The sequence below is a fragment of the Phodopus roborovskii genome, unplaced genomic scaffold (assembly GCF_943737965.1).
Source record: "Phodopus roborovskii unplaced genomic scaffold, PHOROB, whole genome shotgun sequence".
NCBI lineage: Eukaryota > Metazoa > Chordata > Mammalia > Rodentia > Cricetidae > Phodopus > Phodopus roborovskii.
Genome location: NW_026126517.1, coordinates 48,621,776 through 48,693,864, shown reverse-complemented (window position 1 = coordinate 48,693,864; position 72,089 = coordinate 48,621,776). Strand labels below are relative to the sequence as shown.

Sequence of the window (72,089 nt, the reverse complement as noted above, 5' to 3'; positions counted from 1 at the left end):
GAGAAAACAAAAACCAAGCGAACTAAAGATGTACTTCAGTGTCAAGGTTTTGCCAAGCATAGGCAAGGCCCTGGCTTGACCTAGTACCTGGAAACAAAGGCTGAGACAAACAGCGAAACTATGCAGGTTTTCAAGCAGGAATTTCACTTGATAGAGCCAGCATCGTGAGGGGTTGTGTTTGGAGCCATGCTCCCCAAATCCCCACCCCGCCACCCCCATGATACCAGACCCTAAAGTTAACAGGCATTGAGCTGATTTTGAAGCTCCTCGCAATTGGTATTCCACTCTACAGACCAGAGGAAAACCAAACAAAACATCACAGCTATTTTAAAGAATGGGACTTCCTCACCCAGCTTATGTTCTCCACAGGGGCCTGGCTTTCTTCAGAAGCCCTTTCAGACTAGTGTGTGAAGAGACTACTGTAAATCTTTGCCCAGTGCCAAAGGTCAAAGGGCAGTTACCTGTGCTGTGGGGCACACTGGCTTTCTTCATTCTTTCTCCTCCTTTCCCCCTAAGTGTGAGGGCAAGCTTGTGAGTCACACCAAACTAATTTAGATCCTTAAAAAAGCTTCCAGCCTATGGATAGGCTGCTTTGGTGAGGAAAAGGAACAAACACCAGCTTCTCAGTCCTCCACAAAGAGCCCAGATGCAGCTGAGGTCCCCCCTCCCGCCACAGCTGCTAAAACAATAAAACTTCAAAACCACAAAAGGGAAGGATACTTAGGCAAATGCACCAATTTTGTTTTAGGGAGGGAGGAACCCTTTGCTTTATTGTTTTTTGGGTTTTGTTATGTTTTGTTTTGTTTTAAGTAGCTAGGACAGTGGGCTTCTGCTCACACATCACAGCTCATTTAATTAACTAGACAGATGTTGTCCAGGGGGCAGTGCGCATACTTCAGAATTTCAAAGGGAGGGGGCTGTTCAAGGCAGGACTTCAAAGTTCTGGGGTTGGGGGTGGGGGACACCCAGCAAACACTATTTTCAAAGATTTTGTTGGGATTGACATTTTTGGGAAAGTTTACTTTTAAAAGATGGTGATAACTCTTAAGAAATATGGGAGCACACTATTTTTCTGCCTTCAAAATAATTTTACAATGAAATAAAGCCATGTAAGCCACCCCACTGCCATGAGCTCAGTCTCATAGCCCATGATGCACAGTGGAAACGAGGGACACTTCCTCCTGGGGTGCTGCTGGGTACACCCTTGCAATGCCCTGTATGTAAGAAAAGAGCATCACAAGGAAAGTTGCAGGAACGCAAACTGGCAGCCATCTTCTGCGACTAGCTAGGAATCTGATTTCAAACAGTCTCTGCATTTCTGCCAGAACAGGGCTGACCAACCCCCTTTATTTCTTTTCCCTTCCCCATAAATGGATTGTTTGTTTTTAGTCTTTAAAAATGTTCACAGATATGTACAATATGTCTTAGTCATATCCAACCTTCACTCTTACCTCCAACTCCCTCCAGGACCTTCCTTCCTCCAACTTCATGTTCTTCATATGCACATATGAATGTGCAAATGTATTAAAGTTCCTGTATCTTTGGTGGCAAGAGACATTCAGTTTTTAGGATTGCAACATACTACTGCATCTATTCAGAAGGAATTTGTACTTCTGGAGGTCTTAGTAATCCTTCTACACACACACACACACACACACACACACACACACACACACACACAGGACTCCACTGGAATGTGTCACTAAGAAAAGGTCATCTGAAATGTCACCTATCCATCACACAGGAAGGAAAACTTCAGTGAGGTTTGTCTGAAATGCCCACCCACCCCACTCCATGACTTAACTTTTCTTAACAGCCCACTGATGGGTCTCTGTTACTCAAGCCCTTAGGTTTTTGTTGTTGTTGCTTGTTTGTTTTTCTCTCAGGACAGCCCAGCCAGAAATACTGGGTCCCAGGTGTGGTGGGTGGTACATCCTTTAGTCCCATCACTGAGGAGGCAGAGGCAGGTGAATCTCTTGAGTTTGAGAACAGCCTGATCTACAGAGCAGGTGCCAGTACAGCCAGGGATAAATACCCTCTGAGCTAACACCCATTGTCTCCCAGCCATCTGATCTCAAACCAGGTGTTCTGATTTAACAATCACTACAACTAGGACAAATAACAAACAATTCTGTTGTTGTCTAGAGTTTCCATGCTGCCCCTGGGTGGGCAAGACCTGCTCCTATCCAAATCCGAGGTAATCACTAAAGCTGTCTGTTGTTCCTTCTGGACAGACCTGACTCTGAAAATGCCCATGAAATCAAACATCTGAGATATTACCTTCTGTGAATTGCCCATGACTCGTTATGGTGTCATTGAGATTCACCATGGTTCTTTCCTTGCCAAAACTGACACTGGCTACTTGTTTTTAAGATTTATTTATTTATTTATTATGTATACAGTGTTCTGCCTAAAGGCCAGAAGAGAGCACCAGATCGAATTACAGCGAATTACAGATGATTGTGAGCCACCATGTTGTTGCTGGGAATTGAACTCAGGACCTCTGGAAGAGCAGCCAGTGCTCTTAACTCCTGAGCCATTTTTCTAGCCCCAGGTTATTTGTTTGTATTTCTGAGAGCTTTTAATCGGGTATGCTGGGTGTTTCAAGCAACTCTGAACTGAACCAGCCATACAGTGTGTATACATTCTTGTGTGAATCTGAGTTTTATTTTGTGTGGTGCCTGAATACATGCCTGCAGAGGAGGACATCTTATTCCATCACTCTCCATTGTATTCCCTTGAGACTAGGCTAGGTTTCTCAGCCAAGCTGGTGAGCCAACAATCTTGGATACTCCTGTCTGCCCCTACCTCATCCTCAGTGCTGGGTTACAGGTGCACACAGCCATGCCTTTTAAAAATGGGTTTTAGCCAGGTGTTGGTGGTGCATGCCTTTAATCCCAGCACTTGGGAGGCAGAGGCAGGCAGAGCTCTATGAGTTCAAAGGACAGCCTGGTCTACAGAGCTAGTTCCAGGACAGGATCTAAAGCAATTCAGAGAAACCCTCTCGAAAAACAAACAAAAAGAAGAAAGGGTTCTAGAACTCAGGTCCTCATGCTTGCACAGTGAATTCTCTTGCCCACTAAATCACTTCCCCAGCCCTAAACTTTTTTTTTTTTTTTGCATTTTTCAAAAGAATAAACATTGAAGAAGGAATTGCTGATTTGTACGGTATGGATACACTTTCCTAAGAAAGCACTAAGCAGCGTTGGTGGTGCACGCCTTTAGCCCCAGGACTCGGGAGGCAGAGGCAGGCAGATCTCTATGAGTTCGAGGCCAGCCTGATCTACAGAGTGACTCCAAAGCAATACAGAGAAACCCTGTCTCGAAAAACAAAACAAAACAAAACAAAAAAAAAAAAAAAAAACAAAGAAAGCACTGAATGTGCCAAGTATAATGGCACACACCTTTAATCCTAGCATATGGGAGGCAGAGGCAGGTGAATCTCTGCAAGTTCAAGGCCAGCCTGATCTATATAATGAGTTCCAGGACATCCAAGGCTATGTAGAATGACAGTGATGGTATATTTTAGTTGTATATTGTTTAACATTTTAAAAATAATTTTACTGATTTAGCGTCTGTGTGCATGTATGTGCGTGCACGGGTCAGAGACAGCTTTGTGGAGTCAGTTCTCTCCTTCCACCTTTATACAGGTTCCAGGGAGCAGACTCTACCCACCTTGTTTATATTTTTAAAACTGCTTCGTCCAGACTGGTCACTATAACCTCATGTCCCAAGGCCTTCCCATCAGTTAAACCCTACTATTCACCTGCCATCTTCCCAATGAACTACTTTCTCAATTTACATGTTGCTCACCTTAAGTTTCTATAACAAGGGTTACTGGCCTTTCGTCTTCGGTACTCTCTTCTTAGTCCCTCTATAGCTACATCATTGCCAGATCTCTCTCCAGAACAAGCAGCCATTGCAGTTTCCCGATCGGGGCCCACAGCAGTGGAGTGGTGATGCTTGAGGGCACACAGTGCTTATAGTGTGGGTCCAAACCGATCCCAGAGCCTTTACCCTCCACAGATCCCACCCACACAACCACAGCCACATGTCAAAGAGGCTGCCTTTTGAATCTTTCTGGTGTTGTGCATGCTAAGAACTTCTGATTAGGGTGAACTCCACCACACCACCAGGCAAAAGAGTCTTCCTTACATGGTAAACATCGGTCCTTTGTTCCCTGAGCTTCCAGAATACTTGGCCTATGTGGCAATGCTTATCTATTAGCAGCACACCTTCTGAGAAACACGGCTAGGTCCTCCACACTCAACACACATGAGATGGCACGACATTTCATGTCCATACTCAGTATGCCAACATACAGTGCCTGGCACACAGTATGCATGTTCAATAAATATGCGAGATTAAAAAAACAGAAAAATTTTAAGCAACTGCAAATAAATTAAATGATTGGAATGATAAAAAAAACTTGACTAGAATTTCATAAAACAAAATGTGACAAATTTGCATATAAAACAAACATAAACATATACCTGTGCTCAGAGAAAAATATATTTTGCATCCACCTTAAAAAGGAGGAATTTTGCTTTTCTGAAATAAGAGATGGCTCAGGGGTTGAGAGCGCTGATCTTGCAGAGAACTGGGGTTCGGGTCCCAGCACCCTTCATCCAGTGACTTACATGCCTAGGGGACCTAATGCCTTCTTCTGGCCTCTTTGGGCACCAGTACTCGCACAGGCTCATACATGCACACACACAGACACACACACAGACACACAGATACACACACACAGACACACACACACACACAGACACACACACACCATTTGTTTTTTAATCCTTTAAAAGAAAAGACATTTTGATTTCCTAGCAATCGTCTCTGGGGCAGCATCTTCACAAAGAGTCAAGCAAAGAACCTCAGGGGCCAATATTTCATTTTGTGGGGATAGTTTTGATGCTAGAGTTCATTGTCAGTGAATTCTAGATTTAGGTCATTTTCTGTTTTGGAAGACCAAGAAGCATCTGTGACATAATTGTAGCAGTAGCCAATGAGAACTGAGAACCACTGGCCCTGTAGTCCAGACCTACTGATCTCCACTGAACACTGCCACTGAATTCCACAGAGCTACAGAGGGCTTTGAAAACAGGCCTATGGTGCCAGAGCCTATCACATGGCTGAGTAAGCTGAAAAATATTCTCTTTCTGAAGAACCACTAAAGGCTCCCAGGTTCACCTAGGGGGTTAAAAAACACACCATTTACCTTGTGAATTGATTAAGTCCGTGGCTACTTGTTTATTAATTTGACAGTGTCATAATTTCCCAATAAGAGTAGCACCAAGTCTAGGGTAATTAATCTTTCTCAGGGGACAGAATGTGCTTTTAGACTTGGCATTCGGAACCTCCCGGGAGCTAACTCACAAGGAGAGTGATAAACTAATATGCCTCACACAGTCACAGACTTAGCTATAAAGCCGGTGAACCAGTGTCAATGCTTTACGCTTACACCTGAAAGTCACAGGTCCTAAATTAAGCATTTCAGGAAACTTTGAGGCATACTTGCTGGCCTTCAGATGGAATTTGGAGGGGGGGGGGGCGGGGAACAAGTAGATAGTCTGTACTTAAAACTGACAAAGTATACTAACAAGGCCCAATGCCTGTGATCCAGGCTATGAAACATGAGGTGGCCCCGACTTCTGACATTGTGACGTGGTATTTTCCCTTACAAACGGTCATAGCTATGCTGGGACTTTCATTCATAGTTATCTGGCCTTTGAGTCACAGGTTGGGCACATCTAGATACAATTGGTTGGAAAATAATTGTAGAGAGGATACTATTGGGGCTGGGTGTGGGAGTGCACACCTATAATCTTAGCGGTTGGGATACTAAGGCAGGAAGACCGCAAGTTCAAGCCTAGCCTGGGCTACATAGCGAGGTCACGGCCAGCCTGAGCTACAAAGTAAGAAACTCAGAAATAAATAAATAAAATAAGGACTAGGGATCTGGGAGTGTAGCTCAGTGGCAGATCACTTACTTAGCACATGCAAAACCCCAGACTCAATTCTTTAGTAAAAGGCGAAAGATTTATATGATCTCCCAGACTCAATTCTTATGACAAAAAAAAAAAAAAAAAAAAAGCAAACCACCCAAAACAAAAACCTATTTCGTGGCATATCAAAATTACATCAAATTCTTCTTTTGATGTCCACAAATAAAAGTGGTATTGGAAGGCAATAACAAATGGATTTATAGGGTTTGGGTTCTTGGTTTTGTTTTCCGAGGCAGTGTCTTGCTCTGCACCCTGTTGAGCCTCAACCACATCAGTCTCCTGAGTGCTGGGAAGGCAGGTCTGTGTTTTCTAAGGCAGCCTCTGTGTGGCACCGCCAAGCTAATCTCCTGTGGATGCAACATATAGCCCAGGGCTTTGGATGACCTTAAGGAGCACAGACTGCTCTCCCAGAGGATCCGAGTTCAGTTCTCAGCACCCACGTTGGACAGCTCATAACCACCTACACCTCTTCTAGGGAATCTAACATCTCCAGCTTCTGCAGACACTTGCACTCACCTGGACATATAACCTCACCGCCAACACACCGTAATGAAAATAAATTCTTTTTTTTAAAAGATATTTATGCTATTAAGATATTTAAGATATTTATGAGTGCCCCATCTGCATGAACAACTTTATGCCAACAGAGAACATCAGATCTCACTATAGGAGGTTGTGAGACACCATGTGGTTGCTGGGAATTGAACTCAGAACCTCCTGAAGAGCAGCTAGTGTTCTTAACCACTATACCATCTCTCCAGGCCAAAAATAAATTCTTTAAAAAAAAAAATTACAAACCTAGAGGGTTTATACAATGGGGTTGTATGTGGGGGGGGGTCCCATTCTGTAGCCCAGGCTGCCCTCAAATTCTCTGCTACTCTGCCCTAATCTCCCAAGGGCTGGAATCACAGCACTGTCAGAATGACCTGTTAATAGGCTTTTGCCCCCTGTAGTTGGATCTTTCTTTGGGCCATTAGCTCACAAGTCATAGAGACATATCAAGTATGAAAAGTTCAGTTAGCCTTACCTTAGGCTTGTTTTTAACTAGCTTTTGTTTGTTTGTTTTTGTTTTGTTTTCAAGACAGGGTTTCTCTGTGTAGTCCTGGCTGTCCTCAAACTCAGAGATCCGCCTGCCTCTGCCTCCCGAGTACTGGGATGAAAGACGTACACCACGCCACCACCACCTGGTTTAATCGGCTCTTTTAACTTTACTATCCCAATTCTATTCATCTTCGTTCTGTCATGCACCGCTCACTGTGCTTCTTTCGTGTCTCTCTGGCTCACCTAGATTCCTCCTCCTCCCTCTGCCCAGAAGTCCTGCCCTATGCCCACTGCCTAGCTATTGGAAATTCAGCTTTTCATTACACCAATCATAGCAATACACCTTCAAGCAGTGTACAGATAGCCCACAACATTTTTTCATAAAACTGTAATTATTTCTATTTTATGTGTATGGGTGTTTTGCCTGCCTGACATGCATGTCTGGTGTCCAAGGAGTCCAGGAGAGAGTATCAGATGCCCTGGAATTAAAAGTTACAGTTCTGAGTTGCTATATGGATGCTAGGAACAGAAACCAGGTCCTCTGGAAGAGCAGCCAGTGCTCTTAACCACTGAGCCATCTCTCCAGCCCCAAGACCATTTCTCGATGTGATCTTTGCCAGGCATAACACTGCTGTTTGAATGTCAAGTCTGTGTGATCGTAATCCTTAAGAAGGAGAAAGTCAACCATGTAAAAAGCCAGGTAGGTCTATAACTTGGGAAGGGACTAGGGGGGTCCAAGACACTCAGAAACTCTTAGGCAGCTGCAAGAAACATAAGTCAAAATGTAACTCTGGGCAAGGGGGCAGGGAAGGGAGAATGGGAAAATCCCAGCCTGTTTGTCCTCCCCCATGCCACCCCTCAAGCCCCCAATTCCTTCTTTTTTTAGAACTGCATGAAACTAAACCACCTTAGGCTCTGGTAGGCCCAAATCTGGGCTGTTTATTTCATCAGTGAATCTTTTCTTTCTAGATACTTAACCAGCCTTCTTATTTTCCAATTATTTTGTAATACATGTGTTCCCTTCTTTTCTTGGGAAAATAAAAATCATCTCAGGACCCCATCCTCAGGCCCTCACTTAACCCTCACCACACTCACACAGGGTTCTGTTTCTAAGCACTGCACAACATAGGGGGTTTTGTGAAGACAAAAGAATTCAGGCCACAACACACACAAAAGCTAGAGTATTTACTCTCCAGCTCACTGGGAGAAAGTTTTGCTGACCCTTGTCTTAGAGTCTCTACTCTCAAAAGTAGGAAGAAATGCAAAAACTTTAGGCTGCTTCTAAATTCACTGAATAAAATCTGTGGCTTAATAAGATCTGTGGTTAATTTACTTACACACACACCACATTCGCACACACATGCACACACTATGTCCCAAGAAACATTAGTTTCCAAATTTAATAAACATGATAGAATCTTATTTGAGGAAAGCTCGTTTGAGGTGGCATATACCTGTAATCCTAGCAGATGCATGGGAAAACCTTTTCTTCAAACACAGGCTCCACACTGAAGAGCAATTCTTTTTCCCAGGGCTGGGATCCAACCCAAAGCTTCATCTGTGCTAAGCAAGTGCTCTGCCACTAAGCTACACTCTCGGGTTTGGGGAAAGAATTTTACAAACAGGAACAGCTGGCATCTCTTACGGTGCAGGGTGCTGACATTAACCTCCATCTGCATCATTTCACCCCATCCTCCTAACATTCTAAAACAGCCAGTACTAATGCACTGTCTCCATCTAAAAGATTAAGCAAAGAGCCAGGGTTTGCCATCAAGCTGCAGAATTGACGTCAACCTTAGGCAGGAGAAATGATGCTCGCTTAGCTGGGATTTTTGTCTGATCTGTCAGAATGCTAGAAATGATGGGCTGTGTGGGGAGTGGTGATGGCACCTTTGGATTTCCATGACAACCACCAGAAGACCTGACAGTGGGCAGGAGTGTTTTCAAACTGAAGGAATAAATCTCAAGAAAGGCCTCTAGCTGCAATTGGCTTGTAGAAACAGTCCCACTGCGGTCAGACACACTAATGTCAGATTTTGTTTTCTTGTTGAGACAGGGTTCCTCTGTGTAATTGCCCTGCCTGTCCTGGAACTTGCTTCGTAGATCAGGCTGGCCTCAAACTCACAGAGATCCTCCTGCCTCTGCCTCCCAAGTGCTGGGATTAAAGGTATATGCCATCACCACCTGGGGCCACTAACATCAGGACTAGAAGCCTCTTTTTTGGCTGCTGTGATGGCCTAGCAGATGAAGGCACTTGCTGCCAAGATCGACAAGCTAAGTTTGATCCCAGGGCCCACAAGTTCGGGAAAAGAATTGACTTTGTCCTCTGGTCACCACAGGCACACCATGACATGTGCATACCCCCGCACACATTCAAAACAAAAACAAATGTAAAATTTATTTTTCTAAAGAACAAAAAAAAAAAAAAAAAAAAAAAAAAAAAAAGAAAGAAAGAAAAAAAAGAGGAATTTTTTTTCAACCTACTATTGGGGACATAGATGGCTTAATAATATTTTGTTTATTGTATGATAAACATTGCAAACATTTACCTTGTAACTCAGGTGAACACTCAGTGAGGCAAGGAAAAATTATTAGTAAATCCTCAGCAAAACACTCACAACGACTCCTACAAATGCCTAAGTCACAAGACTGATGTGTTTTCCTCTCCCCACAAAAGCCAGATCCCAGGAAATAAACTGCATTTTAGAGTTAAACCTGAACAAACTAGAAACACTAAAGTATTTCTGCTGCTCAACTGAAATTCATATCACACTTTATTACTAAATGCTGGGGACTGGACATATAAAGCTATTATGTACTATATTAAACTGTTATACATTATATGCCATTACACTACATATAGATATAGATATATGCTATTTATACTATACATATACATATTATATATATGTATATATACTATTATGTATTTTACTATCAAAGGCATGAGAATTTCTTTAACTCCACATCTTAAGGGACCCAGCTTTGAGATATTAGAGTAAAATGATCTAATTTTACTAATAACACCAATTAAATTTAGCTAACCGGATGTGTGGAGGAACATTGGACAAGCCAGCCAATTAAATATCATATGGTTTCATCCTTTCTGTTTTAAGCAAAAATCGGACCCCTCACATCTTTTGGTCATTTTTAAAAAAATTTTTAAGCACTTAAATTAACTTAAAAAATTTAAATTAATTTGCTCTTCTGTTTTTTAGAACAAAGACTTGTGCATATTTCTAGGGAGATCTTATCCCAATAGCACACTTTAAACTAAAAACTTAATTACCAAAAATGGAAATGGCAAGGTTGGGGTGGGGTTTCTATAGGCACCAGAGGGGGTTAGTGTGAAAATGAAATTTTGAGAAAGCAGTTTGTTATACAAAACTGACACTCGATCAGCAAGCAAAAGCGTGTGAATTCATTTCCAAGCCCACTTAGCAAAGCTGACTCCACTCTGAGCATCCTTCCCAGGCAATGACTCTGAAAGCCTGCATTCACCAGGCGAGGCCCAAACAGGGTGCCCTTAACCTACTGCCCTCTGGATACATCACTCTCTGTTAAACAGGCAGCCACTGCCAGATGCTCTGGCTAAAAATGGCCCCAGATGGTCAGCTGTCCCCTCCATAGAACACCCTGGCCCTTCCCACATCTTAACACTTGCCTGCCAAAAGCCTGGCCAGGCCTCGGTGGGAACTTAATAAAAAAGATTAGAATCAGGATCTCAGGTTAGAAGGCACCTGGAAGACAGTCGGCTCAACAGCTGAACAGTAACACAACTGAGCACACACAACTGCATCCTCACCAGCCACTCAGATTGCTACTAGCAGATGCAGAAGGTCCTGAACCTGATGCCTAGCAAGGCAGCCCCTGCAGCCACAGAGGCCTCGTTACCATGAGCTCAGGCAAACCAGTCACTCACGATAATCCCACAATCAGGAAACCGCTGAGCTACTTAACTTGATACAGCATGTCCCCTATCCCAAAATGGTGTTCTACTTGATGTGTTTAATGTAGTTTTACAGGCCTAGAGAGATGGTCAGTAGCATGCTTGCCTCACCAGCTTGAGAGTCTCTGTTTGGATCCAGTAGCACAATACTTAAAAACACAATCTATGTAATCTCACCCTAACCCTGGGGCTTGCTGAGCTCTTGGTTTCTCTAGATTGGTGAGCTCCATGTTCAGCGAGTGAACTTGTTTCCAAAAAGCAAGGTGGAGAGCGAAAGGAAGGCAAGTGACATTGACCTCTAGCGTCCACACGTGTGTATATAAGTACATGAGTGAACACATACACTTCCCCACACTAAAGTGATTTTAAATGGAGCTACTTCAAAAGGCATAGATAACATGTTACACAAAAACAGTATATATGATTGACTTTTTAAAGGTGTGTGTGTGTGCGCGCGCACGCGCGTGTGCAAATGCCATGTGTATGTGTCAGTACTACCCACTGCCACTTTGCTTGGCACAGGATCTGTTATCACTGTCCCTGCCCCCACACCCCCAGCCTGGCACACACACAGGCTAGCTGTCCCTGAGCTCCTGACAGTCTCCTGTCTCTCATCTCCTCGTAGGCACACTAGGACTACAGCTGCATGATACTGTGTCCAGCTTGGCATGGGTTCTGGGCATTCAAACTCAGGTTACCATCAGGCTGTCTTCCCAGGCCCGTGTAACTGATTTTTAAAACATAAGAGGAAATAATAGTTTATAGTTTTAAAAGCTATTATTTGGAGAACATAAGAGTTGGGGGGGGGGGGATATCCGTGAGCCTACCTCCCTTCCTCTCTCTCTCTCCAAATGAATGAAGAAGCACTTTTGTAATAAGAGTCTTTTCCTTATTTATTCCTTATTTATTTATTCCATTCACAGATGTATGTATAGGCACCTCTAGAAAAAAATTTAAATGTTAACTAATTGGGGCTGGTGGGGAGGCTCAGCAGTTAAGAGCATACACTGCTCTTCCAGAGGACCTGAGCTCTCGCTACCCACCCTGGCAACTCACACCCACCTCCAGGAGAGCTCATACTACTTCCAGCCTCAGAGGGCACCTGCAATCCCATACAAATATCCCACACACAGACACATACATATGGTAAAAATAATAATAATAAAAATACGCCTTAACAAGACTTTAAAGAGTTGCTTTTCCCTACTGGTGGTTTTGTTTTGCTTTTCTGAGACAGGCTGCCCTTGAACTTGTTACATAGCAGCTGAAAATGATCTTAAAGTCCCCACCCTCCTCGCACCCCCTCCAGAGTACTGGGCTTAGTGCCACCATGCCCCACTTGCTGCCAAAGTCTAATGAAACATTTCTGAGTTTCTTGCAAGAGCAGAGCTCATTCTATTTCCTAACCAAGTATTCAAATGTTTAAGGTAAACTAGCTGGAATGTATGCCCAAGAAGCATGTTGAAGAATATGTTTGTCTCTCCTACATATTTAAACTTCTTTAATCAAGTTTCTGAGTTTGATTGTATTTGTACTTGTATATTTTTGAAGATTTACTCATTTTATACATATGAGTGTTTTTCCCTTCCTGCATGTATCTATGTGCTATGAGTATGCCTGGTGCCCTTGGAGACCAGAAGAGGTTGTCAGATCCCCTGGGACTAGAGTCACAAATGGTTGTGAGCTGCCATGTGAGTTCTTGTGTCCTCTGGAACAGTGGCAAGAGCTCTTAACTTAGAGGGCTGAGCCAGCCCTCTAAGCCCCTAAAAATTATTTTGATTTATGTGCCGGCAGGACCATCTATGTGTGAGTGCAGATGGCCCCCTGGGGTGGCAGCTACAGGTAGGTGTGAGCTGCCATACAGATGCAGGGAACCAGATTCTGGTCTTCTGCTATACCAGTATATGCTCTTAACCACTGGGCCATCTCCAGCCCTGATCTACAGCTTTTCAATCCTTCACGGCCTGTTTCCAACTGGATATAAACAACAAGTCCCCTCCCTCTCGTCAACAATGAGGGCACCCCGAGAATCCACAGGGAGACATAAACATAGAAGGCTCGGGGGCCCTAGAGGCTGGGCTAACCTCATCGTAACCAGTGGATTAAAGAAGCTCGACCTGGACCATATGTCACTGCTCATCATTTACAAGCTTCATGACAGAGATCGACAGTAAATTTATTTAACTGAATGCAGATTAAATTAAAAACCAAATAATAAGATTACAAGCAAAACACCATCTGGAAAACTACAGCAAGGGATCATGGGATAGATTTCTGGGCTCCTGCATCCAGGGACAGGCTCACAGCATGTCCTGTTGACCCAGGGATGGAAATGGTGATTTTCCACACTAAGACCACTGGCCTTTCTCCTTACATCATCTCCAAAGGCTATTCTAGAAGGAAAGCCACAGTGCATCATAAACTCCTACTGTGTGCATAAGATGCCACAACAGTCCAGCAGGTCTCTGTTGATCTCCCAGTGTCTCTGTCTCAGTGTCTCTCCCTCCTTCCTTCTCTTTCTCTCTCACACAGAGATATGAATTAAACCTTGTCTTCATGCATGTTAGGCTAGTACTGGGTCACATCCCCAACCCAATTTCATAACTTGCTAAACACGATTACATTGTGGAGTTCTTTTCTCCCATAAAGAAAATAAGGACAAGCCAGTGTCTCTGAGAACACAGATGAAGCCAACAACAGGGGTGCGTGTTTTATCCCCAATGCATCTGAGACCATGGAATAAATATGTACAGTCCTGTGGGACAAGGTAAGGGCATTATTATATACCACTTACGTAAATTGTTTCATAAAAGAATAGCAATCGGCCAAATTCTAAGTTAAGTGTACTTACTATCATCCAATCATTTTACCAAGTCTTCACTCGACAGTCTTACTCTTTATCGTATGTGTGTGTGAACAGATGTGTTTATCATGAGTGTAAGTATCCACACGTCAGCATGCACGCGGACAGAGGACAGAGGATAATTCCCTCCTTCCACCCTGACATCAGGGGACTGAGCTCAGGCCATCAGGCTTGCACAGCAAGTGCTTTTGCCCACTAAGCCATCTTGCTGGTCCCTACATTCCTCTCCCACGTCCATCCAATACCCATCGGGATCTCCCTGAATCAACAGACATCTTTAAAGAGAGAAACAGACTCCCAGAGCAGGAGGAAAGGAGAACAACTGTGTAAGGACACAGAGACATTGTCTCTTCGCAATCAGTTCTCCTCCATCCAACAACCCTATCCCCAGTCGGCCGAAGCAGAAGGATAAAGGATTTGCACAATGCAGACACACTCACCCAAGCCACTTAGTGTATACAGCAGGTCACCGGTGTCTAGGAAAATAGGTCCATTCTCCTGCTGCCCTTCCTCTTTATAAAACAGCTTGTAGCCCTGAATGGCGGCTGGGTCCTCGGTGTCTTGCAGCCACCTCACGGAGATGGTAGTACAGTTCAAGGGTTCCAAATGAAGTTCAGGGGACTTAGGGGCTAAAAGAGACAGTGCTGTGTCAACAACCCACAGTCCACAGGAAGCCAGAGGGCAACACACACCTCTCAGCTTCAAGCCAATGTTACAAAGTCCAACCACCACACTTTGACCCAACGTCCAAATGTTCACAGTGACAAGCCAGCAGGACGGCTCAGTGGGGAAAGGAGCTTGCTGTCAGATCTGATGAACTGAGTTTGATCCCCGGGTCCAACAAAGTGGAAGAAGAGACCAACTCCCTCAAGTTCTCTACTTTCCACACATGTGATTTCACGTGCATGCACGCATGCACACACACACACACACACCACATTTACAATTTTCACAATGATGTTTAGCTTAGAAATAGAACTTAAAATACACTACCTAAATGTCTAAGACATGTAAATAACAAGATAGTATCTATATTTGTATATGTAATTTAAAAAAAAGAAGTCAATTATGTAATCTAATTTTTACTGTAGAGTATTTCCAGTCAAATAAAAACAGACCAGTCATGTTAGACTCAATAACCACAGTCAACCATGAACTTCCGATCCCCCTGCCTCCACCTCCCCCTAGTGCTGGGATAATGGGACATCAGGTGTGAGCCACTAGACCAGGTTTAAAGAGTCCTAGGTGTTGAACCCAGGGTTTTGTGCATGTTAGGAAAAGACCCTACCAACCCAGCAATGGCACCAGTCCCAAGGGAAGGTCAAGGTTTTACCAATTAAGTTCATGATCTATGTAATATTCCCATATGTGAAACAAAAATGTAAAATACAGGATGGAAAAAATATGGAATGGAGAGATTATTCAACAGTTAAGAGTACAGCTTGTCTTTCCAGAGGACCAGGGTTCAATTCCCAGCACCCACATGGCAGCTCACAGGCATCTGTTACCCAGCCCCAGGATCCTTCTTTTAGCCTCTATGAGCACTGCACACAGTGTACACAGACATGCATGGCAAAACACCCATACATAGCAAATAGAAAATAAGACAGATTACATATAACTAAGAGTGGAAAATTCTAATTCAATAGTAAAACACTATTTCTCTTCCTGAAAATTCCTTGGGAGGTGTTTACCTTTCAAGCTCGTGGCTTTGGGCGTCCTGTGTGAGGTCCACACCGATGACTCGCCCAGCCCCACGCGGGTGGCAGCAGTAATCCGGACCAGATAGACACTGTCAGGCCTCAGACCTTCCAGGAGGTGCTCATGCGCAGTCCCCGGGAGCTCCACGACTTGGATGGAATTCTCAGTGCTCAGGCGGAAGGACAGCCGATACAGCACCACTTGGCCCCGCCGGTACTTGGCCGGGATGGGCAGCCAGGAGACGAGAATGTCGGTGGGACTTCGGCTGGTCAAGCTAATTTCGGGAGGTCTTAGGGGCACTAGTGAAATGAGAAAATAGGTTGTTCATAAAATTTACAATCAAGATGCTACTCAGCACGGTCGTACTGAGTGGAGTGGAGACGCTGGCGCAGAGGGTCTCAGTGAAGTTGACTTCCGGCCAGAAGGAAGGTAATACAATGAGGGTACCATCAAAGTATGGCCATCAGTTTGCTGTGATTGTCAGGTGATTACCCAAGATGAAGATGAGCTTATTTGCCAGCCGCAAAAAATGAAACAAATATATAACTTAAGTCTACCAAAATCCCTTAGACGCAAAGGAAAGTGTGTCACATGACAAGGACGCCCAGGATCCAGAATTGCAACCGAGAAGTTTTCGATGTCTAAGAGTCACATAAAAAATGAACATGAGCTGAGTGGAGGTGGTGCAGGCCTTTAATCCCAGCATTAAGCAGGCAGAGGCAGGCAGATCTCTGAGAGTACAAGGCCAGCCTGGTCTACAAATCTACACAGAAACCCTATGTGGAAAAACAAAACACACACACACACACAAAAAAAAATAATAAATAAATAAATAAATAAATAAAATAAAAGGGGGGGTACATGAACTTTATTAGTTTTTTGGGGGTATTTTTTTTAATTATTATGTGTTTGTGTGTGAGCCTTATGCTGTATGGCAGGGTATGACAAGGGTCAAGTGTGGAAAGTCCAGGCTTGCCAGATTCTCGAAGGCCCCTTTACAGAAGTAAACTACTGCTGGGGAAGACAAACAGCCTGTGCAGAGGGGCTCTTACCTACAAAAATCTCATCTTATTTTCTGAAAAGCGTGTACTACCTTCTTAAAAGAGTTTATGAATTTTTGCTGGTATGTAAATTTGTGTACTCTATGCACGCACTGCCCAGAGAGTCAGGAGAGGGCATCAGATCCCCTGGAACTGGAGTTACAGCCAAGTTTGGAAAAGAAAATCTTTTTAAGCATCCTTTATCACGTTATGACAAAAAGCAGGAGTGAGACCAGGGAGAGCAGCTGGCCTGCGGCTTAATGTAACTGTTTTCATTTCACCCAGCAGATTAACTCCCTGAAAGTGCCCCCATCTACAAATGTTCACACTTGAAAACCCAGAACTGTGTCTTCTTACCATCTTCTAGAGTGTTCTGTGTCACGTGGTCTGACATCTGGCTGGCTCCCATTGGCATGTATGCCACGATGTAGAAAGTGTAACTGCTGGCAGGCTCTAGGTCATCGATGATGTAATGAGTTGTATCATTTCCAAGGACCACTTGATACTCCTCATTATTTAAACCTAGAGCAAAGTATTCATGTTTAAAAATGACAACTATTCAGTTGGGCAGTTGTGATGCACACCTTTAGTCCCAGCACTCGGGAGACAGAGAAAGGCAGGCGGATCTCTGTGCGCTCAAGACCAGCCTGGTCTACAAAGCAAGTTCCAGGACAGCCAGAGCTACACAGAGAAACCCTGTTTCAAAAAACCAAAACAAACAAATAAACAAGACATATTCAAAAGTAGCAAGGTCATTTCCCCTCATGGTTAAATCTCTTGCCTTCTATGTACCTGCACATAAAACCCTGCAGTGCACAGAAAGGTCTTACTTGCCTAAAGTTCTTTGTCTACAAACTACTGGTTGGAACATTTCCTAAAAGACTCCATCTTCTCTAAGGTCATTTACCATCTAGTCAAAACAGGAGGGGCTGTAAGGAGTAGTGGTCGAGGAGAGCTCAGCACAACAGAGTACTGTACCACTGCAAGCAAATGTCCTCGCTTAAACTCAGGCCTTCTGTTGAACATAAACAGAGAGCTGGTGGGAAATGCACAGACTCAGCTTTTTACAAAAACAAACCGAATGAAAAGTTGGTCTGCAGAGGCTCTCTCTCATTCTGTCCCTAGAGAACACACTACATGGGCTAACACGGGTCTTTCTTCTTTTTTAAATACTGAAAGTGAAATGGAAGAGTGTCCCATGGTGAGCGTTCAGTTTTTTAAAGAGGGCAACAAACGCTCAGGGATTCTTAGTAAATCTGCAAGGCAAGGTACAGAAGGGGATCTGTCTGTGTGGGCTTAATCCCCGTGGCGCAGACCTGGAGAAGGGAGGCACAGCCGCCAGCCACCGTGTGCACGACAGTGCGCCGGCTGTGCTTGTCAACTCTATCAGACTGTTCCCAGCACCGGGCCCCTTCTCCCCGGCCTGGATTTATAAACAAAACAGAAGGCACATTCCAGCACTGAGTTTTCCCACATTTCTGAATTAACTTCATAGCATTTTAATTAGACAAGATTAGAGGCGTTTCACAACACGCCAGCTAATGGTTCGTTAATTAGGAAATGCATGGTACAATTTCTGACCTACTAAACAAAGTCCTTGAGTTCAAATTAAAAGGCCTTGTTCTGCCCCTGAATAGAATGCTGAGCGCCACGCAGGGGCTCTAATGAAGCAGGCACAATAGTGAACAAGAGTGAGCCCCGCCAAAGCTAGCATTCCTTTCACCTTCCTGAGTCAGCAGAGGGAATGAACACACTCCAGCATGCCCTTACCAGAACATTCTTCTTGCTACCAAGACCCTTGATTTACATTCAAAATATCCCTTTTCAAAACACTGCTTCAAAGTGTAAAAACCAAACGGCAAACCACCTTTCCACGCAGGCAGCATTAACCCAGTACTAATCTTTCAGGGTTCACCCTGGTCCATAATGCAAGCTACTTAAAAGCCAGACTGAGTACTCCTGCATAAAACTAGCACGTGCAAACCTGAGTCAATGGAGAAAGCACTAGGATTTCTAAACAGCTTTCCTGCTTCTGCAATAATTTTGTATGAAAAATAAGAAGTATTTTTTTTTCTTAATCCCACCAGAACCAGTAATTCTAAATCAGAATTGTAAGAGAGTTTTTCAAGACAGGGTTTCTCTGTGTAACAGTCCTGCCTGTCCTGGAACACACTCTGTAGACCAGGCTGGCCTTGAACTCACAGAGATCCACCTGCCTCTGCCTCCCGAGCGCTGAGATTAAAGTGTGCACCACCACTACCTGGCTAATATTTAACTTTTTAAAACTTATGTGTATATGTGTATTTGTGTTTATGAGTGCCTACATTTTTCTTTCTGTGCCTACGCCAAAAAGAGGGTTGGATTCCCCGACAGCCAGAGTCATAGGCAGTAGGAAGCACCTAATGTGTATTCTGAGAACTGAACCCAGGTCCTCGGCAAAAGCAGCAAGTGCCTGTCTCACCCAACTGTCTCTCCACCTCCTGATATTTAATTTCAGATAGTAAATGAGATATAACAACAATGTCTTGTTCAACTTTTTTTCATAACATTTGGGTGATACTACAGACTGAAGCTAGGGTTTCTGTAGTTCTGGGGATCAAACCCAGGGCCTCATACATGCCAGGGAAGACTTTACCAAGTGAGCCACATCTCTCACCGATGAAAACAAACCCATGACAGCAAACAGCATTGAGTGACGGCTGCCAAGCCATCACCTACCTTCTGCTTTCATGTAGTGCACAGAGTAGGCGATGACCTTGTCTGAGTTGTACAGTGGCCTCTCCCAAGCTAGGAGGATGGCGGAGCTGGACATGGTTTCAGCATGAACATTGTATGGAGCACTGGGTCTATCCTCCGACATAACCACGGTCAGTCTGGCTCGAGACAGAGCAGATCCTTGGCTGTTTTCGGCCATGCACTGATAAAAAGCATCATCTTCCGGGATAATCTGATTAATTACCAATTTGCTGAAGAAAGAAAAAAAGTATATCCATAACAAAAAAATCCTAAGAATAACATTAAAAAGCTATTATTGTTAAACAAACTCCTACCTTATATGAAAACACACTGAAAACAAGCAGTTTTAGTTAAAAATTAAATTAAATTAAGTAATTACTTAAAATTACTCTGATTTATAGTCTCAGTCTCCATCAGTATTTATGGTAGCTGAATTCTTTTTTGTTTTAATCTGTTTCTTTAAAAAATGGTGTTTGGTAAGAAAGCATATTACTCCACTCTTTTGTCTATATTTTACTCATATTGCACTACACACATAAAGTTCAGGCCAACAAAAAAAAAAAATGTAAGGTTTGGTAAATGAGACTGTTACAAGAAAATCTCTCTCTCTCTCTCTCTCTCTCTCTCTCTCTCTCTCTCACACACACACACACACACACACACGTTGTGGGATATTTGTACACTGTATGAAAATATATTGCTATGATTGATGTCATATAATCCTGAATAGCCAATAGCTAGGCAGGAGAGAATAGGCCAGATTTCTAGACAGAGAACTCTGCCTAGGTCCAGAGGAAGTACAGAAATGAGGTAATGAACTAATTCATGGAAGAAAGTAGATTTAAAACTATGGGTAAATTTAAGTTATAAGAACTAGTTAGGAATAAGCCTAAGCTAAGGCTAAGCTTTCATAATTAATAAGTTTCCATGTCATTATTTGGTGCCTGGTGGTCCCCATAAGTACTATAACAACAACAACTACTACTACTACTACTACACACACACACACACACACACACACACAAACATATATGCATATATGTTTATATATGTAATTTTTTAAGACAGGTTCTTACTATGTAGCTCTGGCTGTCTTGTAACTCACCCTGTAGACCAGGCTGACCTCAAATTCACAGATATCCACCTGACACTGTCTCCCAAGTGTTGGAACTAAAGGAATGTACCACTAAGTTTGAACTCTAGAGGGATTATTAGGAGGTAACTTACTTCAGCCTCAAGTTTTTCACTTGTTGGGAGAAGGAACTAAGGCACCGGAGTCCATGATTGCGTGGCCACTTAGCTAGTGGCCTACTGGTCTAGAGTGGCCATCTGGGGGACTGTTTGGTGTATGTCCCATTATAACACATCACTCTTGATCCAAGTATAAAACACAGAAGAATAGGTGATGCACTAATGCTATAAACCTTAATTCCGTACAGGTAGTTTTAAGTGACAAGATTATGTGGTGATCTGATGCTACTATAACCATTTCATGCAAAAACTAATGAAGGCACTATTTTATTTAAAAGTAGCATCGCTTACCTGTTGTACATTTTAATCCTGCCGTTTGAATGTATCCTTCTCCCGTTTTTCAACCAGGACATTTTAGGTGAGGGAGTTCCCTCTGCCTGACACACAAACCGTGCAGTGCCAGCCCGTGGTCTTGTTAAACTTTCAGGCCATTCAACAAACGAAGGAGGAGCTATTTTGAAAGGAGAAAGGAAAAAAAGGTCCCATGGCTTCAATAGGAACGCTAAGAAAGAGTGAAAGAAGACTACGAAAACGAGACAAGCCCCATTTGTAAAGATGTCTGACAGTCACTCCTACAACCAGCCAGGTTGTGATGGTAGCTTTCCCTGTCAACTTGACACAACCTGGGAACTGAGTCTTGGGGAGGGACTGTTTACATTGGGTTGCCCTGTGGACGTATCAGTGGAGGGCTGTCTTACTGATGTGGTAAGACACAGACTAGTGTAGGCCTGGATGACCTGGATGGAATGAGGAAATAAAGGTGAACACAAGCATGCATCCATCCATTTTAGTGCCTCCTGAGTACAGCAGCCATGTGAATAGCTGTCTGAAGCTCCTTTGACATCCCCACAATAACAGACTGTAATCTGGAAGTAACTGCGAGCTAAAATTTACCCCTTGCCCTCTGAGTAGTTTTTGTAAGGGTGCGGTATTTTATCACAGCAACAGAAGCAAAACTAGGAGAGTGCTTCTCTCTAATGTTCAGCCATTTGTGAACACACTGACAATACCCACAACCCATCTTAACTAAGCCCAATGAGAGGACACTCGTGAACACAGCCATCAAGAGAGTGAGTTTAGATCATTAACTGGGTGCTGACAAGAAGGGAAGCTTACATAAGAAGGAACATGGAACCCATGCACACAAATATGGTGACTTCACAACATGATTATACAGCTGTATTTAAACACGGGAATTTAACATTCCCCCCCTCCTCAAAACTCACTGCTGGCTTTTACACTTATTATCAAACACCCCATCACTACTGCCAAACTTGAAGTCAAAAGAAAGTTAAGTAGGGCTGGAGGATGCCTCAGGGGTTGAGAGCAATTACTGCTCTTAGAGAGAACCTAAGTTCTCTTCCAACACACACAATGGACGGCTCACAACTTCCTATAACTCCAGCACCAAGGGTTATGTTGCCCTCTTCGGGCATTTTTGGGAACTGCATTCACATGCATATACCTATACACATACACACACATAATTAAAAACAAAACCTTAAGAAAGAAAACCATGGAATTGGGAGGTGCATGGGAGGATGGAGGGAGAAGGAACTGGGATTGGTATGTAAAATAAGATCATTTTTAATTTAAATAAAAATTAATTTAAAAATCTGTAAAAAAAATGAGAGAAATTAAAATGACAAATACTGAAACATAAGCTACTCCTGATTGTAGAAAGAATGCATACCTAATACAGTTAAAGTTGCCATAGCAACTGTGAAGTTGCGAGTGCCAGGGGTGGTGGCCCGACAAACATACACTCCAGTATGCTGTAGCTTGACATCTGATATTATAAGATTGCCATTTCCAAGTACCCGAGTATTGAAGACATCAATGGACTTGTGATCTATTTCAAAGAGAACATGGAAGTTGAAACAATACACTTCATCTGAAACTATGCCAAATGATCACTATCCGTGAAATCAATCATTACAAAGTAGCAATTTCTTGGGAGCATAAGCATTCCTTAAATTACAAAGTGAAAAAGAAGTTGTTCAGATGTAACTGCCAAATGTAACTTTTCTATAAAATGGATATTTTTTTTTAATCAGTTTCACTACAAAGAATAAAGTTGGAGGGAAGGACTCCCTTGCCTCCCACCCCCAGTAAGGAGGACTACTTACCAAGCCGGCTCCAGGAAATGATGGGTTTGGGATAGCCTGTGGCCATACACTCTAGCACAGCTGTCTGATGCAGCGATACAGTTACATTCTGGGGACCGGCTACAATGGTTGGCATGTAGAAGGGTGTCGACTCATTAGCTTTGGGCAGGAAAAGACAGTACATAAGCCACAAGAAACATTAAAACACCAGTCCTTACTCATTTTCTTCATTTAATCATTCATTTTTCTGAGGCAGGATCTCATATAGCCTATGTACTCAAGGATGACTTCCAACTCCTGGTGTCTACTCCATGAGTGCTAGGATTACAGGTGGGTGCAGCCTCATCCATTTTACCTTTGTTTCCCATTCATTTCTCCCATTTCTCAGTCTCCTCCTGCCTTGCCTCCTCTGTGTGTGTGTGTGTGTGTGTGTGTGTGTGTGTTTGTGGTGTGTGGTGTGTGGTGTATGGTGTGTTTGAGTGTGGTGTGTGTGTGCTAGGGTACAGAGGCCAGACAAATACTTCAGGTACCCTGTAGCAGGGTCTCTCACTGAACCTGGGGTTAGGCTGGCAGCCACCAAGCTATGATGGCCCCATTGTCTCTAGTCCTGTACTAGGGTTATGGGCACACAGCTTTTATGTGGGTGCTGGGACAGGAACTCGGGGTCTCATATTTGTACGAGTGTTCTTACAAAGCCATCTTTCCAGCCCCTCGTTCTTTTCTTACTTTCTTATTAATAAGATTTTTTTTTCCCTAAGTGCTATTGAGGTCTTCTAACTCTTACTGTCTACATTTCACCCATTTGATGTTTAACTTAATGGTTTTTAGAATTTTCAGTTAAGTAACTATTATAATTAATTCTGGAATAGCTTCATTATTCCCCTGTTCGAGGTCAGCCTGGTCTACAGAGCTAGTTCTAGGACAGGCTCCAAAGCAATACAAAGAAACCCTGTCTCAAAAAACCAAAAAGAATGAGCGAGAACAAACAAACATACAAAAAAAAAAAAAAAAAAAACCACGAGCATAGAACCTGGAATGACGGTTAGGGAGGCTTCCATGCTTTTCCGCTTATGAGCTGTAGTCGCCGCAACACAGCGGTAATTCCCAGCATCCTCTGGGCCAGCATCATAGATCTGTAGCACTCCTGAGGGCAGGGCCGTCACCCTGTTGAGACAAGAAATGTAACTGAACTTTCTGTAGGACTTTATATTTTACTAAACATACCAGCTGACAGTAATTAACACATTCAACCCCTTTAACCAGGATAGAAACAATACTGTAGAGACCTTTAACCACAGTAGCCTCGCCTGGGGTGTGGCAGAGAACCAGCCTGGCACCCAGGAGGCCCTGGGTATGATTCCCAACCCTGAAAAACAACACCAGTGAAAACATTAGCCTGATTCTATTATTTCCATTTGGGTCACGACAGATCTCTGAGATGTAAATAATTCTGCAGTGCACAGTTCGTAAAATCTAGCACTCTCATTTTACAAAGAGGGTCTTTGGAACATTCTTGCGTTGATTTAGCTGATAAAGGCTCAGACCTTAGCATAATTTATTCTCAAAATCATGTTTTGTTTTGTTCTTTTTTTTAACCCCACTATGAGCTACCTATTCTGCACGACTCAGTTCCTAAAACAGGGTCACAACTCCACATAAAACCACAAAGCCTGAATGTGGGGCAGGCATAAAAAATTGGCAGTAGTAAAGGGTATCTATAAGTGCAACAATAACAACCAATTCAATGTAAAATATGCCGTGAAACCGAGCTGCTTCTGGTGAGCTGGCCCGTGTTGCAGCATGTGACTTCACTTCTGAACCAGCACACACCCACTTCACACTGTGAATACTGTCCCACCACACAGCACCAGTGAATGCTAAGGGAAATGGCCAGGCTCAGATTCAACGCTACTGTGTGCTATGAAATGGCGGCCTTTCTACTGAATATACAAAGTCTTCTGCCCTGAATGAAACATAATTGCCTAATTATGGAAGACAAATACTTCTAGTGATTTAACAGCATATTAAGTATCAAATTAGTATATTTTTGGATTTGCACAGTGTTAGGGTGTTTATCTTAGTATTAGTGCTGTTTGAGACGATGACTTATGTTCAATAAAACATATTCAGTGGTTTTTCAGGTCATCAGGTTTGTTTGTTTGCTTGTTTGTTTGTTTGTTTGATGTGTATGAGTGTTTTGCCTGCCGGCATGTCTATGCAGCACTTGTGTGCAATGCCAGCAGAAGCCAGAATGAGTGTCGGACCCCTGGAACTAGAGTTACAGTCAGTTGTGAGCTGCCATGTGGAGGCTGGAAATTGAACCCTGGTCCTCTGGAAGAGCAGCCAGTGCTCTTAATCACAGACCCATCTCTCCAGCTCCATTACATTTCTCAATACTAAGGATACTGCTTAAATTAATACACTGTATAAGACAGCAGAAGTATATTCAGGGCTACCTCAGAAATTATTAGAATTCTGTCTTAATCTGAAGTCAAAATTCAGTTCCCTTTTTTATTTTTTATTTTATTTATTTATTTATTGAGGCAGGTTTCTCTGTGTAGCTCTGGCTGTCCTAGAATTCACTCTGTACACCAGACTGGCCTTGAACTCACAGAGATCCATCCACCTGCTTCTGCATCCTAAGTGCTGCGATTAAAGGCATTCAGGCCAGCCAGGGCTATACAAAGAAACCCTGTCTCAAAAAACAAAAACAAATACATATGAACACACACAAAAAAAGTTTAAGATATTCTTTTGTTAAGTTGTTTGTTTTGGGGGGTTTGTTTTTTGAGACAGGGTTTCCCTGTGTAGCCTTGGCTATCCTAGAACTCACTGGCTGGACTTGAACTCAGAGATCAGTCTCCCTCTGCCTCCTGAGTGGTAGGATTAAAGGCATTGCCACCACTACCTGGCCTAAGGTATTTTTTTAAAACATTTATTTATTATGTATAGTGTGTTCTGTCTGGATGTCTGAATGTATCCCTTCAGAAGAAGGTACCAGATCTCATTATAGATACTTGTGAGCCATCATGCAGTTGCTGGAAATTGAACACATGACCTCTGGAAGACCAGCTAGTGTTCTTAACCACTGAGCCACTAAAATATTCTTGAATTAGAATTTTTCTTTTTCTTCAATAAACGTTTTCCCATCTTAGTGTTCTATCATTTTAGCAAATGATTACTGTAAACTTTAGAGCAGAGCAGGAATCAAACTTTAAAAAAAAATGTTTATTTACTTTGTGTGTATGTGCATGTGTCTGAGCATATGTTCAAGTATCACATGTCTGTACTGTTGGGAGGAGATCAGAAGTACCGACTCCGTGAAACTAGAGTTACAGGGAGCTGTGAGCATCAGTGTGGGTGCTGGTAAGTGAGCCTCTGCAAAATCAAGGAGTGCTATAATCATTGATCTATCCTCCAGTCCCAACGATGTGACTGTTAATCCAAGTCTGAAGTACCTTAGGAAATCAGTTATTGCCACACCAAATGACAATGAATTTCATCATGTTTACCCCCTTGAAAGCTTTGTATGAAGTCTCCATCACTTATGTGCCACATCCAAGCAAGTAAACATGCTACATTTACCTGTCCATGGTTATAGGCAGGGTTGTCCTATTAAACTCCCATGTTATGACTGCAGGGGGGTTTGATGAAATCTTGCAAGAAAATCTAGCCACTCCCCCTTCGCGGACTTCAGTAGAAACTGGATGGACTTCAAACGCAGAAATAGCTGTGACAAAATGGAACAAATTCAGAACAAGCACACAGCAGCACATTCAGCAATGGCACTATGTGGCACAGTTTAGCAGATCTGAACTCCTGCTCGGGTCGATGTAATTTTAGTACAAAGATGATTTCATGAATAATTTGAAAAGGGGGGGAGGGCACAATGTGGGGAGTCTTTCCTAGAATTTAAAACTCTAAACATAATCTTAGGAAACCATCTATTAGAGAGAAAATAGATAACTGAAGGAAAAATAATTATTCAAAACAGTTATGTACAGTACAAGCTGAACTGTGCTGGAGAACTGAGGAAAATGACCGTGTAGATAAAGTAGCACTGGAGAGATGGCTCTCTTGCAGAGGACCTGGGTTCCATTCCCAGAACCCAAACCAGGAGGCAGCTTACAATTGCTTGCAACTCTAGCCCTAGCATGAGTGTGCACACACACAATTAAAAATATCATATTTTCTCAGCTATAATAAACTATCCAGGTAAAAACTATGTCTGTGAATTGGCTCTGGAATCCATTGGATTCCAAAGAAAGTGGAAACTACATTAATTTGAGGCAAGTGATGCAATGTAGCACAAAGCACAGAGGGAAAGAATGGTCGCCTGTGTTCACTGGATGTGTGGAAAAAGGAGGAATACTAAAGGACATTTCAGATTAACCCCCAATGCCCCGGGATGAACTGAAAAGTATCAAAGGTCTGGTGGGCTTTAAAGAGGAGTGGAGGCCTGAAGACTCAGGGTACCATACGACCGGCCCGCTCCTTAGGGCTGGTTCCGGAGAAGGCGGGATAGGCAACTGTTTGTGTGGGGAACACAAGGCCTCAGAGAAGCACAAAGACAGTTTTCTGGCTCATGCATCTCCAAAGTGGAGATAAATCTTGAAGTGTTGATGTTTCTAGAGTCCATTCCCCTTCCCTATACTAAGCAGGCAGTCACAGAGCCACCCCAGTGTCTGCAGTCCTGCGTGTTAAAGGAGACCAGACATCAAGAAGAGCCAAGTGTCCCTTCCCTCAGCTAAGCCTTCCACAACACAAAGACAAGGACCCAAGAACACCTTCCCGAGACTCCAGTTAAAAATGCCCTCGCTGTTTATCACAGAGACAGACATTAGAGGGAGAATTATGAAAAAGTGGAGAGATAGACTGAATCTCCATCAGATAGGGAAGTACTCCCAACAGACCGGATCAATGCAGAAGCAAGAACCACTACACACTCCCCTGTTAAACAGCAGAGTAAAGGGATATACACAACTATAAAACACCAGGACTGGAGAGAGATGGCTCAGTGGTTAAGGACACTGGCTGCTCTTGCAGAGGGACCTGCACTGAGCTCCCAATACCCACATCAGGGTGGCTCACAGTTGTCTGTAACACCAGTTTGAGGAGGCCTGACACCCTCTTCAGGCCTACACGGGTACTGCATGTATATGGAGCACAAGCACGTACATGTGGGCAAACATACACATACACAGAAATAAAAGCAAATATTCATCTCATTCATTCTACCTTTGGAAAATAATTATATTAATGTGATATTTACATTAATAAATAATGGACCAATATTTTCATTTTTTTAAATTTATTTTTATTTTATGTGCACTGTGTTTTCCTGCATATGTCTGTATGAGGGTGTTGGATGCTCTAGAACTCGAGCTACAGTCAGGTGTGAGCTGTCATGTGGGTGCTGGGAACAGAAGCCGGGTCCTCCAGAAGAGCAGCCAGTGCTCTGAACCACTGAGCCATCTCTCCAGCGCTCAATATTTTCATTTTTAAAGTAATGAAGACCTAATAATTAAACCAACCAGTTTAATTATTTAATTATTTAATTATTAAGTGCTAGGCTCATGCCTTTAATTCCAGCACTCGGGAGGCAGAAGCAGGTAGACCTTCGTGAGTTCAAGAACAGCCTGGTCTAAATAGTGAGCTCTAGGTCCACCGGGACTACACAAACAAGACAAACAAATAAACAAAACTCAATCCCCCCCACACACACAAAAACCAAAACAAACAAAGAAAATGTGGTTGTTTGAAAAAAAAGGGAATGGCACTATTTGGAGGTGTGACCTTGTTGGAGTAGGTGTGATCTTGTAGGAGGAAGTGTGTTACTGTGGAGGTGAGCTCTGAAGTCTCATATATGCTCAAGTCAAGCCCAGTGTCTCTGACTACTTCCTATTGCCTACAAGTAGAGATGTAGGACCCAGCTACTTCTCCAGCACTGTGTCGAACCATGATAATGATGGACTGAACCTCTGAAAATGTAAGCCACCCCAATTAGTTGTTTTTTCTTTGTAAGAGTTACCCTAAGACAGAGGTCATGTGACACAAGTTTTGGGGGGGTCCCCCAAAAGCTTTAAGAGTATAAGGAATGATGCTGAAAGTCCTAGAACCTCTATCCAAGAACATCAAACTCTAAATATCAATACAAATTTCTCTTAAAAAAAATTATTTTGTGTATACCGGGGGAGGGCACCCACACGTGGGCCACAGCATGAGTATGATGATTGCAGGGGAAACTAGTGGGAATTGGTTTTTCTCCTTCCACTGTGTGGGTCCCAGGGATCAAACTCAGGTCCTAAGGCTTGGCAGCAAGCACCTTTACCTACTAAGCCATCTCACTGGCCCCAACATTTCATTTAGATGGTTTCTGTAGTTACTTGCCAGGACACTTCTCTACAAACATGTTAATTCTAGATTGACCTTAGCCCACCACTGCTATTCATCTACTAAAGACCTAGAAGGCTAGGTCTTCCTGGGAAAGAAGGCCAGGAGACAGCTGGAAAGGTGTTGGCTGTGCAAGCTTTAGGAGATGACCCCTAAAAAAGCACATTAAAAGCCATGTCCAGCTGTTTGTGCTTGCAATCCCAGCCTGGGCAGGCGGGAACAGGACGATAAAAAGCAGCAATTGAGGTGAGCACCAACTGTAGCTACCATGTGACCAGCTGCCTCAGGCTCCTGCTGCCCTGACTTGGGTACAACATCACCGACTGTACCCACAATCCTAAGTCAAAATAAACCCTTTCTTCTTCAAGTTGCTTTTGTCAGGTATTTCATCATGGCCATAAGGAAAGTAACCAATAATTCCTTTTTAAAAAGATGCTCTAGGAGCTGGAGATATGGTTCAGTGGTTAAGAACACTGACTACTCTTCCAGAGGACCCTGGTTTGGTTCCCAGCACCCACACAGCAGCTCACAAACTCCAGTTCCAGGGGACCTGAAACCCATGGCAAAACACTAATGCACATAAAATAAAATCATGCTCTCTCTCCCCTCTACCAGTGTTTGATGCCCACGGCAGCACCTCACTCATGCTGGCTTTCATCTGCTAACTTACAGGACTCCAGAGGTTAATCTGCTAGTTCTAAAGCACATGCACATAAAAACTGATTCCAATTTAAACATGGCCAGAAAGTATCCTCACAGAATTATTCCTTTTAAGTTTTTAAAGTAGGAGCTAAAGAGATGGCTCAGTGGTTAAAAACACAATGCACTGCTCTTACAGGAGATCTTTGTTCAGTTCCCAGCAGCCATATCAAGTGGTTCACAACCGCCAGGATCTCTGACATCTGAGGCACCTGTGCGCGCACACACGTCCATGTGTACACAGACACACACATACAGACATAGACACACACACACACACACACACACACACACACACACCAAAATCCTGCCTCTAATCCCAGTACCAGAGAGGCAGAGGCAGGCAGATCTCTGAGTTCAAGGTTGCCCTAGTCTACACAGTGACACCTTGTCTCAAAGAAAAAGTAAAGAAGTATGGGCCTGGGGAGGTAACACAGCTGTTAAAAGCACTGGCTGCTCTTCCAGAGGACCTGAATTTAATCCCCAGCACCCACATGGCAGCTCACTACTGTACATAACTCCTGTTTCAGGGGATCCAACACCCTCACACACAGATGCAGGCAAAGCACCAATGCACATAAAATAAACACAAATCATTTTTAAAATAAATGAAGATAAATATTTAAGCTAAATATTTAAATTGGTTAGTTTAATTACTGGACAGATGGGATGCATGTATCCTTGCTACAGTAAAAGGAAAGGATGTAATGGTTAATGCCAAATATCTGTATTTCAATCTTCTTGGCTGGGTACCATTACCAGGCTAGCTCTGGGGAGGTGGAAAATGCAATTTGGCATCAATTACTTCAAAACCAAACTCTATTTAAGCAGTCACTTTTAAATTGTATAAAGGCATATTTAACAGCTCTGGGCACTGGAGCCTAGTTTTGCACACACTAAGAAAGAATTTCACCATTGACTGAGTCATGACCCAGCCTATAAGGCTTTCCATAAACTGCTATGGTTTGAATATATAATGTTCCCTCCAACCCCAAAAAAAATATGCATCTCTGCTCTTAAAAATATTTGGGAAAATTAGGATGCAAAGGAGCCAATTTCCATGAATCACCATTAACATCAACCCCACTGTTTACGTGATTACATGACTTCATCTATCCAGCGTCAAGCCATGTGGATGGGCTCTGAATTGTAGAGCAATAGTCTAGATTAACTGACTCCTAACTGAAAAAACATTTTAATCCTATTCATTTCAGAAAACTTTTAGACAACAGAGATTCTTCCTAAGTATACAGACTCATCCAGTGAATATTTATCTTGTGTATGGTGTACTCTAGGTGGCCATAATTCAGTGAAGGACAAAGCTAGGGAGGTTCCATTCAGGAATCTAAGAGTAGAAAGAGGTATTTAACTAAATTGTTGCATGAGTTGGTAGCTCAAACTGCAATAAATGCTGGGAAGGTAAAAGTACACAATGTTACAACACAGGTTTCAAGCCTTTTAAGATATAATAGCCTAAAATACATTTTGTTGCTATGAGTGATATATATTCGAGTTATTTAATGCCTGCAGCTGTGTCATCAAAATATTCAGAGGAAGAAACTGAGGTACAGGGAAACAAAGCAGCTAACTCAAGGGATTCCAGCTAGGCAAGAGGTTGGCACTGAGATCTGAACCCTGGTGGTAATTACCAAGACTGAATTCTCTGGTAAACCTGAGACACTCAAGGTTTTTAGGGAAGATGTGAACAGAGACTTTCTACCTCAGACCAGCTCTACTCAGAAAAAGCCAAACTGCACTGGCTTGCTTTCTTTTTTTTAAACATGAAAGTGTATCTATCGCCACAGGCTTCCCCTTGGGTGTGCAAGTGTGTCACGGTGCTTGTGCAGAGGTCAGAAGGGGATTTTGAGTGTTGGTTGGCACCTTCCACTGTGTGGTCTCTGTTGTTTGTAGATGCAGACAGGAGGAGAGAGCTGCCCTGGGAGCTGAGCCTCCAAGGATTGTCCCATTTCTGACTCTCCTTCTGACAGAGGAGTCATAGGTGTGCCTCTACTCCTAGCTTTATGTGGGCTCTGGGGACTTGAACTCAGGTTCTTATGCCTGTGTGGAAAGTACTTTATCCTCTGTACCATTACTCCACACCTCTTTTGTTTGTTCTGGAGATGGTTTCTCTTTGTAGCTTTGAAGCCTGTCCTGGAACTTGCTCTTAGACCAGGCTGGCCTCAAACTCACAGAGTGCTTGGATTAAAGGTGAGCGCCACCACCATCCAGCTTTCACTAGCTTTCTAACTGGCTAAGAATGTGTGTCAAATCCCCAAATTTTTGACCTTGAAAACTTATGCTTAGAGCTGATGATGTAGTGGGAGAACATTTACCCAGCATGCACAAGGCTCGTGGCAAAAATTAAACAAATAAAACCTTGTGCTTACCAACATTTACGGAGGCTTCACATAGGAAAGTTTATAAATTCAATTATCTCAGTATAAAGCTTATTTAATGAGCCATATATCTTTAAAAAAAAAATCGAGTCAGGTGTGCTGACACACATTCCAGACTGAGGATGGAAGAGTACAAGCTTGACACCAGGCTGGTTCCAGGCATGGCTTCTATTTTGATTATATATATATATTTTTTTAATTTATTTATTTTGGGGGGGTTTCGAGACAGAGTTTCTCAGTATTGCTTTGGAGGCTGTCTGTAACTAGCTTTGTAGACCAGGCTGGCCTTGAACTCACAGAGATCTGCCTGCCTCTGAATCCCCATCCCCCACCCCAGTGTGGGACTAAAGGTATGCACCACCAACGCCCAGATTATTTTGATTATTCTTATGTGTATGGTGTATACATGTGTCTGTGCATATTTTCCCATGTGGACACACACATATGCATGCATATGCAAGTTGGAGGTTGTTACCTGGGATCACCCTCACTCTCCCTCCTTAGTCACTGAGGTAGGCAACGTTTGTCAAACAAAACCAGAGCTTAAAGATTTGGCTAGTCTCCCTAGCCACTTCCGGGAATCCCATTTCAAACTCTAAGGATGGGAAATTCAGGAAGGTTGCTGCCCTTACCCTGCAATGCCTTGGGTTTCGGAGGATCTGAACTCTGGTCCTCACGCCTGCATGGTAAGCACTTTAACCACAGAGGTGGCTTGGTGTCATCTCCCAAGTCCTGATTATTAGTTTTGTAATGGGGTATTGAGCTGAGTTTGTGAATGCTGGGGTGAGTGCTGTTTAAGACATGGTTTCAGAATCTTTTCCTTGTCCACGTCTTCTGCTCTTTCTTTAAGTATCCTCTCGAAAAATCTCAGTTCACTTCCTGATGTGGACTTTGTTTCTTCAGGAAAAGTCTGCCTTTATGAGCCTCCGGCCTCCTTGTGAAACCTGACCTCCCTCCACATTCAGAGCTAAACAAGCCAGGAGCGGCACACGGAGCCCTTCAAGTAGTGCTGTTAAGAGGCCAGAGCTCTATAAAACAGCCTGGACACAAGGTCCCCCCAAAACATGCGCTGTCCTCAAAAACAACCTTGCAAACACAATAAATGTAAGTGCCTATTTGATTTGTGATTTCCTCTTCTTCCTCAGCCCACTTAATCATTTTCTATGATTTACAGTTGGGCTGTAAACACTGCTCTGACAAAAAAAAAAAAAAAAGTTCCCGAATTTTTACTGGATCAGAAAGCAACATATAAGTGGATATAGCAACATTAGCCTGCATATTAAGTCAGTAGGACATTCATGCATCCAAAAAGCTAGGCATGGTGTTGGTGCCTTCAATCCCAGCACTCAGGAGGCAGAGGCAGGTGGATTCTCTGTGAATTAGAGGCCAGTTAAGGATACAGAAGGAGATTCTGTCTCAGAAAACAAAACAAAACAAACATGAAAAGGTCAGAATAAATAAAATAATTAATATATATATTACTTTTTTAAAAAATGAAAACCGTATAGGTACATTATTTGTAATAATAGCTTATTTGGTAACTTAAAACAACTTTATAGACTCTTCTCAGGATAAGAAAATGTTACTTTAAAAGTTGCCAATAAAAATGTACTCAGAGATAGCCTGTCAGTCACAGATATCTGGGCATGATAATCATAGCATGAAGGTATCAGCAAGTGTAAACCAAGGAGTAAGTTTCAGACTTATTATACCTTTAAGACTGAACAAGATGGGGAAGGAGATGGCTCAGTGGTTAAGAGCACATATTGCTCTTGCAGAGGACCTGAGTTTGATTCCCAGCACACAGGTAGGGCAGCTCACACCATCTATAACTCCAGCCCAGAGGGATCCTACAGGATTGGCCTTATGGCCTCCATAAAAACCAGCACTCAAGTGTATATACCCACACAGATCTCTCTCTCTCTCTATCTCTCTCTCTCTCTCTCACACACACACACACACACACACACACACCACAAACTCTGTAATTAAAATAAAATTTTTTTTCTAACTTATTTAGGTCCTGGTCTGTTTTACCAAGATTATAACTTTTTCTAGTTCAGACGATGTACCTTCCTCGTCTATCTGTTGCCAGGAATAAGCAGCATCCAACAAAGACTTCCTGAATTAACTTGTTGCACCACATTACCACAACCCTCAAACTCAGGGAATTCTCCCCTCTTCTCCCTGAGAACAATGCAGCTTGGACACGTCCTAGCCCACAGCACTCAACAAACCAAACGTGGTGTCATAGAATACAATATTTACTTCATAGAGATTAATATTCTGTTAGCCATTAAAAAAATAAAACCAAAAACTCAAGCTGGAAAATGGCTCGCTGGATAAAGTCACCTGATACCAGGCCTGACGACCTGCACTGGGTCTCTGGAACCCATACCGTAACAGAGCATTGCTCAAGCTATCCTCTAATCTCCACGCACATACCAGGTCACAGGTGTTTCCACAACACACAAAATAAATGTTCATCCTCAACATGTTCTAAATACATGAGGATACATAAGGAATGGATGTGGGCAGGCTCTCTGAGGCCTTCGCTGCCATGTCCCCGCCTCCCCACCTCCTGGCATCCTTCCAATGCATACTCCACAAAAGAACAAGTGTCATTGTTCCAACATCTGTCTCCTAAAATTGCAAAGAGCCTAAGAACAAGGCACGGGCAATGACTTCAATGGGCCTAAAGTCAGAGTGCTTTAAATACAACTGTCCATCGTCCAAAGTCTGCTTGGAGGGAGCCATCTCACAATTCATGATGACAGCCAGGGTGCTTAGCGGGCATGAGAAAAGATGACTTACAGTCGGTACACATTTTTTTCACACTGAATACTTTCAGCACCATTACTTCACACATGTGACTTCTAGCACAGGCAGAGGCAGAGAAATGTTAGGGTCTGTACATGAACTCATTCATGTACAGCAAGCAGAACATACGGGGACAGCAGACCGGACACCTGAGAAAAAGGGTGCAGACTGTGACACGGTCATCAGTCTGAAGGACTTTGGACCAACACAGAGCAGAGTTTAATGGGTTTGGAGCTATCCTTGGAACCTACTGGTCTCACAGCAGAAGACAATGATTGCCCCTCCCCTGCAGAATCCTTCAGTCCATCAGGGAGGAGTGGGGCCTGGTGAGTCCTCTCCGGATGTCTGTATACATTCTTCACACTGGTCCCCATTAAACTCAGTGGGTCACAGAACAAAACAGAATGCCACGGATGGGGGAAGACTTCTGGGGGAGGGTCGACAGAAGTGGAGGGGAGACAGAAGAGGGTGAGAGTAACCAAACAATATATGGCAGCTGTAAAAAAACTCAGAGAAAGTGCTGGGGAAACTGTTTACTGGGCAAAGTACTTGCTATGCAAGTCTTCAGACCTGCTGTTGGATCCCCAGCTCCCATGTAAGAAAGCTAGGCATAGGTACCTGCATAGACCCGTAACCCTAATGTTAGCAGGTAAAGAAGACAGAAGGTTCTGGAGGCCTGCTGGCCAGCCCGTCTAAACAAAATAGTTATAGGTTCAGTGTGAGATCCTGTCTCAAGAAATAAGGTAGAGATTCATAAAGAAGATATCTGAAGTCAACCTCTGGCCTCTAAACACACTGGCATCTGCATGCACACAGACATATACCACACACACACACACACACACACATACACACACACACACACAAACATGCACATATACCACATACACCAAAGACCCCACATAAAACTGAAACCTAAAAAGTTTTACTGTATACTAACTGAAAGTAAATCTCAAAAGTTCCTTTTCATGAAACAGATTTTTGTTTAATTTTTTAAACACTTTAAAATTTTTTGAGGTTTTATTTTTTTGTAATGTGTATGAGTATTTGCCTGAATATGCCTGAGTATGCACCATGTGTGTGTAGTACCTGCCAAGGCCAGAAGAGGACACTAGATTCCCTGGGAGTGGAGTTAATGGTTATAAACTGCTATGTGGGTGCTGGGAATTGAACCCAGGTCATCTAGAAGAGAAGCCAGTTCTCTTAAGCACTGCAACATCTCTCCAATCCCTCAACGTAGTTTTTAAAGGACAAAAGTCATATAGTAAGCCGGATAACAACACAGAGATTTTATTTTGTCTTTGTCTTGAGACAAGGTCTCACACTGTAGCCCTGATTGGCCTGTAATTTGCCCAACACCAGGATGGTCTTGAACTCAGAGATCCACATGCAACTTCTCCCTAAATTCTAGAATCAAAGGTGTGTACCACCATACCCAGTACATACAGATTTTAAAAGCTGACTCCTGGGCCAGTAAGAGAAGTAATTCAGTGTGAAAAGTGCTTTGTGTTCAGGACTGATGATTTGATATCAATCTCTGGGACTCACATGGGAGAAGAAGAAAGGTGACTTCAAGTTGTCCTCTGACCTACACATACAACATATGCATGAATACATGGATGGACTGATGGATGGAGAGACTGGCAGGTGGGTGGATGGGTGAGTGGGTGGGTGGGTGGATGGATGAGTGGGTGGGTGGGTGGATGGATGGATGGGTGGGTGGGTGGGTAGGTAACCATAAAAGCTGAATCCTGAAGATCATCTCCCCTCTTTTATGAAATGATCCTCATTTCCAATGTAGAACTAGAGACACCTCTCATATCCCCAAGATCGTGGGAGTCTTCCTTTGCATTTGTTTTTATCAGTTTCCAACACAGGCATAACAGCACTCTAAAGATATATGACAAACACACAAACACAGTCTAGAATATATTTTCTTTCAGTTCTATATTCATCTACTATATACTGATCAATCTATCTATCCATCCATCTTTCCTGAATCTTTAGATATGGACATACAGAGAAAATCTACATAGGGCTTTGTCTACAGATTATATACAAGAAGTAGCATAATGTACTGTACACATAATAATTATTTGGAGGAGTATAAGATGACAAAATTAAAATTGTCTCTGGAATAACATACACAAAAACATCCATTAAACAAAATGTATCTTGCCTGCCAGAAATGCATATTATGTTCCTGAGGAAAGTCAGAATTTCAATCTCTACTTGTGGAAACAGTGAATGGGCAGCCACCACTGCTCAGAAGCCAGGAGTTGTGCCACATACAGTCTCCTTCCCTAGAGCTGACAAAGCAGTAACTGTTCTCTTTGTCTTCCCACTTTTCCCAACCGCTATTTTATTCCTGATATTAAAAAACAAAAAAGCACTTTTAAAAAACTTGTCGGGCATTGGTGGTACATGCCTTTAGTCCCAGCACTTGGGAGGAAGAGGCAGGTGGATCTCTGTGAGTTCAGAGGCCAGCCTGATCTACAGAGCTAGTTCCAGGACAGCTTCTAAAGCCACAGAGAAATCCTGCCTCAAAAAGGGGGGAAAAATTCACCTCACATAATCAGTCTCCATATGGCACTCCCATAATCCAGACAGAATCCTGTTAGTTTGGCAGTAAAATCTGATCTCTCTTTGAAAGGCATCCCCAAGTGGGATTTTCCTCTTCTCAGATTATCTGTCTCCCAGAAGCAGTGTTTGGTCACAGAGCGTAGGGCACATGCTAACGCATTTATCAAGTGATTATTCCTGGCCCCTCTGCTGGCAAAAACAAGCAGGAAACCATACAGAGAAAAAAAAAAAAAAAAAAAAAAAACACATGCACAGTAAGCCACAGTAACCAGCTTCAAAGCTGTTCAACTTGTGTGGCTCCCATGAATTCCAGGGGAAGAGAAGAAAGTCCCTTTGCTTTGTCTTTCCCAGACCACTGCCCTTCAGCAGTTTGCCAAGCGACTGCCTTATATTGCCCAATCCGAGAGAAGCCTTTCTTAGGCCTGGTTGTTATTCCATAAAGAATTAGTTCTGCTTAATAGCTCAACTGTGCAGGAAGAACATTCCACAGTTTTCCACTGTGTACTAGTCACAGACTCAAGAATGCATTAAAGTGTGTGGCTTTTGTAACCAAACCTGTGTCACTTAGCAACTTGGTTCGTGTGGAAATTCAAAATAAGAAAAATCTCAAACCCACAACAGAAGTATTTCTTGTTCAGACTCTTTTTGCTTTCAGAAACAGTTATTCTCAAAGACTTTAGCATCTACTCGGGAGCTGCAGTGCATTAAATCCCGTCCTGATAGATCCCACAGTGTTGTTCTCTGGTGTTTTAGATAGCTAGGTAATGGAAAGATGGGTGATGATGGGTGCATGGGTGAGTAGATGGATGGATGATGGATGGAACATGAATGAACAGATAGATAATGAGTAGGTGGGGACAGATGATGGATAGATAGATGGATGAATAGGTGGATGGATGAGTGGGTAGATAGATATTAAATGGATGGGTGGGTAGTTGATAACTAATAATGTATAGATAGGCAGATAGATGGATAAACAGGTGATGGATGGTAGATTATAAATGAGTGGATGGATGGATGCATGGATGGATGATGGACAGGTGAATATATAATAGATGAACAGGTTTTTGCCATTTCACATTATATATACAGTTTCTTCAGAGTATAAAAGACCTGGTTTTCTTTTCTCTTCCACATAACTAGATACCTGTTCTACAATATAACTTTAAAATGCATTACCTAAATTAAAAAGTCAAGACCAGACATGATGTTGCACACCTTTAATCCCAGTGCACTGAAGGCAGAGGCATATTTCTGTGAGTTGTAGGCCAGGTATGGCTACCTAGTGAGATCTTGGCTTTAAACTATATGTGTGTGTACGTATATACATGTACACACACATACACACACACATATACATATTTCTATCTACATATGACAAATTCACAAAGTAAAGTAATGATCAAAAACCAGGTCTAGCTCTTCCTCATGCCACCTCCTAGGTGACAGGCTACATCAGGACTACCTCCCTCCCAGCCACAGGCTGTCAGAAACTCATTGAAATGGATGATGAACATAAATTTCACACTTTGCACAGCAAGTGCACGGCCATAGAAGTAGCTACTGTTGCTCTGGGCAAAGAGTAGAAAGTTAGTGCTGCCTGAATCCACAGTGCAAACTACAAACAAGGTTTTCCTGTGAAGCAGTTGTCTCGACCCATGCACAGCAGAGTGCACCTGCTGTGGAGTAAGGGGCATTCTTGTTTTAGACCAAGGAGAACTAGAGAGCAAATCTGTTCAGGATACATCTTAGATGTCAATCTGAGAGGTCTCAACTTGGTTTTTGTTAAAAACAAAACAAGAGAGACAGATAGACAGACAGACAGACAGACAGACAGGCAGACAGGCAGACAGGCAGACAGAGTCAGAGAGACAGGGAGATTAATTGATTCATTCCTGGACTGGTAGCTACTACTGTGCCTCCATAGTTGGGAACCAAAATAGCCTGCAGAATCTACAGACTTTTTAGTCCTTCTAAAGATGATGTCCACCAGTATGTTATAGAGCACAGGCTTCTTGCTCTTCCAGAGGACCAGGGTTCAATTCTCAGAACCACATGCAGTTCACAACTATCTCTAACTCCATTTCCAGGAGATCTGACACCCTTACACAGACATACATGCAGGCAAAACACGAATGCACATAAAATAGAAATAAATAAATTATGAAAGAAAGAAAGCCCTTAAGCAAGAAGGCAAGAAGCCCAGGACCAAAGTACCAAAGATGGAGGGAACTGTCACCCCATATGTCCTGCAACACAAATGCCAGTGCATGGTTCTGAAGAAACAACACAGGAAGAAAAATAGGAAGGAAACTGCAAAATATGCCAAACTTTTGGCCAAGGAAGGAAGCCAAAGAAAAATACCAAGAACAAATTGCCAAGAGACACAGGCAGCCCTCACTGACAGCTTGCCTTAATTAGGGTTCCTACTGCTGTATAAAATACCATGGAGGAAGCAGTTTGTTTCAGTTTACACTTCCACAGTATCAGCCCATCACTGAGGGAAGGCAGGGAAGGGTCCTGGAGGCAGAAACTGAAGCAGAAGCCATGGAGGTGTGCTGCTTACTGGACTATCCCAGCTTGCTCAACCTGCTTTCTTACAGCTCCCAGGACCACCAGCATGGGGTGGCAGCACCCACAGTGGGCTGGGCCTTCCCACATCAACCCTTATTAGTGAAGAAATTGTCCCATAGTCTTGCAGGCCAATCCTATGGAAGCATTTTCTAGATCGAGATTCTTTCTTCCCAGATGGCCCTGGCTTGTTTAAAGCTGACATGGGAACTAGTCAACGTGGAGCTTCTACTGCTAAGTCCAATCAAAACCGAGTCAAGAGTAACAAATAAGTTATCAGACCTTGAAAAAAAAAGTAACCAGGTTTACATCTCTAATCTCTCTTATTTTTTTTTATAAACCTTCTAAGAGCTGCTAAGGACAGAGCCAGTGTGTTTTACTGGAGATTGAACTAGGACCACTGAGCTGTTACCCCAAGTACTTTTTTCTGAAATAGGATCTTGATAAATTGTCTAGTCTGTGACCTTCCTCCTTCAGGCTCCTGAGAGGCTGGAGTTATAGACACGAGCTATACTGCCCAGACAGAAGCAAGCCAATTTAACACATATACACATAAACAGAGACAGACAGACACATACATATGTAGTTATGTGCACTCATATACACACACACATGCCAGATGACCTATTAAAATGAACTGACATTGACTTCAAAACAACTTGTCACAACATAACAAATTCATTTAATAATACCATAGCTCCCTTTGTGAAAACATGCATATGTGTAGGTACACATACTCATATATGCACACACGTAGAAGCCCAAGGTTGACACTGGGAGTACCCCTCTATTTACACCTGCTGAACCTGGAGCGTACTGTTTCTGCAAGCTTGCTAGCCAGCCTGCTCAAAAAACCCCATTCTCCATGTCCTGTGTGTTGAATTACAGGCAGGCCTCTGTGTTTACCTAGCATTTTACAGGGGTCCTCAGCTTGCACAGCAAGCACTTTTATCAACTGGGTCACAGGCACACAAAAAGCACTAACATATATTTAATAAACCAAATCCAACAGTGCAGTTTATAGAAGAGTTAAAGGAACACAAAGGTCCTAGTTCACCTGTCACTGAGGGTCACCTTCACCTGTACAGGGGAAGATTAACCGGTAGGATTTTCATGGTGTCATCAGCAGTAGATCAAGCCAAACAATCAAAGACTGCTTCTTTAATAGCTTATAATTAACACCTTACAAAAGATTTTTCTTTCTTTCTTTTTTGAGACAGGAATTCTCTGTGTTTCTTTGGAGGCTGTCCTGGAACTAGCTCTGTAGACCAGGCTGACCTCAAACTCACAGAGGTCCACCTGTCTCTGCCTCCCAAGTGCTGGGATTAAAGGTGTAAGCCACCAATACCCGGCTCCATACAAAAGATTTTATATTCAGTGAAAGATGCAGACTAAAAGGACCATAAAACCAGTTTCCCTGGTTAATAGCAACACTAGTCACACCGTACAGATATGCCAGTATCGTTAATGATACCCAGGTTCAGTCCTCACAGCGCAGTACCCCAGGACTGGCGTCCAAATGATGACGATTCTGATATAGATCAAATGGCATTCACAATCAGCCGTGCATAGCTGGGTTAACCCAGCTTGAAGCCATGTACTTTTCACAGCATCGTATGAACTGTCCATACAGCTTCATGAGACCAGATCTTCCATTAAGGGAATGACCAACAATGGGACGTGGCCACGTAAAGACATCTGGAAATATACCATCACTTTGGAGGCAAATACAAGGGTGGTTTTCAACTGTTCTGTGATGGCTACTCAGAGGGCTGGAGGACTGAGAAGCAATTTCCCATGGCCACATGCCGGTGGTAGTCAGCTTACACTCTTGGAAGAGCATGGAGTGCACTGCTGAAGAGAACGGAAGAGAAAGAATCAAAAGAGGAGACGCTCAGCCAGCAAAGAGCTCACTGCACACATGTGGCAACCTACATTCGGATCCCCGGCACCCACATAAATAAAGCCAGGCATGGCAACATCCCAGAGCTAGGAAAGTGAACACAGAAGCCTCTGGGGCTGGCTCACTAGCCAGCCAGTCTAGCTGAGCTAGGGAGCTCCGGAGTCAATGAAAGACTGTCTCTCAAAAAAGAATATGGAAAGTGACCGAGGGAGACCTCTGGCTCTGTTTCTAGCTTTAATACACACACTCAATCTGGTGCGATCCATGCGTGCGCATTCACGTACCAGCCCACACAAAACCTTGGCCTGAAATAAAATTTAAAAAGTGTTAAGCAAATAGATGAAAATTCTCAGTGAATAGTACCCAGAGCGGGGGAGGGGTGCAAAGAAGGAAGAGAGGACAATGTAGTAACACGGTTTTAAAGGGCCACAATGACAGGCTGCACACAGAATCCAAATTTCACTTAGAGATCTATCTCAGTGTGGGCCCTTAGTTTGCCTTCTGCTTGAAGAGTTAGTGCCTACTATGACTGGTGTAAACCCCAAAGAAATGTAATCTGAATTTCCAGGTTAATCGGGGTATTTTGCATTTGCCTTCAAAGACAAGAACATTTCCCTGAGGTAATCCCCACTGTAAGTAGATTGATTCATGGACTTTATAAACAGAGGTATTAAACTCTCAGGAACTCTGTTAATGGAAAGCTGCTAGAGTTCCGAATTGACAGGGGACCCGAGGGCATCTGAAGCCTTTATAAGTGACCTGAGGCCCAGACCAGGCCCCACACAGGCCCTTCAGTGTTTGAAAAGGCAACAGGAAGTCCTTAATCCCCCTTCCCTTAGGAGGAGATAAAGGCCTTTGATTTGGGATCACAACACCCAGGGTCCAAGGGAAGATGGAGGATCCCATCCACACAGCCCCAAGCATGGAAGGTCAGTGGGGAACAAACGGAACACCAGCTCCAACACGCAAGGGCTAACCTTTAAGCCAAAAGAGCAGGGCGAGACTCAGCCAGGAATGCAGCCGCTCCTCCCTTGTTCTGTTGCTTGCTAATCGTTAATTCCAAGTGCAGGAGAGCAAAGAAGGAGCCTTGTGTGATGAGATGTGCATATAGCAGCTCACACCAGCTGGAGAAGGCACAGCCAAGCCAGCCAGGCTCCTAAAACCTGTTCACATTCATTTAGCCCCCACCCTGCCCATAAAGCTACAAAAGCTATCATGTAAGCAGAGTGCTGCTACAGCATTCTCTTTGGAACTCAGTTGCCACCAATTTGTAACTCTGTACTGAAAAATCAACAGATTCTCCAGATACCATTGTGTATGAATTGGGGCTGGAAAGATGGCTCAGCCATTAAGAGATTTTATTGCTTTTGTACAGGACCTAAGTTCAGTTCACAATATTCAATATCAGGCACCTCACAACTGCCTGGAACTCCAGCTCCAAGGGATCTCACACCTTCTTCTGGATTCTGGGGACCTACACTCACACATGCACACACCCACATAATTAAAAAATAAAAGTCTGGGCAGCGGCTGCACATGCCTTTAGTCTCAGCACTGGGGAAGCAGAGGCAGACAGATCTCTGTGAGTTCGAGGCCAGCCTGGTTTACAGAATGAGTTTCAGGACAGCCAGTGTGATCACTCAGAGAAACCCTGACTTGAAAAACAAAACAAAAATCTAAAAATCTTTAATTAATCATAATATCCCAATTTGTTGTTAACCAAAACTAGCTTTTCTTCCATACCCCACTTCTGTGCTTAAGCATAGCAGAGTGATTCCTCTGCCAGGTGTAGAACTACTTCCTTACCTACCTAATCCCTAAAACTCAACAGGAAGTTAGCCTCTATGGGGGGGGGGGGGCAAGGGACCATGCTCACCAGAGGTTTCAAATCACCAAGAGGATTTTAACAAGAGTCTATAGTCACTTCACAACAAAGAAAAATCTATCTTGGAGTCAAGCTCCTAGAGGCTTCAACCTCTAAGATTACAATTCAAATAGACAACATCTGAAGAAATCCCAGGCTGTCCTCTCTCTCTCTCTCTCTCTCTCTCTCTCTCTCTCTCTCTCTCTCTCTCTCTCTCTCCTTCCCTATATAATCTCCATGGGGCTTTGGGCAGGTGGTAACCACTGTTAAAAATCTGTTAAAAAAAAAAAAAAAATCACTGTCTGTGCCAGCAAACCTTAGGTGAGAACCAGCTCTTCTGAACAATCTGTGAATACCCTGAGGAAGCGGCACAGTGCTTACTGACAGCTGCTTGCTCCAGCTGCTAAGGTGCAGCTCGACCCATCCTCGACTGCTTCAAACAGTTCATATAAGATTCTTGCTATCATAAGCACTACTGAACTCTAGATGGCCTTGCAAACATTTCTGCTCAGGTCAGAGAGAAAACCCATCCCCTAATGGCTGGCCCAACAGAGAGACTGCTGTGACTGGTACACAGGAGTCGATGCTGTGATTGGTGTAAACACAAACCCTCATTTGCATAAGAGGTTTGCTGTGTCTGGCTGCACAAGCAGCACATTTGGCCTCTTGGTGAGGTAGATGCCTCTCTGGCGTTTCGACATTAGGCTCAATAAAAGGCCTCTCTCAGCTGGTCAGCTCTTGCACATTTTGGGAGAGCAGGCTAGGCTAGAAGTATGAAGAAAACAGGGGTGGGACAGAGATAGTGATGTCTACAAGTGGCTGCTGCAGGTGGCTGCCACAGAGGCAGAGCTGTGCAGTGCTGCCCACAAGCTGGGTGGGAGAGTCCAGAGTCACCAAAGCTTTGACTCGGCTGTAAGAGGGAGGGAGGAAGAGCCAGACTGCAGCCAGTAGCATTAGAAGGAGACTGATGCTTGCAGAAGCAAGGGCTTCGGGAGGAAGAAAGATAATGGAGCAACGAGGAGGAGGAAAGACAGAGGGAGGAACAGGAAAGGAATGAGGAGGGAAAAGAAAGAGGGAGGGACAGGAAAGGAAGAGGAGGGGAAAGGGGGAAGAGTAGGGAGGAAAAGGGAAGGTGGGGACGCAGGAGGACAAGGAAGTAGAAAAATCCCCATGGGCCTTGGGTCAGGGGCGATGGCAACGGTGACAAGATGACACCAGGCCTTTGCCTTTCTTTTCTATGTATGTTAGGTTTTCAGACAACTCTCGCCATGTCCAGCCCACCCTGGATCTGAACTCACGACCTCCTCGGTGTTTACATTCCAGGGGGTCACACTACAACTGGCTAGCAGTCACATTTTAGTTATGAAAAATTCTTTCAAGTCACCACAGAGTACAAAAGGATCTTTTTACAGAAAGATATGTAACAAAAGTTATATACACGTGTGTACAAACGGGGGATGGGGGAGCATTGACACAGACTATTGCCTCGACGGCAGCTAAAACTCAAGATGCCATCAGGAAATAAAGATTTGTACACATATGTGTGCGAACGCATATGCATATGCACACACACACACACACACACACACACACACACAGAGCAAACACACCTGCTCACTGTCTGATGGAATTCATGCCTGACATCATCAGATATAAACCAGTGCAGCGACTGTGGCAAAAACGCCACGAAACTATTTTGGATAGCAAAATATTTTGAAAAGCAAAAACTTAGGTTAGTGGGAGTCCCAGGTGGTGTTGTCGGCCAGTAATGGGAGCGGCCACCACATCTAGTGACCTCGGTTGTCCAGAACTCCCTGGTGGAAGCAGAGAACTGAGCCCTGGAAGTTTACTCCTGACTTCCACACACCCACTGTGTCACACACACACACACACACACACACACACACACACACACACCCATTGCATCACACACACACACTCACAATTTTTTTAACTATTTTTAAAGTAGATAATCCAGGCAATGAAACAACATAAATTACATGATATGCAGACCACAACACCCAGCTTCCTACTCCTTTCCCATCCCAGCCCACGTAAAGGAAAGTGGGAAAAATAAATAAATAAATAAATAAAACCTGTGTGTGTGTGTGTGTGTGTGTGTGTTTAACATAGGTTACATGCTCTAATTTATTTTAAGCAGACTGCTTTAAATAAAATATGGCAATACAGCTAAAAATCACATTTGGCACATTCTAATGGACCGTTTCACATTCAAAGTATTTGTTGTTGTTCAAAACCCAAGAAAAGCACAGCATTATCTCTTCCTGGATTCTGCTGGTCCTCAACCATTCTGAGAAGAAATTCTTAGAAGAAAACGGCTCTTTCCTGCTGATTTATGAGTCATTTCTTTCAACCATCACTCCTCAACAATTCTATGCAAGACGGAAGAGGCATAAGGTCCAGGGCACAGTTGCCAGGATCAGCATCTGAATGCTCCCATTCTCCGAAAGAAATAGTGTTCCGACCTTTGACATCCTGCTAAGGTGTCAAAGCAACTGCTCATAAATGTGCATCAATAACGAGGCAGAAATCAATCATTTCATTTAATCTCGTCAATTATTATGGAGTGGGACACAATGCCTCCAGAGCCTCACACAGTTCAGTCACTTAGTGGCACCAAGGCTATTTTGTTAAGTTTGTTTTCCCTGTATTACATTTTGTTGTTGTTGTTGTTTTGTTTTGTTTTTAAAAGCACAATCCTACTATCACAGATGAAAAGCATCCAACCATCTAAAGGTAATGCATCACCCATTGTTTTCTCATCTAAAACTTGAAAAAAAAAAAAACTATGCAAAATTTTAAAAAACTGTTATCACTGGATCTTCTTACATATTATGGGACAACTCTAACAATACGTCTCATGATTAAAAGTTCTCATAAGCAATTTCACAAACAGGAAATTGGCTTTATAAACAAACACTGTTACACTGAAATTTCAGGATAGGTAGATGCCTTTTATTTTTTTTCCCAAATGTTATTATTTTATGTATATGTGAACTTTGCCAGCATGGAAGTCTGTGCCCACATAAACCAGATGGGGGTATTGGATTTACAGATTGGTGTGAACTGCCATATTGGTGCTGAGAACCAAACAGATCTTTGGAAGAAACAGCTAACAATCCTAATAACCACTGAGCTGTCTCTCCAATCCTGGGGTTGTCTTTGCAGCAATGGCCTCTAGCACACAGGCAAATGACCTACTACAGTTACAACTCAGCATAGCCTGGGCAGATCATTGAAGCAAAATAAATGAACAGCTCCAAAATAAAATCACAGAACCCAAACCCTGAGTTGAGAGATCCTTTCATTGTGTGCTTTGGTTTTACTCAACTGTTTCAAATGCTTAGGTGTAAAAGAGAAACTGTTGCCATTGTTGCACATGAACAACACCCTTCCCAGGCTGTCATCAGTACACAAAATGAGCGCTGGGCTTGAAACTCAAAGGCCCAGTATTTGCCTTTCATGCTTGCAGGTCCAGGTTCCCCCAGCACAAGAAAACAAGAGAAAAAAAGTGTGGGAAAAATGAGGGGTGTTTTGTTTTTTGTTTGTTTGGTTTGGTTTTTTGAGACAGGGTTTCTCTCCTTATAGTTTTGGAGCCTGCCCTGACTCTGACCCTGTAGATCAGGCTGGCCTGGAACTCCCAGAGATCCGCCTGCCTCTTCCTCCCAAGTGCTGGGATTTTTAAAGGCATGTGACACCACCGACCTGCTTGAGTCTGTGTTAAATCTATCTCCCCTCCACCCAAGCTGACAGGCTGAAGTTCTAAAACTGTACTAGGGGAGATCTGTTTAATGGATGACAGCAAAGACTTCAATGAACTAATAATGGAGCTCGCTAATGGCCTCACATACTTCCGTCAGCATTAATTTTAAACAGCACATTCCCCCAGGCAGAACTGTATAGCATTCATGCACATAAAATATAATGTCAGTTTAACCGTATACATGACATTAACTCAGTTTCTGATAATTATTTGGACATTGTTGGAATGGTCAAGAAAGATCAAAAGTGAGGCAATACTGTGGTTTCTGTCCAGCCCACTGCTCCCATTATGTGTGGCTCATAAAGTATTTGTGTAAAAAAAAAAAAAAAAAACCTCTAAGATGCTATCTTACTAAATCATAGCTAAGCAGTATGGTTTTGCCTTTTCAAACAGTATCAACGGGGCTGGGGCATTGCTTGCCACACCAGCAGGGACTGGAATTCCAAATCCTCAGAGCCTATGAAGAAGCTAGCTGTGGCCATAAGCACCGGTAATTCCAGTACTGGTGGGGGTAGACACACAGGAAGATCTCTGTAGCTTGCTGGCCACTTGGGCTCACATCTCGCTTGACTCCCAGACTCCCACGCCAAACACCTAAAACTAACATCTCATGCCCTTGCCCCTGCATTCTGTCTCTCAGCTGATGGCAACACCACTTACGAGGTCACACAGATGAGGACACCAGCAGAAGGGCCAGGCTCTACTTTACTTTCTGTTACTGTGATAAAACCCTGACAAAAAGCAACTTGATCCATCCAGGCGGTGGTGGTGCACACCTTTGATCCCAGCACTCAAGGCCGAGGCAGGCAGATCTGTGAGTTTGAGGCCAGCCCGGTCTACAGAGTGACAGCTAGGATGACAGAGAAACCAAAATAAATGAAGATAACTTGAAGAGGAAAAGGTTTATTTCATCTTCCAGCTCTCAGGTCTCTATCATGGCGGGAGGTCAGAGAAGGAACTCAAGGTAGGAGCCAAAGCAGAGACCATGAAGGACGGCTGCTTATTAGGCTTGCTCCTCCTGGCTTACTCAGCCTGATTCCTTATAAAACCCAGGACCACCTGCCTAAGCATGGCAGCACCCTCAGTAGGCAGTGCCCTCCCACATCAATCATTCATCAGGAAGATATTCCCACAGACTTGCCTACCGGGAATCTGAAAGGAGCCAATCCCTCCTCTTTCCCGGGTGACTCTAACTTGTGTCAAATTGACAAAAAAAAAAAACTACCAATCTGCACACTATGCAGGGATGAGATCTAGAGTTCAGATCCTAAGCACCACAAAGATAGTGGGCAAGGGTGGCAGCTCCTCTGTAATCCCAGGGCTTAGAAGGCAGAGACTGGACCCCGAATGCTAGCTACACTACCAGGATCATAAGCTCTGGCTTCAGTGAGAGATCAATAAAATAAAACCACCTCAAATAAAATGAAGATCGGTGGAGAAAAACACTGAATACCTTTTTGCTGTTGCTGTTTGTTTTGGTTTGGTTTTTCCAGACAGACAAACTAAAGCTGAGGAAGCTTGTCACTACTATTCTACAGGAAATACTACAGGGAGCCTGACAGATTGAAAAGGAAGGACGCAGGTCTCAAATCGACCCAAACACATCAGCGCCACCTATTTTTCACTTAAAATGTATTTTGTTTTCATTTATGTGAACATATGTGTCTGTATACATCTATGCACATGTGTGTAGGGCCTGGCAGAGGCCAGGTGATGGTGACACAATACCCTGGAGCTAGAGTTACAGGTGGTTGTGAGCTGCCTGATGCCAGTGCTGGGAAATAAAATGGGGGTCTCTGGAAGAGCAGGAGAGGCTAACCACTGAGCAATCCCTTCATCCCGGCAGTATCCATCTGGCCCTCTTACTTTATTTAGGATGTGTGTGCAAGCTCAAATGGGAGATCCTGTCTCAATTTACAAGTTGGAGAATGATCAGAATACCTAACACCAACCTCTGGCCTTCACACACACACACACACACACACACACACACACACACACACACACCACAAATGCATGAAAACGAAAGAGCATTTCCCCCCCTATTCTAAATCGACTTTGAGGTCAGTATTTTAATCTGAATTACTTTAAACCTAATCAAATAGACTCACACTAATTCTGACTGAAAGCCGGGAAAAATTAACCCTTATCATATTAATAGAAACTGTGTCATCTGCTCTACACAAATGCATTAGCAAAGCTCTCAGGAGAAAGTCGTAACTATATTTTTAAAATGCTGAATCAATACACATTAGGATTTACCATTAATATTTATAAAGTCGTGTGTCACAGGTGCAAATTTTCAAAGAAACAGCCATATAGAACTGAACAGTCCCCAACAAAATGATAATACCCTTTCCTAGAGTCTTAAAAATAGGGGTTGGAGAGATGACTTGTGGTTAAGAGGACCTGAACAATTGCCTTCAATACAGTTCCAGAGGATCTTACTCCCTCATCTAGCCTCTAAAGGAACTGCACGCACATGGTGCATGAATACATACACACAAGCAAACACCCACGTACATAAAATAAAAAGAAATCATAAAAAAAGGAATACAGTTAGTGGTCCTAGTAAAGCTGGGATTAGAGATGTTAATGAAGTGAATTCTTGCAATGGAGAAGGTCCAGGATTTAATCCCTAGTACCATGAAAACAAACATAAACAAATAAAATACAAGTATCTAAATTGTCTGCATTTGGCTTTAAACCTCCCATGAACAAAGTTTAAAATGGTGTATTAAATACCAGCCAAGTTACTTTAATTTTCTTCTCAGGGACTTAAATGGTTCTGTTACAATAGAGCTGAACAAAATCTCATCGAGTAAATACTCAGGGCTGATGAGATGGCTTGGGGAGTAAAGTGTCTGTTGCACAAGCATGAGGACCCAAGTTCTGCTCTCTCACATTCACATAAAGCAGGTACAAAAGCATGCACTGTAACCCCAGAACCAGGGAAACAGAGACAGGAGGGTCTCTGGGGCTCTGGCTACCCAGAACACCAAGTTAATGAGTTCAGGCTCAGTGAGTCTCCAAGTCTGGAAAAACAGGTGGGAAGAGGCTAAAGAACACACTAGATATTGACCTCTGGCCTCTTCAAGCACATGCCAACACATGTATCCACAGGCATACCTATGAGCATGTACACATATTTGCGCGCGTGCGTGTACACACACACGCACACACACACGCACACACACACACGCACACGCACGCACGCACACACGCACGCAAATATGAACACACACCTTGACATCTTGAGAAAGATGAAGACTAAAATCTACCAGATTCCTTTCCTGCCACTAATAAGTAATCTAAAACAAATATTTTAAAAACAGTCACTTGAAATGTTATCTGCAAGCTTCCTTGTGTGCTGGTAAACACCAGTCAAGCCCAGTGCCTTCCTCTGTCCTTGGCTCTGGGGTCCTCTCAAGATGCTGCCATCCATGCCAGGTGGTGGTACACACCTTTAATCCCAGCACTCTGGAAGCAAAGGCAGGCAGATGTCTTGAATTTGAGGCCAGCCTGGTCTCCAGAGCAAGTTCCAGGACAGACAGAGCTACACAGAGAAATCCTACCTTGGGGAAAAAAAACAAGGATACCATCCTGGCATCATTATGAGCAGAAGTTAAAAGGCTCCTGCTCAAAACAAGAGGAGGGTACTGCTGATTTACACGAAGAGGCTTGTGTTTGCCATGCATCCACATGCTACCACATAGTCAACACTGTGTGGCCTGTCAATGCCACACAATGTGCAGGACACCCCCAAGACACTCTCCTGGATAGAAGTTTCCTTCCACCCACAAAAGTATCAGCGGTCCTCAAACAGGAGTGTCTGGGATTTTCTGGTTGTCACAGAAGGACTGGGAGGGACTTAAAGGCCAGAGATGCTAGAACACAGTATAGAAGCCACCAGATAATAGTGAGGCATTGTCTGGCCCAATTTTCGAACTATGCCAAAGCTTAGGAACCCTGAGAATGTCACCCACCTTTATAAACATTTTCCTGAGGCCTGGGGGTGGGGGGGGCAGTTGGTAGCACAAACATCCCTGAGTTCTACTATGATCTGAGTACCACTAAAAAATTACAAACCAAATGTCAGTAGGACAGATTCAAGGGTCTGCTACCAAGCCTGAGGACCCGGATTCAATTCCCAGCTCTCACAGAGTGGAAGGAGACAGCTGAGTCGTGCATGCTGCCCTCCATACTCCTGATATTTCACAAATACATATCACACACACACACACACTTTAAAGCAGTGCTACAGAAGAAAAATTTTAAATAACTATGATAGGGGTGGGGAGATGGCTCAGTGGTTAAGACAACTAACTGGCTTCTCTTGCAGAGGACCCAGATTCAATTCCCAGCACTCACAAGGCACTCACAATTGCTCTTAACACCAGTTCCAGAAGATCCAATGCCTTCTTCTGGACGTACAGACACCAGGCACACACATGGTGCACAGAAATACATGAAGACAAACACACTCATACACATGAGATAAACAAATAAATCTTTTAAAAAGTGCTACTCAGCCAGGTGGTGGTGCACACCTTTCATCCCAGCACTCGGGAGGCAGAGAGAGGCAGGTGGATCTCTGTGAGTTTGAGGCCAGCCTGGTCTACACGGTGAGTTTTGTGACAGCTAGGACTCTTACACAAAGAAGTTGTCACAGGAAAAAAAAGATTCTGTTTTCCACAGTGCCGAGCACTAACCCCAGTGAGGACACAGGTGCAAAGCCAAGGTCCCAAACAGTGCCTGCACGCCCGTCTCCTGATTAATCTAACCAGCACCAATGTTGAAGCTGCCAAACAAACACTTTAGAAAGGGCAAGTCCTCTAGAAACAAAAACCAAACATTTTAAATTCATGCCTTCTGTTCAGTCTGTAAGAATTTGGCTTTTTAAGGTTCATCAAAAGCAGTTTCTAAGAATCAGAGATTTTTTTTTCTTTAAAAAAAAATTAATGTAAAAGTCAGGAAAAATTTGGAAGGTTAGTACAAGATCTTTCCAGGGTGTGGCCTCCACCCTCTCTGCAAGCACAGCCCACCAGCACCTCGCATCACAGCCCTGGGGAGACTGTGGTACATTTTTACCTGTTTCACACAACATCTCCATCAGCTACATCCCTCTTCAAGCTGTGCCAGGAACTGCAAACATGCCAATGGCTGCATCACTAGCTGTTTCCTTTCTTACTTACCAAGGTGTGAAGATACTTTACAGCGAAGGGGCCAGGCAATATAAACTCAAAGGATTAAAATAAGACTTACCTCAGAGGTTTGTAAGAATTTTTTTCTAACTGAAGTCATCGAAGTGAAGTTGCTTTGCTTTTTTTGTTGTTGTTGTTGTTTTTTTTTTGGTTTTTCAAGACAGAGTTTCTGTGTAACAGCTCTGACTGTACTAGAACTCACTTTGTAGACCAGGCTGGCCTCGAACTCACAGAGGTCCACTTGCCTCTGCCTCCCAAGTGCTGGCTTTATAGGTGTGAGCCACCACACATGGCTTGCCCCCCCCTTTAAGATTTTTTTTTTAATTTTATGATTATTAGTGTTTTGCCTCCATGTATGTCTGTGTGAGGCGATCAGAAGCCCTGGAACAGGAGCTTCAGACAGGTATCAACTGCCATGTGGTTGCTGGGAATTGAACCCTTCCAGAGGTGGAAGGGCAGCCAGTGCTCTTAACCAACAAGCCATCTCTCCAGCCCTGCTTGCTGCCCTTATAGAGACCAGAATTCAGTTTCCAATATCCACATCAAAATGCTCACAAATGTCTGACACACCTTCCATTTCCAGATCCAGCAGCATCCATGGGTACCAGGCATGTATATAGTACATATACTTGCAGGCAGGCACATGGACACAAAATAAAAATAAATATTTCTTTTTAAAGAGATCAAGTATGACTCAACATGGCTGATTATTTTGCAAGTAAGTCATCATCAGTTTTCTAGCTGAATCCTTGCTAGTTTACTGTTTACTAGATCCTGGCTGAGCAACTCCGGCTATAAGATAAGCTCTTGTCTCCTAACTGTAGTTAAAAATGTGGCTTTCACAGAGGTAACCTCAAGCGCATTTGATTTACTAACTGAAAGTCTCAATTAAAAGATTAGTTTTCGGCTAGTCTCTTAAATTGCTGAGAGCTTCCCCCACAAGCCCAGCTGTTGAATTTGTTTTGTACAAACAACCCTTGGCTGTGAAGATCTTTCTTTGGATTCAACAGAGACAGCAGACCAAAAGGGTATAGATCCAGGACTCTTTTAAGATTTCCTTTTAAAAAATGGGCAGAAATAAAACAAACACATTTGTGGTGTGTGTGTGTGTGTGTGTGTGTGTGTGTGTTCAAGAAACATAGAACTCTACCCCCTTGCTGGACTCTGATTTGCTTCTAAAACAAAAACAAAAAAATCCTCCAACTTTGAAAAGAGGGAGATAGTGTTACAAGTGGCAGAAAATGAGACATGAATCACACATAAAGAAGGAAAAACTGGTTCCCTGACCCAGAGATTATCAGGCCCCAGATAAGCAGACCTCAAGCAGAGAGACCTTCAGAGAGTCCAGCACCGGCGTAAAGCCTGCAGGACCAGGTGTATGCAGCTTTTACTGAGTTAACTTCATGTATCCAGGACAACTGACAGTAACTTAAACAGATCATTCAAACCACACGCTCTCTAGGACATCAGGAAGCAGAAACTACAATTTATTTCTATAGGGTTAGCAGACCAGTCTCTCAAAATACCTGTTTCATTCTCTTTATTTTTTCCAAACTCCAGCATCTTTGAGTTCCGGGTTAGAGCTGCTGAATTGGGGGGGGGGTGACTGCTAAGAGCTTTTGTGCCCCACAGACAAAAGACCGGGCCTCTGAGTCCACAAACCCCACTGGGACAGGGATGCTGTAGAAAAATTTTGCCAGTTTTGGGTTCAGAATCTCTAATAATATCCAAATATCTGAGCTATATTTTCATATTCTTATTCTTTTTTTCATATGCCATACCATCCTCTTTTTCCAAACATCATTTCAAATATTCTTTACATTTCAAATTAAACTTTGAGTGGTAATTGATAAATTACTCTTTAAGGCAGAAAAACATACCCACAAAATAAAAATCCTTGAAAGTTCATCTTAAACTGAAACAGAAGCATTTTATTCATGAGAAACATATCTTACTAAAGGCAAGGATTCTTACCCCTTAAAAGTTATAGAAATGGCTCGCCTAAACATCACTGGGGCTAAAACTAATCTCAAATTTTTAAGAAGCATTATGAAGTTAAGGTAATTCCTCTGTTCTTCCATCTACAATTTCTTTTTTGTCTTTGCTCAAGATAAAAAAAAAAAAAAAAATCATGAAAACACCAAGAAAGACAGGACAGATTTGTGCTCTCATCCTACCTAGGGGCTTCGATCCCCACCTTTTATGGAAAGGAGACAAACATGAAGCTTCCTGTTCAATCCTCACTGATGGCCAGACTTTTAACATCACAGAGTACACCCGCCTCCTCCTTTACTTCCCTTATCTTAATTTAAACTTGTTGAAATATGAGACTGTTTAAAACACACTAATGCTTTCCTATGAGATTCATCTTACGCCAGCATTAAGAAGGCTAGAAACATCAAGACAGCTCTCCGGTCATTTGGTATCCCTAAAATATTTTAATTGCAGTGTTTATATAAGGAAGACTTAGCACTCTAGTAGGTGAAATTTTGATCCACTAAATCTTAACATAGTTACGTTTATAGGTCCTATTTTAATGTCCTGATTACTATTATATGCAACTAGAAAAAGGGCTCCCAACATCCTTCACCTCTTTTCAAATTACATGAAAATGTAAAAAGGGGACGATAAAATGGCTATCAATAGAAAGGATTACTTTAAAAAAAAAAAGTAACTATATATTACTTTAACCCTATGTTTTCCTTTTTAAACCGGGATGCCTTAGCAAAGCTAAACTAGATGCATTCTTTTGTGCTTGGGTGAACAACCGGAAAGCCAAGCCTCCAGGCCTTGGGGAAGGACCCTGTGCTGATGTGCTGGGAGATAAGGCCCCACAGTGACACTTAAGGAAGGGCCTGCTTGCATTCGAATTTCTGCATTCCTCAAGAACAATTCATGGCAATAAGCAACTTTGCAGAAGAGCTACATGAAAGCTGGGGCCAATGAATGAGGGTCATCTGCTCTTTATCACAGGGTAAACCTCACCCCGGCCAGTGTCTAACCTTTTAACCTTGCCGATTCCTAATTTACACATGAATAATGGAATTCTGGCCCAGAGTGCAACTTTCCGCTTCTAGCGGCTAAATTCAGAAACTAAAACTCAGGCTGTGTGTTAAAAAAAAAAAAAAAAAAAAAAGCCCTAGAGTGGCACAGATTAAAGTTTTAGATTACAGGTCGCCTACCACCACTAAACCGAAAGATGCATTCTCTCATAAAACTACTAAGAAAACAAAAAGAACACACTTGTACCCTGCTGTTATCAGTAAGTGGGGGAACTAGCTTTAAAAAACACACACAGAAACAACAGAATGCCCGCTTAATGCTCTGCTCTTCCTGACCACTTTGGATAACATCTGCACAGGAAGAGTGATTACAGCCCCTGTCACAAGACAGGGCCCCTTAAACAGCAAAACTGTATGGATCCAGGATCGCTGCTGAGAGCCTTCTTAAAGAAAAATCTAAATTTAAACCCACTGTTCCATCTGGGAAGTTCTGCTTGTTTCTCAGGGCTTGTGAGCTCAGTGAGTAAATAAACATTTCTAAGACAGGGTCTTGATACATAGTCCTAACTGGCCTAGAACTCCTGCCTCAGCCTCCCACATGATGGGATCGAAGGTATGCCCCACAATACTGTGTAAAGTGATTAATATGTAAACAGGTATTACTAATAAAAAAATTTAAAGATACGAAAATGTGATACTCAAAATGTTATGTTTTTTGAATTAGATTTTTTTTGCGTGTGGAGTGTTGGTTTAGGTTTGAACTGAACCCAGACACGCATCATGCCAAGCACACACTCTTCAACACTGTGTCACTAACCCTACCTCTGGTCCTAATATGTGCTTCATTTCAGCTTTTATTTATGGGGTCAGAAAGCAGGGTGAGTTGTGGGATTCTGCCAGGCTTCTCAGGAGGTCCTGGAAGCAAGTGTGGTTCTGATAAATGTTTGTCTTTTAAGCCCTGTCTACTCCCCTCTGCCACCCACTTCCCCACAAACGCAACACAAACTACAGTTCCTTGGCATGAAAAAGTTTTGAAAAAGAAAATGATTCCACCAATCTGAAAAGACGGGAACAGAAGAACCCCAGGGTGATTGCACATCACACAAGACTCAAATGAACCAGACATAAGGATAAAATGCACAGTCTCCTCAAAGTGATACTGTACAGCGAAACCAGTGCTCAATGAAAGAAAGATTTCAATGGCCAGCGATCAAAACCCAAGGAAAACAGCAGGGGGGCACTGGGGGTGGAGTTTACCAGAAATCTCAGGGTTGTGTCTTCCACAGCACGGGTGGGAGGTGGGTCTAGGCTTGGAAGCATCTCTAATTTGCCAACATAGTTCAACAAGAGTATCTCTCTGCAATTATTTTCTACACTTCATCATCATCACACAATTACATCAATTACCTCTATTAAGTGCAGCAGAAATATGCCCCTGAGCTGTAGTTAAGTCACCTGGGAAACTCAAAGCCATCCTCAGAGGAACTTCGATTGTGGAGACCTTGAATAAACCACTCCCTAAAGGTTATATGGTTATCTCAAGAACACACTCTTCCTGTTGTATGCTTTATGAATGGGTCAGTGTGTACATAGTGCAAAAATCTGCCCTCTGGAGGTTAACAGCATAGCTAGAGCTGTAAAACTCTTTTCTAACACCTCACTTCGTTGGGTGCATGGCTTGGTCACCCGAAGAGGAGCTCCCTTACCTGACACCTAGCCCCTCCTGACACCCAGCAGTTACCAGGCCAACCACCACCCAATGGGTCATAAGGCTGACAGTTGCTCAGATGAAGTTAATACAAAGGAAATCCTTAGACATGATAACTGGAGAAAATAAATGAGCAGATCTGGTTTAATTCCATTAGGCCTAATACAGAAATGGTCTTGATCTCTTCTCTCCCAGCTGGAAAAGGCTCGAAATACTCAAAGGCTTTGGAGTTACTGACCAATTCCTTCTCTTACAATCAAGAAGCAACATGGGTGACCTAAGAGCGGTCTGAAAGATGGAAGGTTAGCACTCGGGAGCCAGCAGCAAGATTTGTTTGTGATTGTTTCCATTCAATGATTTCCAAAAGGTTGAAACTTTACCACAAACTTCCTCATGTAATTCTTACAGTGTGCGACACTTGAAATTAAGACAGTCACCTGCCATTTTCAAACTCTAATTTGAATTGGTTTATGTAGTTTTTGCACACCTCCGTCAGCGCCAGCTATTAGCAACCCTGGTGAAATTCTTAACGTTATGTATGATTGTAGTGCTACTCATAAGCCAAACAAAAAACAAAAAACAAAACAAACAAACAAAAAACCCTTTTAACAGAAAACTGTTACCACCAAGAAGAACTTAAAACACTTACTTGACAGTGTCAGATGAGCTTTCTGACTGAGAATGGCCCCGTATTTGTTCACTGCCAAGCACTGATAAAATCCTTCATCCGACTGCTCTCCTCGCCTGCCTTCCATCTCACTGATGTGCAAAGAGCCGTTAGATAGAACCTGGATCCGTTTATTTTCAGACAGTTTTGCTCCATTTTTCATCCACGTGACCTTAATGGGACCTTCTCCATGAGCCTGGCAATCTAAAGACACCGACTCTTTCCTTGTGACAGTTATATCCTGTGGTTCTTTCACGAAAAACAGTTCACTAAAGCTCCACACTCCTGTAAAGAAAAGGGGGGGGGTGTCCAAAATTACAAGTATAAAATCATTTAGCACACAACTGTAGAACACATATTTGTGGTATAAGGCAGTTTCTCCAGCCATGATGGTTAACTTCCAAGGACCTTAATAACTGCAAGCCCTTTCAACAAGTCAGAGAAGCTGCCCTTTCCAAGTCTACACTCAAAACATGGGGAAGACTCTGATAACTTCTATGAAGCCTAAGAATCTGGTTCTCAGGTTTCTGGTCAGAGACCCAAAATCATCAGAACTCACTAGCACAAGCCATTTGCTACTTTTACAAGCTTGTCAAAAAGATCTTGAACAGGGTTAAGTCATAAAAGTCTAATTTTACAAGAAATCATTAGCAAAACTCCAACTCTGTGAACAAGCGAGTTTATTTCCTTGTCTCTTGAAGTGTTTTGGAAAACCCGGCACCTACTTCTTTGGGAAGTGCGTTTATCTTTTGTGACAAATTACAAGTTTGCATTTTTTTTCTATGTGCCCTGTTACAGCAGGGATGCTGTCTCTGCTCCTTAAGAGAAATCCATTTACTTCATTTCTGCCGAGCCAGCTAGGTATTTAAAGGGCACACAATAGACTTTGAAAAGTCGGTAACTCTGGCTGCTTGTGCTCAGTGGGTGATCGGATTAGGAAACCTTTATTTCACTTTTTTCGAGCTACCAACTGTTGGAAAAAATGCGTGACTAATTGGTCCTTACTGTCTAATAGGGATAGGAGATTGCTTAATCAACCAATACACATTTTTATCAGAGCAGAGGAAATGCTTTATCCAAGCACACACAAGCTTCTGGTTCCCCGGAATAAAGCATTTTTTGCCTCTTGCGTTTAGAGCAAAAGTACATTAACCTGAGCCAACTTGAAGTTAGGGGTCTTGATGAGAGTTCTGGCTTTTTTAAACACTTCTTCTGGTCAGTTTGAAGCCCTGATTACAAATACCCAGCAATGATTTATCTGTTTCTCATCAAGACAGATCCTGAAAACCTCAGTCTGGAGCTCCGAACTTCCACTAAGGTCCGCCCAGGGGAGCTACCCCAACAGCCCCAAGCAGCATGCAACCACTCCGGAAGACGCCCATTGTGTTTCTGAGCCGCATCCTACTTTGATCCTTTCTCTTGCTAACTGAAACTAACTCTTCCAGAAAAAAAGAAAAAAGAAGAAGAAAAAATTGTTTGTAACTTATAAATAACTCAAGCCCCTTAACACCTTTTCAAATCCCCTCCTTCCCCACTTTATACGTTTCCGTCTTTGAAGAAACCAAGACTGAAGAGATAAATAAATTTATCCAAGTTTGTCCATGGCTAATCTGGAGGTTTCAGGGTCCTCCAGCCGGAACCCCAAAGACCTACATGCAGAAAATAAGTTCTGTCCAGACACCTTCCCCCTGCCTCTCTGGAGGCACAAAATGGGCCACACAACTTTCAAGCTCCTTCTCGTTGCAATTCCACCCTCCCATCTCCTTGCTCAGTTTCGAACTGCGGAAGCGGGGGGCGTCCGGCTCGGCCACCCCCGCGACCTGGGGGACCCATTGCAAACCCTAGAAACGGCGCGCAATCGCGGCTACCCCCTGCGCGGCGAGGCTGCCACTCAGGAAACAATATAAATAAAACCACGTGCGGCCGCGGCCCCGAACGCAGCGCGGAACCCCGGGCTGGCCGCAGCGCGGACAATGGCGTGAGCAAGGCGAGTGGACAGCAGCCCCGGGGAGACTTGGCCTCAGCCGAGGATTGCTCGGAGCGCGCATCCCGAGGGAACCCCGGGCCTGCCGCACCACCCGGATACATCCCTGCCTGTCCCCGTCCCCCTCCCCGCGCACGGTCGCGCACACTCGCTCGGGGAGCGCGCCCACCTGGAAGCCAGCCGAGCGGCGGCAGCAGCAGCAGTAACAGCAGCAGGGGCGGCATCCCCGGGCGCACGGGAGGCGCCATTCAGCGGGGCTGCGCGGGCATGCTCCCGGGCCGTGCGCCCGCTGCTCCCGCTGCTTTCCTGGACCCGCAGCTCCTGCTGCACCCGCTGCTCCGGCGTGGCTAGGCGACGCGCCGCTTGCAGGCGCACGGACCCCCGTGCGCGCGCCAGGCCGCGGGGACCACGCGCGTCGCGTCCAGCCCCGGGCGGAGGGAGGCTGCAGAGGGCGGCGCAGTGGACAGCCTGGTCGGCCGGGGACTACTTTCTACATCTGGCCCCTGGGCCCCCGCACGGCGAGGTCGGCGCTGCTGGCGGAGGGACACGCTGCGATCTTTTGGGCGACCCCGAGGACAGGGGGAGGGCCCCACTGGACAATGCACCTGGGGGTCAGGCCCCCGCCCCTCAGCCTGCGCGCCACGGCCGGCCACCGGGCCACAAAGGCCAATCCTCCTGGCCGCGGCCAGCCCCCCGGGGCCCTTCTCCCTCCTGCCGGCCAGTTGAGGATTCTGCACCGAGGAGGGGGGTGGGGTGGAGGGATGGTGTTGAGAGATGTGGAAAGGCCGGAGACTTCTCCCCTGATGGCCCCCTGCCCATCCCCCTGCTTTGCTCACCCGCCCAGGCCCTGTTCAGGGAAGTCCAGTTCCCACTTCTGAGGCTTGTCAGCGCCCCTGGAGGCATTCTATGGTGACAACCCCCACACACACTCACTACCACCCACATTTGGAGACTTCTTATCATCCCTGGTCTCATCAGATAACAGCCTTGGCTCGAAAATCATCTAAGAGTCCTAAAACTAGCAGTTACCTTCGGGAGAGAATTTTTTAACTCTGCTTCAAGTTAATTAAGTTTTTAATGTGTGAGAACTAAGCGTTTAAAGGCCCTTGTCCTGGGAATAGAGTCGAGATCAGAATGTGTCCAGAGCTTGGTATTCGAGGCCAGACTTTGGTGGGTTACCTGCTTTAAAGAGTTAGGCTGATGAAACAAAACACCAAAGATGGGAATTTGTTCACAGTTCTTGAAGTTAATTAAGGATAACCAGAGGAGTCGAAACGTACATTTAAAGAGGGCAAACAGGGGGGCTACCCGTATGGAGCCCACAGAGCCTTTACATGTGGATTAGCGTTTGCTAATCCCGATCTAAATCTTCCGCACATGACGAGGGCACAGGCTAAAAGCTAACTTTAATTAAAGCCGCTGACGGAAATGTAGCTTTTTGTCACTAACTGCCTTTAGCAAGTTTCTGGAGTCCTTCTGATTGAGCGGGAGAGGGTGGAAGTGGGAGGGGGAGGGTGGTCTTGGAAATCCATCAGGACCCCCACGCTACTTACCCTCAAACTTATTTTTAAAAAGTCAATGTACTCAGCAATTTTATGTTAACCCCATGTAAAACAGCAGTACCTTGAATCTGTAGCTTCCAAACCCGTATTATAAATGAGTTTGAACAATTTTTAGTCCTCAGGATAAAAATTCATAGAAAAGGAAAAACTGAGGTATTAAAATGCAGTGTTGCAGAAATCTTTTAAATATCTGGTCATTGAAATTTACAGAAAATGAGGTTCTTAACGGTTGGCTTTTGAGCTACATTTTTGTTTGGATTGTTTTGAGACAGGGTCTCACTTTGTAGACAGGAATAACCTGGACATCACTTTTATGTCGCCCGGGCTGGCACACAACAGGTTTGAGCCAGCATCCCAAGTCTAGCTGGGTTTTTCTTCATTATGTGATTTCCTTCTCCCTCTTGACATGGTATTTTCGGTCCCAAATGACCACACACACACACACACACACACACACACACACACACACACACACACACAAGTGTTCATGTTTCCAGGATAAGAACTGCTAATAAGATGTTTTCATTCAGCTACACCTGGGAACCTTGTGACTTGGAACCTGGTGTTGCTTTGAGGAAGAATATTTTGCATTGAGTCAAAATGAAGGAGGAGGGAGTAATACATTAAACTGCCTGCTGAATCAAGTCTGGCATGTACTTACGGCACCACGCTGGACAGGAGTATGGTTCCTTTGACCATATATATTACACCATGTTGTAAGATTTGTGGTCTATTCAAAAGTTTTCATATGCACTCATTGGCCTCTCATGGCAAACTTATGAGGTAAATAGAGCTGTTGGGAGGAAAAAGAGTTTATTTTACCTCATAGATAACAATCCATCACTGAAGGAAGTCAGAGCAGGAACCTGGAGGCAGGATGCAGATACTATTGAGGGGTACTACTTCTTGGATTGTGCATATACATATATACATACACACACACACACATATATATATATGTGTGTGTGTATATATATATATATATATATATATATATATATATATATATTCATACAGGACCATCAGCCCAGAGGTGGCACCGCCCACAGTGATCTGGGCCCTCCCAAATCAATCCTCACTTAAGAAAATACACAAAGTTTTGCCCACAGGTCAATATAATGTCGGCATTTTCTCTGTCACTGAGCTATATCTCCTACCCATAATGAGATTATTTGGGGAGGGGTTCAGTCTTTAAGACAGGATTTCTCTGTGTAACAGCCCTGGCTGCCCTGGAACTCACTTTGTAGACCAGGCTGGTCTCAAACTCAGAGATCTACCTGCTTCTGCCTCCCAAGTGCTGGGACCAAAGGTGTGAGCCACCACCACCCAGCTTTAACTTTTTTTTTCTTTATCACAGATGTTCTTATTAGCAATATCTCCTATTTAATTTGAAGAAATAGATTTAGCCAAGGTCATTCATTAATAAGTGATAACTAGGGGCCAGGGTTCATGTTTTCTAATTTCCAAGATTTACCTGTTTTCTGTATAGAATCCTTTCTGCCTTTAAACTTTTCTCTTTAAGTAGTTTTTCTAGTACTAGAGTTTGAAACTCAGGCCCCATATTTGCCAGGCAAGCACTCTACCGTTGAGCTACACCACCACCATACCAACCTACCACCCCACCCCCCACCCCCAGCAGACCTTTATCTTTTCTATTAGTTTTAAGATTTACTTTTTAATTTTAAGTATGCATGGGTGTCTTAATGTGGTTAAATGCTCAAGAGTACATACAAGTGTCCAAGGAGGCCAGAAGAGGGTATCAGATCGCCTAGAGCTAGATTTATGTATGGTTGTGAGCTTCCTGTCATGGGTAATATGAAGCGAAACCAGGTTCTCTGTAAAAACTGTATGTCTTTTTAACTGTTGAGTTATCTCTCATTTTATTTGTATTTTATTTTTGAGACAAGGCCTTACGTAGCAGAGACTTGCCTTGAACTCCAGATCTTCCTGCCTTCCTCTCCCAAGGGCTGTGATTACAGGTATGCACCAGTTTATTCTGTACTTGGGGACCAAACCCAGGGCCTCCTGCATGCTAGGCATGTCCCTACTAACTGACCTCTATCCCCAGCCTCCTGAGTCTACTTAAACACAAAACAAACAAGCCAGGTGGTGATGGTGCACACCTTTAATCCCAGCACTCTGGAGGCAGAAACAGGCAGACCTCTGTGAGTTTGAGGCCTGCCTGGTCTACAGAACTCCACAGAAAAATCTTGTCTCCAAAAACCAAAACAAAGAAAAACCTATTCTGAAGATAATTTACAGCATATGTAAATTTACAGCATATGTAACATAGTACGTATCTCCTCACAAATTGTTCTCACATATTATTATTCTTGCATCATGTGTGTACTCAGTTCCATAGCTACTTAAGAGCTTAACTAGCTCTTGGAATGACCTGGAATTTCCATCCAAAAGCATATGTTACATACACTAGAAGACACCACATTGGTAAAGCCTGGTTTGAGATTTCTGACACACTCAAGTTCAGATTTCAGTATTGTGTAAACAAGTTCTTCAAGTTCCCAAACCTAATCTATTTAATGGGAAGGAGGATAATGCCAGTTGGCTACAGGGATATACTAACATGTAAGGAAAGCACCTGCCACCTAGGCCATAAGAATTGCCATCGTTACTGTCTGATAAGCAGATAGTTCCAGTAATGGCAATCTTCATCCTTTCAGGCAGGTTTGATTTTGAAAAGTTCACTTCTGAGAGTCAGATCTGATTGACTTGGAGATGACTTTAAAAATTAAAAAAAAATAAATAAATAAAAACTCCTGTGTGGTCTTGAAGGAGTTAAGACCTGCCTGGGTGTCCAGCCCCCTAAGATTTTCCCCTGCAGGATGACACTTATCGAGACAACTGCTTACACCTTGTTTTACTCTCCTACTCTGAAACAAGAGCAGGTCATATTTACTAAAAGTGAAGAACTGAAGGGCCCAAAGAAATGGCTTGGTTGATAAAGTGCTACATGGCTATGATGGCCTAAGTTCAGATACCCAACACCCACATGAAGCCCAGGCACAGCAGACAACTAGCGGGAGCAGAGGGGTGGGTCCTGGGGGCTCACTCACTGATGAGCCAGCCTAGGCAAGTCAATAAACTCCAGGTTCTGCAAAAGACCCTGTGCCCAGCAATAAGATAAAGGGGCTGGAGAGATTGCTCAGTGGTTAAGACCACCTCTTTCTTACAGAGGGTCTTGTTCAATTAGCCACACAGGGCTAACCCTCCCTGACTTCAGTTCTAAGGATACAGGGACCTTTCCTGGCCTCCAGAGGCACCAGGCACATATAGGGTACATTCATATGCCGGCAGGCAAAACACTAAGGCATAAAATAAAAATACTTGAATCTTTTTAAAAAGCATGAGGAAGACGGCCAACGTCAACCCCTGACCTCCACTTCCATGTACATATACACACTGAAATCTGAGGAAAATTTGGTGCATTTAAAAAAATTTTTTTTTAATTTTCTTTTTTAAAATAAAACCCAGAAACTAGTTCTATAAGTTCAAGTGGCCTGATACAACATCAGGGGAGTATACTTACAGCCGTCAGGCTCTAGAACGATTTTGAAAGCCACTGACCCCGGAACACAATCTCTGTAGAAGATCACAACTCGGGTGCTTGCTACCACAGCACATATTGGAATGATACAGGGGGAAAATGACACACAAATTCATGATGCATTACACACACACACACACACACACACACACACACACACACACACACAAAACACAGCTCAGAGGCAGTAAGAAAGCAGCAAACCATGGACTTCTCAAATAGCTGTTGAAGCCCAATAAACATCCTGGGCCATGATCCTCACTTCAGAAGTCCCTCCCAGGCAAGCCTGTGGGCTACCATCCAAAGCTCTGAGATGAGTCTTTGTGAGCATGGGTTGTAACTGCTGAGCTATGAATGATGCAGCTGCTGTCAGAAGAGTGTGGAAGTTCCCAAAGAACAAACAACATGTCAGGCACCATCACACACCTTTGTAAGCCCAGGACCAGGAAAGCTGAGGCAGGAGGATCAAGCATTTGAAGTCAACCTGTAGTACATACCATGACTTTGAAAAACAAAGTAATCATTTAAGTTGCATTTATTATTTATTTATTCATTTAGTGTGTGTGTGTGTGTGTGTGTGTGTGTGTGTGTGCGCGCGCGCGCGTGCGCATGTGCACGAGTGCATGCGTGCATATCACTACACATAGGTGGAAGTCTTCAGACACACAACTTTCAGGAATTGATTCTCCCTTGCCAACACATGGGTCCCAAGGATTGAACTCAGGGTGTTCGGCTTAGTGGCAAGTGCCTTTACCCACTGAGCCATTTTTTCAGCTCCAAGCAACAATTTTCGTTTGTTTTGTTTTTCAAGATAGGGTTGCTCTGTGTAGCTTTGGCTGCCCTGGAACTCACTTTGTAGACCAGGCGGGACTGAAATTCACAGATATCAGCCTGCCTCTGTCTCCCGCGTACTGGGATTAAAAGCATGTGCCACCACTGCCCAGCTCAGTATTTCTCTTATTCTTATGTTTGCTGATGATGCCTAAGTTATCCACTGACCTCTGTAGGAACTTCTTCCTAAAGCCTAAATATTCTTCTTACCCTGTTTACAGCACTCTCTGAGACCTTTCCTAATCTTAACAATGCTTATGGAGAAGGCCAAGGGATTATGTCTAAGACTTTATGGCATTTATTGCCACATGGCATGGCTTGTCCATAGTCCATCACTCAGCATCTGGAACCAACCAAGCTCTCATTTACCTTTTTCTCCTCAGCATGAAGGACACTACCTTGCAGGCAATAACTGAATATATACATTTGTAAGGATATGTTTGTACTTGATGTGTATGTGTTTGTATTTGCATGTATGTGTGTGCACCAAATGCATGTCTGGTGTTCAAAGAGACCAAAAAGAGGATGTTTAATACCCTGGAACTGGAGTTCCATCACATGGGAACTGAACCAGGCCCTCTGGAAGAGCAATACATGCTTTTAACTGCTGAGCCATCTGAATAGATATTCCTTTCTCTCTTTTTTCTTTCTTTCTTCCTTTCTTTTTCTTTCTTTTTGTTTTCTTGTTTTGTTTTTTGTTTGTTTGTTTTGTTTTGGAGACAGGGTTTCTCTGTATTGCTTTGGAGCCTGTCCTGGAACTAGCTCTGTAGATCAGGCTGGCCTCGAACTCACAGAGATCCACTGGCCTATGCCTCTCGAGTGCTGGGATTAAAGGCGTGCACCACCAACACCCGGTGATATTTCCTTTTAAAATAATTTATTTAACTTTATTTTATGTGCATTGGTGTGAAGATGTCAAATCCACTGGAACTGGAGTTATAGCCAGCTTATTGAACCCAGGTCCTCTGGAAGAACAGCCAGTCCTCTTAACTGCTGAACAATCTCTCTAAGTGCTTGGATATTTCTTGTATGAAAGAATAATGAGTTCCAGGACAGCTAAGACTACACAGAGAAACCCTGTCTCAAAAACAAAGCAATCTGATTTATATACAATTTATAAGAAAAGACCTCAGCTCTGCGGCTGCCACTCAAAACTTACACTTATTCATTGATGTACGTTGTCCAGAACAAGGACAGTGTGCTCTCACACATCACCACAATCATACAAAGTGAGTCTATTATGCTTATCCCAGAATCTCACGTTTTAAAAGCAAGCATAGGCCATAATGTGTGTAAAATGTTTGGAAACCAAAGTAGCCAGTCAGAGAGATCCCAGGCTAGGAAAGGTCAAGAAACTTCTGGAAGGTCATAAATAAGCAAATGAAACGTGCAATTGAAACGTGAGCTTGCCCTTTCAGTGCCTCATTGATTTGTGTGTACTTGTTTCCCTACTGCAAGGCACCTGCTTATCTGTGAGTGTTCATTGATCCATAGTGGATAGGATTCACTGTCGGGGGAACTTTTTTTTTTTTTTTGAGACAGGTCTTCTGCATTTCAGGCTAGTCTCTAACCTGCTATATACCCGAGGATGACCTTTGACTTCTGATTCTCCTACTTCCACCTCTTGGGTGCTGGGATTACAGGGGCTCACCACCACAACTCTTTTTATGAGGTACTAGGGCTTGAACCAGGGACCTTGTGCATGTTAAGCAGTCATTCTCACAACTAGACTATATCAGTAGCCCTGAATTGAGCTTCTTCCTCCCTCTCTCCCTTACATTTAGGGCCATGCAGTGGTGATCTCTGAGTTCAAGGTCAGCCTGTTCTACAGAGCCAGTTCCAGGACAGCTAGGATTATACAGAGAAACCTTGTCTTGGAAAAAAACAAAAATTATGTTTAGTGGCTAGAGAGAGGGCTCAGCAGTTGAGAGCACCTGTTGTTCTTGCAAAGGACCCTGGTGGCTCACAACCACCCATAACTACAGTTCCAAGAGACCCAATGTCTTCTGACCTCTGTGGACATCATGCATGCACGTGGTACACATACATGCATACAGACAAAATACTCATACATGGAAAATAAATCTAAAACAAATTTTAATTACCATTTATTCATTCATTATTCTCTCTCTCCCTCTCCCCCCCCGCCCCCCCCCCCGTGCATGTGCGTGTGTGCCACTGTACTTGTGTGGGGTCAGAGGACAGCTTTGGGGACCTGGTTCTCTCCTACTATGTGGGTCCCAGGGATTAATGAAAACATGTGCATTTTGTTTGTTATCTCTTAAGGACATTGCTAGAACCCTCAAATAAAAGATCACTTGGGTCAGAGAGATGGCTCAGAGGGTGCAGGTAACTTGTTGCCAAAACTGAAGACCTGAGTTCAATCCCTGGGGTTTATAAAATTGATCATTTACTTGTCTTCAGCAATGACCTTTTTTTTCTATAAGAGTTCTATTCCCAGTTTTGCTTGATATACTGTGAGAGACGGTGACAGGGGAGGAGAATAGGAAACTTGAAGATATTGATGGAGGTGTCATGAAGGTCTATAAAGTCAGACTGATGGGAAGAAGGGATTCAAACACTAACACTAAGAATTAGAAGTAGCAGAAGAAAATTACAACAGTAGAGCTGTGGTTTTGAGAAAGTTTCCATGTTCCTACTGTTATGTCTCCTGCCAAGGAAAAGACTGTGCCATCCATTGAGCTGTAGGGTGGACTAGAAGAGATAATATGATGACTAGGAGAGGAAATGCTATGTACAGAGACATTGGCTGTGACACCTCGTGCTCCATTAAAGGCTCTCTAGGGGTCTAGAGGATTCCAGCACACTGTTCCTTTTATGGCTGAGCTCAAAGAGTGCACCAGGCCACAACACCTTTGGGTAGCACCTAGCTAAGTGCTTTGCACACAGTGGACTGAAGGGGAGTCCCCAAATTTTATAGAGGAGGGATGCCATGCTTTTAAATTGGTTCTTGCCAAGTAGGAGGTTTGGCTGAGGGTTGGGATGTTTCTAGGGGCCTGGGGTAGAGAACAAAAGAAAAATCTCCACAGGTAGAAGCCTTTAAATTGTGACCATCCCTCGCCTGGGCAGCATTTAAAGCCCAAGCAAGCTTTAGGGCACAGAAGTCTTTCTGAGCTTCCTTCCTTAGCAAACTCTGATGTGAGAGAGAGAGATTTGTGGTGACTTCAGGCTGGGATTTGCTCAAGAAGGTCTTGCAACTCATCAAAGATTTGTCCAAGGTTGGGGGTGTAGCTCAGCCATTAGAGTGGTCTGTGGCTAGAGAGATGGAAGTTCCATTGGGAAAGTACTTGTTTCACACACATGAGGACCCAGCTCTTTTAACACTAGCACTGAGGAGGCAGAAGAGAAGCAGGGGACCCCTGGGACTTGCAGGCCAGCCAGCATGTCCTTCTTACCAAGTTCTAAGCCAATGAGAAAGACTGTGGAGAGGAGGAGGAGGAAAAGGACGGGGCTGATACCTCAGTCGTTGCCACCTAAGCATGAGGCTAACACTCAGATCCCCAGAAACCACAAAAAAATGTCCTGGCAGGCGGGACAGCCCTGCAATCCCGGTGCATGGGAGGAAGAGAAAGGGGTGCTTGGGAGCAAGTTGGCTAGTCCAACTAGGCAAAATGGCAAGCTCTTCATGTAGGGTCCTCAAAGCGTCCCCGTGCACATGCATGTGCACGTGTTCCACAAAAGAAGGTGGGAACAGTAGAGGAAGCTCAAGTCATCTGAGGGTAGCCTGGTCAACATAAGACCACGGACTGTGTGTCTCAAAGAGAAAAGGAAGATATCTATAAACTGGTATTTAATCCCTCATTACAGGGCTGGAGAGATGGCTCAGCGGTTAAGAGCACTGGCTGCTCTTCCAGAGTTCAATTCCTAGCACCCACATGGCAGCTAACAACTGTCTGTAACTCCAGTTCCAGGGGACTGGACACTCATGGCAAAACACCAATGCACATAAAAATAAAAGTAAATGAATTAAAAATGTACTCTACAGCCAGGCATGGTGGGTCACAACTTTAATCCCAGCACTTGGGAGGTGGAGGGAGGCAGATCTCTAAACTCTGAGTTCAACTTCAGCCTACAGAGCAAGTTTGAGGACAACAAGGGCTACACAGAGAACCCTGTCTCAAAAAATAAAATAAAACGATACTCCAAAATGCATTTTCTATAGGTAGGAAGCATTAGACTTCCTCTATACAGTGGCCTGCTATTATTCCTGGCCTATCAGCCATGAATGACAGCTCTAGTGAGGTTTAAAACAAATTCAAATAATGCTTATTTGTGTCTAAGTCAGTCATGGCATGTGTAAGTGTGGATATCTGAGAGCAACTTAAAGGATTCAGTTCTGACTCCACCTCCAGAGTGTCAAGATCATCACAGGTGTGTACCACCACACCTGCTTCTGTGTGTTACTGGAGACAGAACACAAGATTCTGTGTGTGTGTGTGTGTGTGTGTGTGTGTGTGTGTGTGTGTGTGTTTGTATTTGTGTAGGTGTATACATGTATGGAAGCCAGAGGCGTGTGGAAGCCAGAGGACAGCCTCGGGTATCATCTCTCTTAGGCACACCCACACACAGACACATATGCACACACAAAATTTAAAATAAAAACAATCTTCTTTTTTAAAAAAGTCTAAGGGCTCAAAATGTTAGTTTATTTATTTGAAAATAGTTATTTAAATGCTGTCTACCAATATTCACTTTATAACACTGCCCAACTCTTATGTAGGATTTTTGGTAATACTATACAAAACTGGGAATAAAGACTGTACGATCTTATGTACTTTCATTTTCCAAGATAAAAATTTATATGCCAAGTGGTGGTAGCACACACCTTTAATCCCAGCACTTGGGAGGCAAAGGCAGATGGATTTCTATGAGTTTGAGACCAGCCTGGTATACAGAGTGTGTTCCAGAACAGCCAGGGCTACACAGAGAAACTCAGTCTCAAAAAGAAAAAGCAAAAACAAAAATTATAACCATATTTAGAGTATTTAGAGGGTGGTAGGAGTAGTTTACCATTGGTACTGACAAAAACAAAACAAAACAAACAAACAAAAAAAAAAACCGAGTCTTTGTTGGTTGTGTGTATTCCAAATATTACAGGAGATTTTCATTTCAAAGCTGCTCTTAAACTTTCCTTGAGGTTGATATTAACAAATGAACATTATCTATTTTTACCAGTCAAATCCTATTTTCATGACTGGCACCTTATAAGGCCAATTGCTACCCTGAGGGCCTTGCTTGCAGTTCAAAGCCCCTGTATGCGTGAAGATGTGTTAATGGCTTCAAAGTCTTCCCAGCTGCCTCTCCTCAGCCTTGCAGAGTCCAGGGACTCTCCTGGAGTGTCACAGATGTTCCAGGTTCTCACCCTCAGAGGATGGGAAGAGGGGCGGAGCTGTGTTCGCTCCCTGCCACCTCTGCTTGGGAACCTTGGCTCAGTCAGGCCTAGCTGTGTTTTCTAAGACTGCCCTGGTTTCTCGTGGAGTGGCAGGAAGTGGAGGAGGGGCATGAGAGAAACTTTACCCCCGCCACTGGGACACTGTGTCCTTTCTGTCCTCACCATATACGTTTCCTCCTTCCAGTTCCTATGTGATGTATTTATGTCTAAGAGGGTACCAGCTCTGCTGCAACAATGAATAAAGTAGTGACCGTTTTTTTTTATAATTTTCTAAGCGATTTCTCAATGTTAATCTTTTTTTAAAAATTTATCTCGATGTTAATTTATACAATATTTTATTTACTATTTTGGGGACATTTTTTACATTTACTTGTGTGTGTGTGCGCGTGCGCGTGCCATGGACGTGGATACCATTATACCCACGTGGATGTCAGAGGACAGAT

The 72,089-nt window shown here is 43.5% G+C and overlaps 1 protein-coding gene across 1 annotated transcript; it reads right to left on the bottom strand.

The window, feature by feature from the left end:
- Nucleotides 1-14,242: 14,242 nt before the first annotated feature.
- On the bottom strand, nt 14,243-60,564 carry LOC127231696 (protogenin). Its single transcript, XM_051197407.1, has 11 exons — nt 60,445-60,564; nt 58,274-58,576; nt 26,283-26,427; nt 23,728-23,861; nt 22,719-22,856; nt 22,283-22,441; nt 20,881-21,040; nt 19,321-19,568; nt 16,960-17,124; nt 15,556-15,861; nt 14,243-14,490 (listed from the first exon to the last, which is right to left on the bottom strand). The coding sequence occupies exons 1-11, from the start codon at nt 60,521-60,523 to the stop codon at nt 14,243-14,245; spliced, it is 2,085 nt and encodes a 694-aa protein (XP_051053364.1). The 5' UTR covers nt 60,524-60,564.
- Nucleotides 60,565-72,089: the final 11,525 nt, after the last annotated feature.

Bases quoted from the DNA above. Each gene is read 5' to 3' on its own strand.
- LOC127231696 (XM_051197407.1), bottom strand. From the start codon at position 60,523: ATGGCGCCTCCCGTGCGCCCGGGGATGCCGCCCCTGCTGCTGTTACTG. The intron at 22,857-23,727 runs GTTCTATGCTCG...TCCTGCCCAAAG, and splicing joins CTCCCTAACCGTCATTCCAG to CTAATGAGTCGACACCCTTC. The intron at 19,569-20,880 runs GTAAGCGATGCT...TTCTTTCTTCAG, and splicing joins AGGATTAAAATGTACAACAG to CAAATTGGTAATTAATCAGA.